The sequence below is a fragment of the Malaclemys terrapin genome, chromosome 1 (genome assembly GCF_027887155.1).
Source record: "Malaclemys terrapin pileata isolate rMalTer1 chromosome 1, rMalTer1.hap1, whole genome shotgun sequence".
In the NCBI taxonomy this organism is placed as follows: Eukaryota; Metazoa; Chordata; order Testudines; family Emydidae; genus Malaclemys; species Malaclemys terrapin.
In genome coordinates, this window is record NC_071505.1 from 250561506 (window position 1) to 250633594 (window position 72089).

The following is a 72089-nucleotide window of genomic DNA, read 5'->3' on the forward strand; positions in this document are numbered from 1 at the left end:
AAGGGAAAAAAGGCACACAGAGAACTCATAGCCCACTGTTCCAAAGGTGAGCCAGTGATGAGACAGGTGGAATCAGTAGATTCATCCCCTCTTGGGGACATAAGAATTACATAAAATTAACTCCATACTTCATTATACACCAGATAACATAAGAGAACTCCCTGTCTGCAAATTCAGCAAGAGTTTGCATTTAATCAATACATTATTTCTTTTATTTTTATGAAAACTGTTCTTTTGTGAAGCATAGAAAATAACATCTCTTCCCTGAATTTGGGGTTCAGGCTTATAATCCCTTGATGTTCATAACTGTGTCATTACCAAGGATACAATCTGGATTGATAAATAGCTGTGTCCCTTCAGTTCCCCAATCTGAGGTGCCTTTTACACTGTTTTACTGTGAGAACTATCACTCCTGGTCTGTTCACTCACAGCCTTTAGAATGTAAGTTACTCCCAGTTATAGGGAGTGCTATACCCAGCCATTCATGCATTACACTGCAGTGTAAACACCAGCAAATTCCCACTCCCGGATTTTCGCCAGAAATGTACATCATGTACTGCCCAGCTCTCCTCTTTGAGAATCATCTCCAGGTTCAGGAAAGAAAAAGTCTGTGTGGATGAGAACCCCCACCTGTTTCTTTGTCAAGATGTAGATTTTCACCCACATCCTCTTTCTTGACAAAGAATGGCCACTTAAGCAGCTGATGGTTCATTTGATTTGGTTGACAACTGGTTGAGGAGTTGGCTAGCCTTTTGTCTCTGGGGAACTAGTTTGTGGCTGCTCCTCCTAGACTTGGAAGATGTCTAGTAATACTATACAGAGGAATCCTCTAATTTTACATATATTTTACCAGGACAATAATGATTAGCAGGTTATTTGTTTTTGAACAATACCTCACAAGGCATGCTTTGTACAAAATGTGTCATAGTCTTGTAAAAGAGGTACAGACTGTCACAGTAACTGTGCCATTTATGCCATCCTTCCTTACATTAATAGATCTTAGTCCTCAACTAGCCTGTCTGAAATCAGACTATTCATGGAATAAGTTATGTCCCAGAAATACCCTTGACTGGAACTATGCACATACTGTACTTTTCCAAAACTAGTTTGGCAGATTTCTTAAAAGAGCAAGATTAATTATTTCTGTAAGAAAATGGCTATTTCCTATAATCAATTCAGAGTTAAATCTGCTAAAATTATTACTCATAATAATTCCTTGCAGGATTTAATGCTATAAGCACTTTGTATAATTTGGCATTGGCCTCTGATAAAAAGTTCATTAGGCAGACTTCATTGTGTCTGAGAATTAATCTCCTTTCAGTATTTTGGAGACACTAAAGCTTCTCATAAACACAGACATTAATTTAACAGACATCAACAAAGATAAGACATCATAGCCACTTCATTGAGTGATAAAACATTGTGATTTTAGTGATACCAGACTAACAAATACACTAAGCTAATGGAGGAGGATAATCAAAGTGATATGTAGGGCAAGGTACAGAGCCAAATTTCTGAGCAATGATGCAAATACATGTGATTAAACTAGCAGTAAGATAAAGCAAACCTATTTTTAAGTTCCTCTGTTTACTGAGAAGAGGTACAGCATGGGAAGGAGGCTCACATGCTTTCCCAGGCTGGCCCAGTGTTCCGCAGCAATGGCTTCAGATTTTCTGCTAACACTACCAACATCCTCTACCTTTCTTCTGTTTGTCTTTAGGCTGTAAGGCCTTCAGGACAGGGATTGTCTTTCAGTTTTTGTACGGTGCCCAGCACCAGGGGGCCCGCAATCCCCACTGGGGCTTTGGGTGCTACCATAATACAAGAGGAGAATAATTATAATACTAAGTGATAGGTAATGTGGTCCATGGATAGGGCATAGAGATGGAATTAGGAGACGTGACATTTATTCCTGAATCTGTCATTGTCCTGCTGCACAAAATTGGTGCTTCTGCTTTGCCTGTCTTGTCTAGAGTGTACACTCTCTGGAGGAGGGACTGACAGTGTACAGTGATACATTGTATAGTGTCTAGCACAATAGGACCCTGAACTTAGTTGTGCATTCTAGATGCTACTGCAATACAAATAATGAATAATGCCCCGGATATCATGATAATTTGTGAGGTGGACACTATTCATTAGAAACCAGACGGAGACCACCAACTCACGTACTTATGCTGCTGCTGAAGAGCTGTCAGACTATAGGAACTTTTGGTCCACAGTGACGTGGGCCAGATTTGTCTCAGTGACCTAAAAGTGAAAGGTTCTGTGTCTCATAACGAATCGCATAAATCCACCCAGTTGTCCAGTTTAAAATAAAAGTTAAGAGGAAACAAATCCAAACTTCTGAATTTTGGAAGCGATAAGCTTAGGTTAGAATTACTGGATCCAGATCTGCTGCTGTGGCTCTGATTCTGAAAACAGCTTGTGAGATTTTATGCCACTGAATCTAAACTGGAGCCCTAATTCCAATTCAGCTTCAGATTTGATTAAACAGATAAAAGAGATGGACAAAAGATGCTGGGGAAAGTCAACAGGGCTTTTGAAAAGTGAAATCATTCCTCACCAACATATTAGAATTCTTTGAGGGGGTTAACAAACATGTGGACAAGGATGATCAAGTGGTTATGGTATACTTGTATGTTCAAAAAATTTGACAAGGTCCCTCACCAATGGCTCTTAAGCAAAGTAAGCAGTAATGAGTTAAAAGGGAAGAACCTCTCATGGTAACTTTTAACAGTAACTGGTTAAAAGATAGGAAACAAAGGATAGCAATAAACATGCAGTTTTCACAGTTTAGAGCAGGGGTTCCCAAACTTGGTTCACAGCTTGTTCAGGGTAAAATCCTGGTGGACCGCGAGACGCTTTGTTTATCTGAGCGTCCCAGTGGCTGCAGTTCGCCGTTCCTGGCCAATGGGAACTGCAGGAAGTGGTGCGGGCCAGGCCACTTCTATGGCATTGAGGCAGTACTTCAGGTCAGATTTTTTATTAAATGGTGCTTTAAGATGCAGCTAGACCCCAGGCATGTTTGAAAATTCTACTAGATGCCGATCTGCATCTTTAGGCACTTAAATAACTTTTCAAAATAAATCTGACCCTTCCTCTATGCTTTCAGGACTGGTATCCATTAGATCCCAATAGTGCCGCTTACAGAAGTGGGGGTTGTGACAGCCTGCAATCTATAGTCTAATGGTCTATGATATAGGCCATTTTAACAAGTTCCTATACTTTTAAGTTCCTTGTTAAAGTGTCAACTCATTCCATTGAGATCTTTCAAAAACAGAAGTCATACCAGAGACCTGTGGTTGTTGCATTTTGTGGAATAGCTTTATTGGTACATAGAATATATTGTGCGGGGTGGGGGGGAGGAGGAGTCATACTCTACTGATTGGGCACATGCCCTATACTCAAGATTGAGGGCATAATGTACCTCCAGTAGAACAGAGCAGGCTTTATAATGTGTAGCGTACGTTAGAAAATAACTAGTTCCTGTCTTATTATGGACTTGAAAAGGGTTAAGATAAAACTGATGAGGTAGTTTTTGCATTATCTTCTTTTAGAGACCATTCTCCAATAACCACCAAGTTAATTTCATCCATACCTAAGCAAAGCATGTGATAAACCTTTATACAAATGGTCCTTAAGTTTTAAGCAATATGTTACAAAAAGATTTCAGAAGCTTTTAGATATTTTTAAAATAAAATACTGTAATTTGTTAATCCTCATTCTGAATTATGTCCTCTTGAATATCTATAAAAATATAGATAAGGAAAATTGAGTCAAGAATATGGTGCTTACTTCTGGACAAGGTGTGTGCTGGAGGATTAGCATAAGAACATAAGAATGGCCATATTGGGTCACACCAATGGTTCATGTAGACCAGTATCCTGTCTGCCAATAGTGACCAATGCCCAATGCTTCAGAGGGAATGAAGAGGATAGGGCAATTTTCTAGTGATCCATACCCTGTTGTCCAGTCCCAGCTTCTGGCAGTCAGAGGTTTAGGGACACCCAGAGCAAGGGGTGGCATCCCTGACTATCTTGGCTAATAGCCTTTGTGAAAGTGAGCCTTTCTCTTTGATGGAGAAAGCCTTCATAAATTTATCTAATTCTTATTTTTTAAACTCAGTTATATATTTGACCTTCACAACATCCCCTGACAATGAGTTCCACAAGTTAACTGAACATTGTGTGACATATTACTTCCTTATATTTTAAACCTGCTGCCTATTAATTTTATTGGGTAAACCCTAGCTCTTGTGTTATGTGAAGGAGTAAACACATTCTCCATACCACTGATGATTTTATAGAGCTTTATCATAACCCACCTCATTCATCCCTTTTCTAAGATGAACAGTCCCAGTCTTTTTAAATCTTTCCTCATATGGAAGCTGTTCCATACGCCTAATCATTTTGTTGCCCTTCTCTATATTTTTGAAATGGAGTGACCAGAACAGCATGAAGTATTCAAAGTGCGGTGGTACCATCAATTTATATAGTGGCATTATGATATTTTCTGTTTTATTATATATCCCTTTCCTAATGGTTCCTAACAGTATTAACTGTCACTACACGTTGTGTAGATGTTTTCAGGGAACAATCCATGATGACTCCAAGATCTTTTTGAGTGGTAGCCGCTAATTTATACCCTCATTTTGTATGTATCATTGGGATTATGTTTTCCAATGTGCATTAATTTACATTTATCAGCATTGAATTTCATCTGCCATTCTATTTCCCAGTCTTGTGAGATCCCTTTGTAACTCTGCATAGTCAGCTTTACATTTAACTATCTTGAGTACTTTTGTATCATCTGCAAACTTTGCCACCTCACTATTTACCCCTTTTCCAGATTTTTATGAATAAATTGAACAGCTCTAATTTCAATACAGATCCTTGGGGAGTTCCACTATTTACCTCACTCTGCCATAGAAGCACCTCCACAGGGTTTGCATAAGGAATGGCCAGGTGAGGGATAAACTATAGATACAGACATGGAGACAAAATCTTTCCCCCCAGCCTGTGACATTTATCACCTTTTCCCCATTTGTTGTGAAATCCCTTAGCAATGCGGCAGACAGGGGAAGCCCTATAGGAGTCACATTGGCAGGAAACCACTGGGAGTCACAGTGAAGAAAAATAAATGGGGAGAGCAGGAGTTCCCATAAGGTGTGAGTTCATAACAGTAATTTAAAATAAGTTAGTCCCTCCTGTAGGTTTCCCAGTGTGTACTATCTGGTAAGCTTTTCAGAGCAGAGATTCTTTATTCTGTGGTTTATACATCACAGGGCACTTTCTTGGTGCTAAATTAATATTATAGTAATTATTTGATTTGATTTTAAGCTCTTCATACACAAAACAGCCATGTAAAAATCAGTTAAGCTACAGGAAGATGGTACCGCTGACCCTTTTCTATCTAATAAGGCTTAGCTATTCTGTACAAATGGACAGATGATCTCAGAAGTATTTAGTTGTCATTAATTAAAGCAATATTGCAAATCTATTGGGATCAAGTTAAGGGGCTTCCAGGATCTCAAAAGTAAGACCATTATTGTTTAAATGTCCCCTCCCCTCCCTGCTTTAGCTGCACATATGCGGCTTTAACAAAGCAAGGAACTAAATCTCCAGCAGCTTGCTGATAGTGAGATTTAAGAACTTCTTGGTGAAAGATTAACTGTGTGGAGAACAAAGTGTACAATTCAATATAAAATTGAGTTTGGTTTTTTTTAGAGATTTTTCAATCTTTATTTTCTTTGCCAGAATTAATTATGTTCTTTCAGTTTCCTTCAGCAAATACCTGTGTGACCAGAGTCCTAGTGAGGAGCCAACTGTGGTCACTCAATTAGGGTGAACTGCAAAAAATGGGGCAGACAATCCCCATAAAGCTGGTGGATATTCCAATACTTAGATTCACCACGACAGCATAAAACAGCTTCTTTATTACCTTACTGGTTATTCAGAAGTCTAAACAACACAGTTCCCTCAAAGTAATACAGCCTCAGGTCTCCATCCAGGTACCCATGTCAAATATGATGAAAATATCTGTAAATCTTATTTCATCATATAAAAGAAAAGGTTCTACCAATCCCAAAGGATTGGACACATTACCTCTCAGGTTAACAAATGTTTCAGATCTTACCCAAATACACGCTACAGCCAATTCTTATTAACTAAGCTAAAATGTATTGAAAAACAAAAGAGAGAGTATGGTTAAAAGCTCAATATACATACAGACATCAATTCAAATAATTGAGGTTCTGATTCACAGCAGAGCTCTGTAGGTGCAGAGTTTCTTTAGAATTCAGTTCATAGGTCATAGTCCAATGTCCAAATCTCTTATTCAGGGGCATATCAGCATAACTGGGACCTCAATCTTGCGACTCAAACTTCCCCTGATGAAGCCTAAGCAGATCTGAGATGACAGAATCAGGACCCAAGGGTCTTTTTATACAGTATTATAGCATCCACTTGACCACACAGTCCTGGTTAAACAATAGGCTTTTGATGTAACCTTTTGCTTTCTAAACATCACCAGTAATTAGTTCCACAAATTAACATACGGCAATTTGTCCATTAGGCAATCTATTACAAACTTCAAAGAGACATATAGACAATGACATTATTTTACCCAAGATTCATCCAAATGTTAATATTTGCTTTTGATCTCTGAACCAATAGTTATAGTGAAAGACAGGAACTGTCTGTTTATGGGTAGCATCTAAGAAACACATAATTAGTACTAATTCTAACAATATAGGGTTGCATTTCAAAGTTCTAGCCTATTTAGCATGAATGGTCCTAATTATCATTCCATACCTCTCTAACATGACTTTAAAGGTGGGCTTTGGGTCATTCAGCCTGCAAGCTGTTTCATCCTTTCTAGCCATGCGTCACAACCTGAATTCACCAAGAGTCACACAAAACACCTTTTACTAGCTTTTCCAAATGTCATCTTTCAGTTTTCAGACTAGTCTATTTTGTTACAGAGCTTCTCTTTAGACCAGCGGTTCTCAACCCGCGTCCGTGGGCTGCATGCGGCCCAATAGGCACATGGTTGTGGCCCAGCTCAACTTTGTGCCAAAGGCCATGTGGGTCAGGTCTGGATGCACTACCACATGGCGGTCTCTAGGTTCCTGCCTGCCCTGCCGCATGGCGGGCTCTGGGGCCTGGGCTGCCGACTGCTGCTGGTTCCATATAGTGGGCTGTTGCCCGGCCCCACACAATAGGCTACCACACGGCCCCTCACAGTGGGTCCATGTTTGTGGTGGGATCTAAGTCCTGGCTGCCCCCTGAGTCCGCACGGCGGGGTCCAGGGTCCCTGCTCCTTGCCCCGTGCCTGGGTATCTGCTCCTGGCCCCACTCTGTGGAGGGGTCTCTGGGCAAAGGGTGCTAGGCAGGGGGGTTTGTGTGGGGGGGATTAGGTGGGGGACACTGTGGTTATCAACCTGCAGCCCAGGTAGGACTTTGAGGGATGAATATGTGGCACACAATGATAAATAGGTTGAGAACCTTTATTAAGATCAATAAACTAAATAATACAAAATTCTAAATGGACTGTTTGGTGGTCTGCAATGTGTCTGGATATTGTTTTGTTGTGCTTAGAGGCATTAGTCATGGAGCCGGACCTTATTGTGCTAGGCACTTCACACCTATAATAAAACTCTCCAAAATAAATGACAGTCTGCATTATTTTTCCATCTACATTGTAGATGTAGAAGGTGTAGGAGATTGGGCTGAAACTGTAATGACCCTGTGACGCACCCTAGAAGCTGCTTTTTTGGATAAATCCCTGATATCAGCTTGCTTACTTGTCTCTGCCTCTTTGGCATAAAAGCAGAGTGCAGAATGTGCAATTACATAACCTTCTGGGCAGTATGCTAGTCCCGGTTACTAGATTGAAGATTTGTATTGGGAGATATCAAAAATGCTGGTTAATAGAGCTTTCTGGCTGATAAAGTGCTGGATAACAGAGCTTTTACTGTACTTGGGTTACCCCTGGGTTACCATCCTCCCTCTGAAACCCAAAATCTCCTCTTCTCAGACCCTAGCAAACCTTCTCTTGCACTAATCTTTGTTTTCTGGAGGGATTGTCTGGTCACCAGCAAAACCCATCCACTCACTCCAGTGCTGCTCATGTTCTGGATCTTCAGGGGCATCAGTCTAAATTTAATTTATATTATATGTCCAGTTGCAAAGGTCATGGACCACTGGGTAGCTGTTTCCCCATAGAAGTCTGAAATGACAGGGAAAGCAACTGTCTTTCATCCCTTGAGCTACTGCCCCAGATGCTTTATAGCAGAAATTACAATGGGATAGAACTATTGTGGGGATTGTTGTGGGATAAGGGACCTTTAATACTTGGATTCATATTCAGTTCATAATATTTATTCATCCCTAGCCCTTATAATTCAACATGTGCTTACTGAGGGTTTTTTTTTTTTTTGTGATGCTACAGAAGGACATTCCAAAGCCTTTACAGGAAACAGAAGTATTAATTACTGTTAATAAATGCAGCACCACTGGTGATGGGTGAGACAGTATGTACAGTTTCATTCTTTAAAAATACATCCATGCTTTTGAAAGAACCTACATAAATAATACACAACAATGTGCAGCATGATGTGCAGAGAATACAACTCATTAATGTTGGTCATAGGAAGTAAGTGCTGACTTATGTTGTGTAGGAGTTAAGGGGATTTGAACTGTATTAGCCATAGTTTTTGTATTTCAATAAGGTTTCTTTTTTCCATAATTAAATTTTCAAGGATATGTTAGAGCATTCAGTGCACAGGAACACAGCCTGGAAGAGAAGAGCAAGTTTTGCATCTCAGATGTGAATGAAGATTTTATATACACTTATGTTTTTCCTTTGATATTGTTGTGCGTGCTTGTACCAGCTTGTGTGCACTGCTATCAAGCTGTGATGAGAGAGAGAAATTGACATTGTCAAGTCATTTTGAAATTAATAAAAGTGTAACAGGAGCTGTCACTTATTCCTGAATGACTCATAATGAATGTTGTTTACTTAGTGGAACATATCCCTTAACATACCAAACACATACAGTATTTTTATGAAGTAATTGGTCTTATGATCTGGTTTTGTCTCTTTAACAGAAATCCAGGACTTATCATAAATAAGATGTTTTAAACAAAGTTATCATATATTCCTGACAGGGTTTTGATATGTTTATACTGAAATCTGTTCCTTTTTAATTCTCCACAGCTTGCCTGCACATCTGGTTAAAGAGATTGTATGGCAATTTTTTAAGCGTCACTTAGTTCTATTGTTAATATCCTCTGCTGTGTTCCAGAGGTATTCTTGCTGCCTTTTCCTACCTCTTGTTTTGAATTACCTGTACCTATTTTTTCATATTGGAATAGCTAACTGATGCTTAAAGCAGATGGATATCTCATGGATACTTAATTTACAGCAAGTTGATTAACTTCTTCAGTGGACATCTGTCTCTGTAGTTGCTCTTGTTTAGCTGATAGCCTTTCAGATCTGCTGATTTCAACATCTTGTTTCCTGACCAATGATGCCAGCGGTTGCTGCTGTGCAGATGCCTCAGACATCTGTTTTTTGCAGTGTATTTTTGTCCAAATTTTGGGATTACAGACACTCTGGGGATTAGAAATTGGCGTCATTCCCCTCCTGACATAATAGTAGTACTTGGGGATGTTTCTACCTTTTTTTTAAAGCTACCCAGAAAAGGAATCTACTTTGTACAGCATCTTCATATAGAGCTTACAGAGAGTCTGTCATGACAACCATAGAAGTAATTGAACAATGAAATACTGATATGTAATGTTTATAGGTTGAATTCAAATGGGCTGGCAAGTGTGCTTGCTTACAGTTGTAATGTATAAAACAAAATATTTGTTTTAGTGCCTATAGGCTGCAGCAAAGATGAGGGCTCCATTGTACTAGACATCATACAAACACATAGTAAGTGGCCATCCCTGCCTACAAGAATTTACACTCTAAATAAAAACTTCAGGGGAAAAAAGGTGAAAAAGTAAATAATTTTAATCCCATTTACAGATGGGGAAATTGAATCAAAGGCCATGTTGAACAGAATGTACATAGGTAGAGACCTACACCCACTTGGAGGCCAACTGGAGTCAAGTCCAACATCTGTTTAGCTGGAGGAGGGGAGGGGGGAGAGAGAATATTTTAAAACAGTCACCCTGCTAGGGGTGGGACACACTCTTTTTAAGTCACAAGAAAAACAACCAAAGATTCAAAGTAAGTTTGTGAAACCTACAGATTCAAAACCTAAGATGTCAGGATATTCCCTCAACCCATATCCTATCACCCACCAAGCATAAGCAATGGAGCCAATTAATATCTTCCCTGGAAATCCTACATGACATAATTTTGGATTAATGTGTGCTATATAGTGTACCATGTCAAAGATTAAGACTACATAGTTTAGCAAGAAGATTAAAGAGGGAGTCTGATATATAAAATGTGTACTTTAAAGAAAGTTATTCATGAGCGACCTCATTTTATAGGAAACTAACAAAGAAATATTTTATACATAATGCATAATTATCCTATAGAATTACATTACAAGATATTCTTAATACATCTTGGCAAACTTTTTTCAGCCAAAATAGTCAGATTTGTGTCAACCAAAACACTTCATGGATTAATGCCAAATTTATTAATTTTCTTGGTCAATTTCCCGCCAAAATCAATGGTTCATTTTGACACATTTGAAACAGTTTTTATTTATTTTTTTTATTTTATTTAAATTGACTATTTTGGGATTTTACTACATTTTCTTTTTACAGCGGCTTAAGCAAAACACTGTTTGTCTCAATCTTTTTTGATTAAACACCAAACAAAAAAAATCAGTTATTTACACAGCTTTAATCATCAGGCTGCGAAACGCATTATCGCAAGATATTAATTTCAAAAGGTTAGCAGGAATAAAACAAATATATATTTTAGATGCAGAATCGCTTACAGTTACATAGATAGGAGGATTTATAAAGTATATAAAAGCATTCCTCAATGCAGACACTCACCACAAATTGTCTGTCTGTAATTAGACAAACATCTCTATGCACAAGGTGTTCTATACTTGTCTATTATGGAGTGTGGATGAGTGCGCTGTCCCCATGTGGCCAGGGTGTGTCTTCTCTTTCCTTCCCCCCCCCCTCTTCCAGACCCTTTTACAAAGATGCCACACACTTGCTTGTCCAACCTCCACCTTCACAGGGCTCTGGGTTTATTCAAATGGCAGCTCTGAAGTAAAACCCGGAGTCCCAATAATCTGTCCCAAGGCAGGGCTCTTACTTCAAAGCCTGGGTGAATGAGAAGGTTTCTTCATCTAGTCCTCATCCTCTTTTATAAGTTGTTAGTGGTGACATGCCTGGGAATTTGGCTTGCAGCTGTCTTGCTCAGAACTGACTCCCTGGTAGACTTACCAGAGTCAGTTCCTCCAAACAACTGCTTTGGCCCACTTATAAGGAACCAGCGGCTTGTGGATCTGTCTCCATGCTAGGTGTCTCTTGGTAGCTCATTTAGCAAGCTTGTTCTAAGTTTCATGTCTACTGCAGGCAGTGCTCTCTCTCTTTTTTCTCTCACTTGTGGTCTCTTACACCTTCTGCTGAAGCATCAGATACTGTTCACCATCTGAGACAAGATGCCTACTGGTGGTATGTCTATACTTAAAATGCTACTGCTGTAGCATTAAGTGTGAGAAAGACAAGATGGGCGAGGTAATATCTTTTATTGGACCAACTTTTGCTGGTGAGAGAGACAAGTTTTCAATCTTACACAGAGCTCCCTACAGCAACGGGAGGGGTTCTCCCATTGCTGTAATTAATCCTCCTCCCCAAGAGGTTGTAGGTACGTTGAGAGAAGAATTCTTCCATTGACCTAGCACTGTTTACACTGGTTAGGTTAACATAGCTATGTCTCTCAGGGTGTGGATTTTTCACACCCCGGAGAGACAGCAGCTGAGGTAAGGTTACAGTGTAGACCAGCCCTGAGCAACAAAGTCTGAAAAGGTATGGTACTTTCTATATTCATAGACAAGTTTAAGGGCTGAATTTTGCAATCCTTGACATTGCAAAGTCAAGCCAGTGGGAGTTCTGGATATGTAAAAAACTAAGGATAGGGCCATGAATATCTATTTACCCCATTTAAAATAAATATTACTACAAATGCTCTGATTCTGATTATTTCTCATCTGATCCTGTACTCTGGCCTTGGATCATTAACTTTTTAGGTTAAATAGTGGCCTGTCATAAAGAACTTTATTAATAATTTCAAAGGCCTATGGATTTTGTTACATGCACTGTGCCTGTTAATTTTGCTGTCACAAGTCTCTTTAAAAAGAAAATCAAGATTAGTTAGATATGATCTGAATCACTGATCCTGAAGTCATTTTGATTTATAAAGAAATACCTACACAAATTAAGCAAGACTTAGAGCCAACATTTCTTTTTATAGAACTGAGAAGAATTCATGAAGTATAAATAATGGGTTCAGAGTGGTATGACCTCAATTTAAAGCCTATTTTAAAATTGAATGTGCCAGTATTTTTTAAATCATGTCAATTTTTTTGAAGTCATCCTTATTCCACCATGCCTATATTTTTCTTAATGAATAGGACTTATTTGCATGCCTCAGCCATAGAACCTTCTGCGTTTCCCCCTTCAGACACCATTTGTTTTGCTTATGAATAGATAGAACTTGATGATTTACATATTTAGTTATTGTAGGTTAAGAAATGTATGCTAATTTTATTGTCATTTCTCATGCTGGAAAGCATAGGTTGTTTACACATTTCCTGACTAAATGTATACAATTCTGAAGGTTGAGGGCAGATCCCAGCTTGCTATAACAAGCCCATGTATCTTTATCATGTACCCAAAATAGAGTGCAAAAAATGTCAGACAGAAGCAAGATAGGCGGATTGATCCCTGATGCAACTTCATTGTCATCAGAGGAGTTACACCTGGGATGAAATTGGTCTGACGCCTCTATTCACTGAGAAAATAAAAAGATAGAAAACAGATGAGGCTGACCAAAAAGGGGGGCCCTGAGCAAAATGCAGACTGGCCATTTATTTTGCTTTTATATTAAAAACTTTAAGAAATTTGACTAGCCAGCATGGCAATCATGGTAAACACTTTTTATTTGCTAGATACAAAATATTTTGTTAAGAGCACTGATGACAGAACTGGTTGAAGGGGTGTGCGGTGTCTTTTTGTTTGGCTTGTTCGCCATAGAAACAAAGCAGAAATATGATGCCCCTCACATAATTCAACAAGTTGACTTACTTTGCCTGAAGTTGGTTGTTCCACTGACATCTGTGGAAACAGTTGCACAGTACAGTTTCTCTGCAGTGAAGGATTTCTACAATCCTGCAGGCATTTAAGACAATCTATATTGACTCGTAGCTTTCAGGGTTTCTTAAACTGTGTGAAACTGCTTTTCAGTCACCAGTACAAATGTGCCTATACAGTGATGTCACTACTGGAAATATATCTAGCACAAGCAATACTTTGGCTGACGTTCAAGGCCAGACTGAGCATTTTGGATATGGGTCTGTAATACAATTATTTGTGCATCCAGATTTTACTAACTTCTGCTCATCTGAAAAAGGAATGCTGGGTATTCAGCACTTCTGAAAATCAGACTCAAGGTGCCTCACACTGGACACTCAAACCAACGCAGCCAAAGGTAGTTAATTCTTTTGAATATTTTGGCCTAAGTGTTTGACATTTTCTGTGTTCTTAGTAGTTTCAGAGTGATATTAGACCACAGGAATCCTATGCATTAAATCTCACTCTTAGGACTAGTCTGCATCTCTCATTGAGCTGCATCTCTTGTTACCAGGAGATACACTGCTTGCAGAACAGATGTGTTGTCTGGGAATAACTGAACAATCAGTAAAAAATTTTCAAGCTTAGCAATCATTTTACATTTTCAAGGCAATCTTCATCGGGAAAAGGACTAAACTTCCTTTTTTAATGAATGAAAGCTGGGAGATTAGTCTGTGTATCATATCCAAATACTGGAATGAAAGGGAGAGGAGACCCACAGCTGTGGGCACACCTCTCAGCCTGCTACATTATTCAAATGTGGGCCACAATGTGACAGTCACAAATAGACATGAAAAAAATCTAATTACATGGGAAACTTAAAATTACAGGGCATTCCTTCTTTTAATGTAAATGATTTTCTGTAACCTCACTGCAATGATTCTTCATTCCTAATGTAAATGTTCAGAAATACATTTAAGATACATCTAATCTGTGTAGAATATCTATAGTTTGGGGATAAAAATGAATGGTATTCCTCATAAGATATGGCTATGGGCTTCACCAGCTCCAAAGGCCAGTTCTGGTAACATAAATGTCGGCCTCCAGTTCCTACAAGCAGATCAATGTTTTAGTGACACCTACAATAAGGTTTAAATGAAAATATTTGAAGGAAAAGTTTGCTTTGAAATATGGGAGCATTTATTGTATATAAAGGAGTTGGTAAGGTCTGAGAAAGTGAATTTATTTTATTTCTAACTTTTTAAATAGGCATTTTGAGTGGTAAAATAAAAACATGGATTTGAAACCCTAAAATCCAGGATGTCTTGTATGAATAATTTTTTTTCCAAAGGAGAAATAGGGAAGTGACATATGTTTTCAAGATGCACACTGAACAATGGAGGAAAGCAGATACTGTAAAATAAGATTTTTCAATGTTTTTAAAAAGATATTACAAAATGATGGCCAGGAACAGTATCTGATCTGGGGCATATACAAAACAAAATAGGAATCTTGCCATATAGAAACTGAAAAAAAAAAGGTGTTTTTATACAGCTGATTTTATAGACACTATTGTGTTTTTTATATGGCTGAGTTTTTCTTTAATCACAGGCACTACTGTTAACACTGTTACTTTTCTTTTTCCAACCTGGCTTTCCTTACATGTAAAGTATTCTTTAGCAAAACAAAGAAAGTTGATAGGAGCTGGTAATGTACTATAATGGCATGGATGAAAGGAGAAAACAGTAGAAATCTTAATAGGACTAAAACTCCAGCAGGATTTTAACACAATAACACCTCATTTAGTAATTGGAACGTGAAACCATACCTGTCAGTATCAGGGAATCCTTCTGGGATGTCTCTCTCCCCGGAGACAAGAAGGATAGGTAATAAAGATAATAAGTAGCCTCTGTGTTCTGCTGGATATAGGGACTGCCTTTGTGCCCTCTTCCAGTGTAGGGGAAAGAATGCAATATGGCAGGGGAGACTTATTATACCCTCCTCCTTTCTTGCACATCCATGCAAAGACCAGGCTTGGTCTGTCCATAATATTTCCTAAAAATCTATAGGGATTTTGCATCTATTCATGTGAAAGTCCTCTAGGGCACAATGTTTCATGACTGCAACAAACATATTGACACCAGACAAATTGAACTCAAGATCCACATAGTCTGAACATCATTCCTTTGGCCAGATCAAAATATACATATTTCATGGAAATCAGAGTTTTTCAACACTTACCGCCCCACAAAAAGAACAAGAATCTTCCTACATTACATAACTGTATCTAAATTTCTCTGACAATACCTACTACAATGATTTTTACATTTGATGTTATAGTAATTACTGTAAGTCAGTGCTAATAGATGAAGCAAAATGTCAGTGCTTAATGTTAAGACAATACCTCAGATTCCCCATCAAATTCTGTCCTTTTCTGTATTTTCTGAACTGTTTTAAAGATAGAGATGATCAAGTGAATTGATATTAGTAGTAGCTGGACGCAGCACCATTAGAGGCCATTAATTCAACTGAAGTTCTGTAACCCTCTTCAGTGGACATTGTATTTGGTCCTTAATGCCACTAGGCTATTCTGATTCATGAATGCCATGGATACCTCATATACTCACTTTTTGCACACTAGACATTTGAACTGTATACTTACTAAAGCACATGATAGTGACTATGCACTCAATGTCTGGTATTCTGGATTAAAGTAATTCTGGTAAGTCACATGTATTAAACACAGTTAGGAAAACTGCTTCAAATTGCATACCGAGACAGATAAATGCAGATATATTTACAGTATGCTTACAATCTAAAGTTCATGAAACTACAACGAAGAATTAAGAGGAAACAAACGTTTGTTTACATTGGGGATCTTTACAGGAATAATTTATTCTATAATATTTATAATGAGAATCCTGCCTTTGGGTGGATGTGGTATCAACATCAGTGCCTGAGGCATACTGATAATACATACATAATCTGCAATAAGATTACTTTTGTACACTGTGATATTGGATTGAAATAATAAAACTAAACAATGAAGTGGCCAGTGGTCAACATAACAAGGCTTTTAGACTATATTCCTAGGTGTGCAACAGTATAACTCGGCATGTTTGGGGAGAAACAGGCACTAAGTGGCTTTGCATTCACTTTTGTGGGCTGCTGCAAGCCACTCCCTCTTTCCTACTCCCCCAGCAGAAGTACAAGCAACCTCAGGGCTGCTCTAAATTGTTCGTTAATGGCTCTCCAGGGGCTCTTCAGCCAACTAGCTTAGATCAAGTGTGTCCAGTGTAGGACTGATTTGGCTGGAGACTCCTTATTTGCTGTCATGGGGGCAGCTTTAAGTCCCCGCTTCACTAATGGACAGTATTTAAGAGGGAGGAGTAGACTTGGCTTTTCATATCATTATTAGTCCCTTATTTATAATTATCAGATTTTCTGCCTCCTGGTAATGCTGCTTCTGACTTTTTATTGTACTGTGGGTTCATTGTCCCATACATCATTCTACTAGTTTTGAGATATCCCTTTAATTAAAATGGAACCCAGTAATTACTAAAATAAAATAAAAAAAGTTTTAAGTGCAGCCACTGTAAAATGGAATGAAGTAACTTCACCAGACCTCAAAAAATTATAAAACTGGTACACAGATTGTATTAAAATCACAAGAGTATAATATTGCTTGGGCCTTTTTACATGCTTGGAAAGACTATGCTGAAAAATATGGAGAATGCTGTAGGTCCCTGTCTTTATACTGTTTTTGTCCAGAGCACTCTAATAGGTCTTATGAAACTCACCCTATTGCAATATACAACTGCCCAAAAGAAAACTGTCTGAGAACAGACTCTACCATTTTGATGGGACTCACATAGTATGCTGCTACTTAATGTGAGTAAAGATGGAAGAATATGTCCCTAAGACAGTAATGTGTAACACTGAAATAATTTCAGTTTTGTCACTGCTTATTCAAACATTTAGACATTTTCTTGGCTAATATCCTATAAAAAGAACCGATAACCTCATGTGATCTTCATTTTTCCAATCTAGAAACCTTGTACCCTTTATGACGCCCTAACTGAAGACATCAATCATGTTTTGTCAGTTGTTACCCCTGTTACTTATGTAAGGATACTTGATCAGTTGAAAATCAAATATAGTATAAATGACCTTTTTGTGAACTTTAATGGAAAATCAGATTTCCTATCTGAGAACTTCTGGTGTACTCAGCATCCCACAGTGAATTAGATGCACCAAATTTCAAGATTTCAGTTCAACAGGAATATGGAAATTAATTGTATCAGTCAGGGAGGACCTGATTTCAATCAGTAGACAAAATGGGCTTTGGATAGGGTCCCAAGTGACAGATTAGAAACACTGTTTCATATCTCCTGTACATATGGTATTGTTGTAATTCATTTTTCTGGCCACTACAGAACTATGTTACAGTGGTACTGGCTTAGAAAGCACAAGAAAGACCAGTAATAGATTAATATATTCCACAGTCAGAAGGGATGGTTGTGCTAATCAAGTCTGACCTTCTGTATAATATAGACCATAGAACTTCCCCAAAATAATTCTGTTCATCTTTGAAACAAATATCATCATACTATGACAAGTGATTCTGGGTCAACTAACTTTGTTATCCGATTGTTCCTCAAATATTTGCTGATGTTTGATTTATATTTAATTCAAATACAAATATTTAACACATCCATGTGCTTTCTAAAATTTGACAGAAATGAATAAATTATATAAAGCTAATATTGACAAATAAAGGTTGGATTACTGCTATAATAGTCCATCTGATCCTTGTACCAAGTCAGAAAATGTTATGTAATCTATATTAAAAAGTTGAAGCTACAACACCTTTCCTCCCCCTCCCAACAAACCCAATTGAATTCTTGAATGGAAAGCATACATATGAACCAATACAATATTTGCAATTATATTAAATCCCAGAAGACTTTTTACTTTGGCTGGGATCAAATCAGGCTGTGCTAGTTTAGAGCACCTATAGAGTCTGGGTAAGCAGCATCATGGTGATGAAGAAGCCATTGGGCAAATTATGAATCTACATAGTCCCAAAGCCCCTGAACTGGGCATTGAAAAGATACCACTTTCCACTGTCCACAATTGATGACATCTTGCCAGAACTTTCTAAAGCCAGAATGTTTATGGTCTGATGTGAGGAATGGGTTTTGGCACATAACCCTGGATAAGGAATCCAGCATGCTGACCACCTTTGCAATGCCATTTGGTCACTACAGATAGCTGTGCATGCTAATGGGCATGAGCACAGCACCAGAGAAGATTCACCCAAGTGCAGGAAGGAGTACCTAGGGCAAAGATTATTGCAGATGGTATCCTTATGATAGGTGAAGGGAGCAATGGTTAAGGTGACCAGACGTCCCACTTTTAAAGGGACAGTCCTGTATTTAAGCCCTCCGTCAAGAACCTTACTTTTTCTTAAAATGGGCAAATTGTCCCATATTTTCTGTCTCCCTCGATCAATACTGCCAGGTCCTGCTGCTGGCTAGATGCCAGGCAGCAGCCAGTTATGTGTTGCCTCTGCTGCACACCCATTGGCCCTTTACGTGCTTCAACTCTCTCTGTCCTCGCCCTGCTTTGCCCCTTCATCCCCCCAGCTCCGCTGCTCCTCCATATATCCCCCAGCAAGATGCATTCCCCTCCCAGTGCTGTGAGGAGAACCAGCCCCTGGTTGGAGCACTGAACTGACGAACAGCCTGGCCAGCAGCCTCCTTTCTTTCCTCACTGCCTTTTTTCCTGGGCCAGTGCCCCAGGAAAGCCCAAACCCTCTGGCCTGGGGTGCTGGCCAGGAGCCAAGCCCTGCGTGTGCCAAAGCCCTGCACAGCGCTAGTATGGGGAAGCCTCTCTGCCCCTCAGCTAAGTTCTGGAGTGGGGGTCAGAGGAAATGATTTCCAGCCTGTTCCCATGCGAACCTGCAGGCTCCACAGCAGACCCTGGGTCTGTCCCAGGTGTCCAGCCAGGTGTGGAGGGTGGAGATGGTCAGGTAGGTCGGTCACCCTCCCCCCTCTTCCCTCCCCCCCCCGTGTGAGAGAGGTGTACGAGCATGTGGGGGGGGGTAGGGTCACCCCTGCCTGTTCTTAAAGATAAGAAGGTAAATAAAAAGAATCCGACTACACAGTATTTATTTTTAACAGAATCTCAGTCAACTTTATATTAATTTAATGTTTGTACTACATAGTTCTGATTGATTGCTGTTGAACTCACTTGACTATGAGTAATTTTACTGGGTGTCCCATATTCAGCATAGGGAACAATGGTCACCCTAGCAATGATAAAGAAGCTGAACAAGACCATGACAGAAAGTGACAAGCTTTTCTAGAGCAATGCAGTGTCATTAACAAAACTGAGCCCAGAAAAATATGCTACTCAAAACTGTGAGGTGACATACATTGGACAGCTACTCAGAATATACACGGAGACTGAAAGCAGATCCCAACAAGATCAAGACAGTCAGACATGCCAGCTCCAGTGGATGTAAGACCAGTATAGCACCTCATAGGAATGATAAGTTTTCTCTCCAAGTTCTGTCCACACCTGGCTGCAATAGCAGAATCCATATGTCAGCTCACAAGACAGGATGTTGAGTAGGAGTGGACAGATCCCAAACAGCAAGAAATTGATGTACTAAGATGGGTGAAGTTGAGTGCCTGGTGTTGAAGAGGATATTGATATAATAGGCATCACAGAAACTTGGTGGAATGATGGTAATCAATGAGATACAGTAACATCAGGGTACAAAATATAGGAATAGGAGTATGTTGTGCTGGTGGGGATGTGGCACTATATGTGAAAGAAAGCATAGAATCAGATATCAGAATATTAAATTAATCAATTTGTACCATATAATTTGTTGGTGGAAATTCCTTGCTTGGAAATTAGGAGTATAGCAGTAGGAGTATACTAGCGATTACTTGACCAGGATGGTGACAGAGATTGTGGAATGCTCAGGGAGATGAGAGGCTACAAAAAAAGAGAAAGTTGAAATCCTCCTTTATTATTGGGCTATCTCCATATGTCAACTGAATTTGGGATGCAGAGAGAAAATTTCTAGATACCATTAATAACTGCTTCTTGGAACAGCTAGTCCTGGAACCCACAATGGAAGAGGAAATTCTTGATTTAGTTTTAAGGGGAGCACAGGATCTGGTCCAAGAGGTGACTGTCGCTGAACAGCTTGGTAATACAATGCAATTAGATTTAAACATACTTGGAGGAATACCAAAGAAATCTGCTGCAGTAGCATTCAAATTCAAAAGAGGAAGTATACAAAAATGAGGAAATTCATTTAATTTCAATTTAACTGACCATCACAGAAGTGAAATGCCTGAAAGCAGCATGGAAGCTATTGTAAAAACACCATAGAAGTTCAAACTACATGTATACCCCAAATAATAAATAATAATAATAATCATTCATAATAAAAAAGGTAAGAGGATCAAAAAGGTCCCACGATGGCTATATACCAGAGTAGAATTGGTAGGGGCAAAAAGGCATCATTTCAAAATTAGAAGTCAAATTCTAGTGAGGAAAATAGAAATCAGCGTAAACTCTGCCAAGTCTAGTGTAAACATTTAAGTAGGCAGGCCAAAAAAGAATTTGAAGAGCAACTAGCAAAAGACACAAACTAACAGCAAAAATATTTTTAAGTACATCAGAAGCAGGCAGCCTGCCAAACTGTCAGAGAAGACATGGAACAACCAATGTGTTAAAGAAGCTCTGAGGGTAGGGTTACCGTATGTCTGGGATTTCCAAGATGTGACCTCTTTTTTTGGTCTTCTCATCTCCATCTGGGAAGATTGTTAGAAATATGAACAAATGTCTATGATTTGGTATTGCCACCCTTACTTCTGCACTGCTCCTGGCAGTGGGGCTGCCTTCAGAGCTGGGTGTCCAGTGAGGGGCAGCTTCTGTACACTCCACACCCAGTTCCCTCTCTCTCTGGCAGTGTCCTCTATTTGGGAACTGGAAATATGGTAACCCTAACTCAAGGAAGACAAGGTCATTCCAGAGAAACGAAATGAATTATTTCTATTGGTCTTCACTGCAGGGGATGTGAGGAAAGTTTCCTCAACAGATCCATTATTTTTAGGGGACAAATCTGAGGAACTTTCCCAAACTGAGGTGTCAACAGAGGTGGTACTGGAAAAAATTAAACAATTACACTGGTCTACAATTTTTGAGAAGTCGTCTGTTTCAGAGATAAAATGTGCTATTTATTATATATTTTGATGTGCTGAATTCAAATATGACAATTAAAACAACTGATTGGCTACTGTTTCTAAGATATTTAAGTTTTTACATTTTATGTCTATGTATATTGTGTAGATAGTAGAGTTTTAATCATAAATTGTAAACCTAGGTCTTTTCATGTGTTTATGGTTGCTTTACATGATATTTCACCTGTCCTGTTTATATAACACTTTAAAAATCAGCAAAAGGGTTATATAAATAAAATTTATTATGAAACAAAACGAAAAAAACTATTCTGTAATAGTTTAGTCCTATTCAGTGTCTACTCGGCGCTTCTTGGCTTGTCTCTTGTATTCATTAAATGGAGCATTTCTTGTCACTGTCCAGCAATAGTCTGCAAGCATTGATGGGCTCCATTTGCCCTGATAGTGTTTCTCCATTGTTGCAATGTCCTGGTGAAATCGCTTGCCATGCTCGTCGCTCACTGCTCTGCAGTTTGGTGGAAAAAAATCTAGATGAGAGTGCAAAAAATGTATCTTTAGTGACATGTTGCAACCAGGGCTTTTGTATGCCTTGAGGAGGTTTTCCACCAACAACCTGTAGTTGTCTGCCTTGTTGTTTCCGAGAAAATTTATTGCCACTAACTGGAAGGCTTTCCATGCTGTCTTTTCCTTGCCACACAGTGCATGGTCAAATGCATCATCTCGAAGAAGTTCATGAATCTGAGGACCAACAAAGACACCTTCCTTTATCTTAGCTTCACTTAACCTTGGAAATTTTCCATGGAGGTACTTGAAAGCTGCTTGTGTTTTGTCAATGTCCTTGACAAAGATCTTCATCAGACCCAGCTTGATGTGTAAGGGTGGTAACAAAATCTTCCTTGATTCAACAAGTGGTGGTTGCTGAACACTTTTTCCTCCCAGGCTCCAATGACTGTTGGAGTGGCCAATCTTTCTTGATGTAGTGGGAATCTCTTGCACGACTATCCCATTCACAGAGAAAACTGCAATACTTTGTTTATCCAGTCTGCAGACCAAGCAAGAGAGCAACAACCTTCAAATCGCCACAAAGCTGCCACTGATGTTGGTCATAGTTTATGCACCTCAAAAGTTGTTTCATGTTGTCATAGGTTTCCTTCATATGGACTGCATGACCAACTGGAATTGATGGCAAAACATTGCCATTATGCAGTAAAACAGCTTTAAGACTCGTCTTCGATGACTCAATGAACAGTCTCCACTCATCTGGATTGTAAACAATGTTGAGGGCTGCCATCACACCATCGATGTTGTTGCAGCCTACAAGATCAACTTCCATGAAGAAGAATGGGACAAGATCCTTTTGATGGTCACGGAACATGGAAACCCTAACATCACCTGCCAGGAGATTCCACTGCTGTAGTCTGGAGCCCAACAGCTCTGCCTTACTCTTGGGTAGTTCCAAATCCCTGACAAGGTCATTCAGTTCACCTTGTGTTATGAGGTGTGGTTCAGAGGAGGAGGATGGGAGAAAATGTGGGTCCTGTGACAGTGATGGTTCAGGATCAGAAGTTTCATCCTCATCGTCTGACTCGAGTGAGAATGATTCTAGTGCATCAGGAACCGGCAGTCCTTCTCCGTGGGGTACTGGGCGTATAGCTGATGGAATGTTTGGATAATGCACAGTCCACTTTTTCTTCTTTGACACACCTTTCCCAACTGGAGGCACCATGCAGAAGTAACAATTGCTGGTATGATCTGTTGATTCTCTCCAAACCATTGGCACTGCAAAAGGCATAGATTTCCTTTTCCTGTTCAACCACTGGTGAAGATTTGTTGCACAAGTGTTGCAGCATATGTGTGGGGCCCACCTCTTGTCCTGATCTCCAATTTTGCAGCCAAAATAAAGGTGATAGGCTTTCTTAACCATTGTAGTTATACTGCGCTTTTGTGATGCAAAAGTCACTTCACCACAAACATAGCAGAAGTTATCTGCATTGTTCACACAAGTACGAGGCATCTCTGCTCACTTTGGCTAAACAGAAATGTGTCCCTTTGCAAAATCAAACACTGACAAATAAGAGAGCACGACACAGTATGATTTCTAGAGCTGATATAGGGTAATTTGTTCAGCAGAGTGATGTAAGCTTCGTTATGATTGCATCATCCATGACTTCTAGGAATAACATGATGCAATTCATATCATGTTTGACGCAATACCAGCTTCAGATTGCATCATTCATTGTTTTGCCAAAAAAGCAAGTACCTCAGGTTCATGTGTTAGGTGAAGAGATAAACACCACTTCCTCCATACCAATCATGATTTCATAGACCTCCATCATATCTCCCCCACCCAGCCATCTCTTTTGTAAGCTGAACAGTCCCTTTTATTTTAATTTTTCCTCAAACAAATGTGACCCTTCTGCCATCAGACACAAGGGCCAGGTTCAGTATCTAGGGGTTACTTTTCAACAATACAACACAAAACCAGCTCAAGCCACCACCAGTGACCTGGGACAATTACACACCACCCTCTGGGCACCCCTAAGAGGCAGTACTTCCTCTCTTGCAAGCACAGAGTCTGAGTGTAGCAAAAACTTTTAATAAAAGGAGGGAAGTAACTCAGCATTAATTTGGGAAAACACTGCATCTAGGGTTCATAAACATGAGCAAAAGACCCACCCCAAGTAAGTTGGGCAGTGTCCTTTCCCCTCAGTTTCTTAAGTGCAGCAACCCAAAAGTCCTTTTAACACGCCCATCCCTTCTCTGCACCCCACTCACAGTTGCTGTCCTTGGCCAGTGCAGCCCCAGAGCTTAGAGGTTCATCCACAGAGTTCACCTCCCATCCTGGGTGGAAGGGGTAGGAGGCACCTTACACATGCTGCTGCTCAGGTACTAGTGCATCACCTCAACGGCCCAAGGATAGAAACTGTGATTTCAGCTCTGCAGCATGTAACAAAATTTTCATTTGAGAGAGAATGGGGCAAATGGTGTCTAGGACCCTTAAATGGGGCACACAACACCCGATACAAGTACCTGTCCCCACCCTTTCTCAACTCATTGGGCTTTGGAATCCATGTCCCCTGCCTAAAAAGTGCCGTTCAGTTGAGGGTGAGTCCCTCCATTGGGGTATGCCAGGTACAGTTCTGCTGCCCTCGGTTTACACAAGGATAGCAAGCCTTTATTACTCCTGCCCCAATAACAGGGAGACTGGGGATCCAACACCAGCCATAAGTGATCATTTGGGAAAGAAATCTCATCATGCTGAGCACTTAGGAAGGGTGGGTGTGTCCAGTCAAATGAGATCAGATCTTGAAGTCGTTTTCCATAGCTCACCACTAGATGTCAGGGGAGAGCTCATTCAAACTCTGCTTACCCAAAGGTTGTTCCATACTTCTGATCACTTTTGTTGCCCTTCTCTGTACTTTTGCAATTCTAATATATCTTTTTTTGAGATGGGATGACCAGAATTGCATGCAGTATTCAATGTATTTTTATAATAAATGAATTTATATACTGTCATTATATTTTCCATCTTATGATCTAGACCTTTAATAGTTCCTAACATTCTGTTAGATATTTTTGACTGCCACTGCACACCAAGCAGATGTTTTAAGAGAACTATCCATAATGACTCTGAGAATTTTTATTGGGTGGTGACAGCTAATTTAGATCTCTTCATTTTGTATGTATAGTTAGGATTGTGTTACCCAATGTGCATCACTTTACATTTATCAAAAATGAATTTCATCTGCCATTTTATTGCTCAGTCACCCACCTTTGTGAGATCTATTTGTAAATCTTCGCAATCTGCTTTGGACTTAACTATCTTGAGTAATTTTGTAGTGGCTGCAAACTTTATCACCTTACTGTTTACTTCTTTTTCCAGATAATTTATGAATATCTTGAACAGTTATGATCCCAGTATAGAACCTTGGGGACCCCATTATTTACCTCTTTCCATTTTGAAAACTGATGATTTATTCCTACCCTTTGCCTCTTATCTTCCTTCTCATGTAGGAACTTCCCTCTTACTCATGACTGCTTATATTCTTTAAACTTTGTTATAGTAAGTACACTGTATCTATTTGATCACTCTCATTGATTCCCTCAGAGAATTCTAATAGATAGTGAGTCATGATTTCACTTTTGAAAAGCAATGTTGACTTTTCCCTAACATAGGTGTTCAACTGTGTGTCTGCTAATTCTGTTCTTCACTATAGTTTCACCAATTTGCCTTTTACTGAAATTAGATTTACCAGACTGTAATTGCAAGGATCACATCTGGAGCCTCTCTTTAACAAATCAGCATTACATTATTTATCCTCCAGTTATCTGAGACAGAGGCTGATTTAAATGATAGGTTACATACCACAGTTAGTAGTTTTGCAATTTCATATATGAGTTCCTTCATAACTCTTCAGTGAATGCTATCTATCCTGGTGACTGATTACTGTTTAATTTATCAATTTATTCCAAAACCTCCTATTGACACCTCAATCTGTGAAAGTTCCTCAGATTTGTCACCTAAAAAGAATGGCTCTGTTGAGGGAAATCTCCCTCGCATCCTCTGCCATGAAGACTAATGTAAAGAATTCATTTAGCTTCTCCACAGTGGCCTCATCTTCCTTAAATGCACATTTAGCAGCTCAATTGTCCTGTGCCCCCTCTGACTATTTGGCAGGATGCCCGCTTCTGATGTACATAAGATATTCTTGCTGTTACTCTGTGTCTTTTGCTATTTGCTCTTCAAATTCTTTTTTTGGCCTGCCTAATTAAATTTTTACACTTGTCTCACCAGAGTTTGTTCTTTTCTATTTTCCGCATTAGGATTTTACTTCCAATCTTTAAAAGACGTTGCTTTTTCTAACAGCTTCTTTTATGCTGTTTAGCCATGGTGGTATTTTTTTTTTTTTTGGTCCTGACTTTTTTTTTATTTATTATTGATAGGGGTATATAGTTTGAGCATCTATCATGGCATTTTTAAATATTCCTGCAGTTTTCAGGGATTTCATTCTGGTGATTGTTCCTTTTAATAGCCAATTTCTGTTTAGGTAGCCTCATTTTTGTGTAGTTCCCTTTTGAAGTTGAATGTTGCTGTGGTGGGTTTCTTTGGTATTTCCCCTCCTCCAAGGATGTTTAAATTTACATTTTTGTCTCTGTTACTGATTAGTTCAGCTACAGTCACCTCTTGGACCAGGTCCTGTGCTCCCCTTAAGACTAAATCAAGAATTGTCTCTCCCTTTGTGGGTTCCAGAACTAGCTTCTCCAAGAAGCAGACATTAATGGTGTCTAAAAATTTTATCTCAATCCCATCCTGAAGTGACATGTTCCTAGTCGATATGGGATCAATATTAATGGGTTTTCTGTTTTTTTGGAGCCTCTCATCTCCCTGAGCATTTCACATTCACTGTTGCCATCCTGGTGCCAAATGATTGCTAGTATATTCCTTCTACTATACATGTAGTATTCAAGCATGGAATTTTATCAGTACAGATTCTAGGGTACTGCTTGAATCATTTAAGATTTGTACTATATTTTCTTCTATGGTTCCTTTCACATTTAGTGTCACTCCCTCACCAGTATAACCTAAACTGTCATTCCTAGACAGAAATAAGCCCGTAGGGACTGGGAACAGAGATTAAGGGGAAGACTTCAGAGGAAATAAAGGCTGAAGCACCTTTTGTTTTTTTTTTCAGATTTTGGTTATGGAGTCTTGTATGAGTTTTTGTAATAAACAAGCCCCAAGAAGGGTATTGAGTCAAGTTTCAAGAGTGCCTGAAGGACAGATACTGGCTTTAGGGTGACCAGATAGCAAGTGTGAAAAATCTGGACAGAGGGTGGGGGGTAATAGGCGCCTATATAAGAAAAAGCCCCCAAAATCAGGACTGTCCCTATAAAATTGGGACATCTGGTCACCCTAACTGGCTTACTGAGATGGGACACTGAGACAGGGAGTACCCGTAGCACTACAGTTAAGCTCAGGAGGGGTGCTAAAGAATGGTCATGTCATATGACACCCTAAAAAAAACCCACCTGGTTTAGAGGGAAAGTGAAGGCAACTATAAAAGTAAAAATGGGGGAGAGGGAGAAGTATTTCCAGAGTGAGGCTGATTTGCTGTGTGCCATGGAAAGAAACAATTCAAGGTTATTGTTGGCATTCGCGGAGCAGCTGCACACAGGGGCTTGCCAGTTTTTGGCCTGAGAAACAAGTCTTGACTGGTAGGATTGTATCATTATGCAGGTAAGATATGCATGAGCACTGGCTGCAAAACTTTTGCATTTAGAAAGACACATTCCTGGAACAGCTCACCCTGACCCTCCAGTGCAGTGACACCAAATTGAGACCTGCAGTCATGGTGGAGAAGTGAGTGTGGATTGCTGTGTGGAAGCTTGCCATGCCCGATTGCTATTGTGTAGGAATCAATTTGGAGATGGAAAATCCACGGTGGGAGATTGCTGGATTGCAAGTGTACAAGGTCATTAATCACATCCTACTATGAAGGACTGTGACTCCGGGCAATGTGTGCAAAATAGCGGATGGTTTTGCAGCAATGGGGGTTCTCTAACTGCTGGGGGAGGAGAATAGATGGAATGCATATTCCTATTTTGGCATCAGATCACCTTGCCACTAAATACATCAACAGAAAAGGCTACCTTTCTATGGTATTGCAAGTGCTGGTGGCTCACCAGTGTCATTTCACCAACATCAATGTCAGGGCCAGCTCCAGGGTGGAGGTCCTTTGCTCCGAGAGGGAGTGAGGGACCGTCCGCTGAATTGCCGCCGCATACCTGGATGTGCTGCCCCTCTCCGAAGCGGCCACCCCAAGCACCTGCTTGCCAGGCTGGTGCCTGGAGCCAGCCCGGTGCCTGGAGCCAGCCCTGATCAGTGGACTGCTCAGGGAAGGTGTATGGCACACACAACTTTAAGAGCACACCCCACCAATGTATCTGGTGAACTAATTAAGTTTCCATAAATAGACTTTGTTTGCATGGGGTTGGAATAAGACATTGAAAACTGAATGAAACTTAATAAATACAGGGAAAATAACATTTGAAGGGGAAAGACCAGTCATTTCTATTTCACAAACACATACACTGACCTGTGAGACATGGTTAATTTATGTGCAGCTGTGATGGTCTGTACTCTCTCCCGGGGTGGAGTGGTATTGCACTGGCCCCAGATGCCATGTGGTCTGGGTATGGCATGTAGGGAGATGCCAGAATGCCCTTCTCCATGGGCTGCAGGGGGAGGCAAGCACAGACCTGTTGAGCCTGAAGGTCAATCAGAGACCATAGCATGTCTGTGTGCTCTCTGAGAAGTGCAATCATCTCCTGCTGTCCATTTCTCCTATCCTCACTATCCCTGTCCATTCTGTCCCTAAGTGTCATCCTCTAAGACCTCTGCTTGGTATTCAAAGCAGCAGAGGCTTGCAGGATCTCCAGGAACATGTCATTCCCTTGTATACTCATCTGGGTGAGCTGTTCTGCTGGTGGATAGACTTCACTTGTGTACTTGGACTTGCAGAAAGCCTTTGGCAAGGTCTCTCTCTACAGGCTCTTAAGAAGTAGAAGCAGTCATGGCTGTGATGCTGACAGGCCAGGTGCCAGTTCATGCCAAGACCCGTAGGTCTCGACTGAACATTGATTCCAGCTTTGTATTTGTCAGTCTGGCTAGTATTGTTAAAATGGGAATTAGAATTATAAAAATATATTTAAACTTTATGAAATGCTTGTATGTAGCTGCATCCATTAATCTCACTTAGAATATCTGTATACCATGTTATAAGGAAATATCTGAGTGTTTACATTGTAATCCTCTGTAAATGTGTAAATCACCAAATAAGAGAAAGAAATTAGCTTGTGTAAAATTCTGGCTTCCAGAACTTGGAGTCATCATGAATAGTTCTCTGAAAACATCCACTCAGTGTGCAATGGCAGTCAAAAAAAGCTAACAGAATGATAGGAAACATTAGGAAAGGGATAGGTCACAAGACAGAAAATACCATAATGCTTCTATATAAATGCATGGTATGTGAACACCTTAAATAGTACATGCAGATTGTCACCCCATCTCAAAAAAAAAAAAAAGTATTAGAATGGGGACAGATACAGAGAAGGGGAAAAATATTAGGGGGGTGGATCACCTTCTTTATGAGGAGAGATTAAAAAGATTGGTTCTGTTTAGGTTGGGAAAGAGATGACTAGGAGGGGATATGATAGAGGTCTATAAAATCTTGACTGGTGTGGGGAAAGTTAATAAGGAAGCATGATTTACTCCTTCACATAACACAAGAACCAGGCTCATTGGAACAGAGGTGTGAAGGCAAGAAGTATAACAGTGTTCAAAAAAGAACTAGATAACCATTGATAGACTTGTCCTCCATGAACCTATTAGCAAAGATAGCAGGGATGAACCCCACGGTCTGGGTGTCCCTAGTCTCCTTTTGCCAGAAGTTGGGAATGGACAACAGGAGATGAATTACTCGATTGCCTGTTCTGTTTATTGCCACTGAAGTATCTGGCACTGGCCACTGTGAGAAGACAGGATAAGGGGTTAGCTAGACCATTGGTCTGATCCAGTATGACTGTTCTTAAGACCCTGGGGATCTCTGCTTCTGTTTTGTAGCTCCAGCCTTCTGAGAGTCCAAACAACAAAAGAGATGAAAAAAAATCGTGTCAGCTATCTTTATTTGCTTCTTCCAGAATTTAAGCTGATAGGATGAGCTCTTTTGTACTTGGCCTTTTTCATGGATGTGAATGGGCGATTAATGAATTCTTTGTAGCGTGATGTCCCACAATCACCCATTTAGTTTTGATAGGCCTTTTTGATGAGCAGGCGACAATCCCTCCTGACAGAGCCATTTTTTTTAAAGTTATAAAGCAAAAACTTGTTACCTTATCATGTGATAAAGGTATTATACATGAGATTAATGCATGCAGCAATTTATAAGCATTTCATAAAGTGTATACACTAAACACATTGTTATAAGTTCACTTACCAATCTTATCCCTACTACAAAAAGTGAAACAGGCAGGTTTCCAGCAATGAATTTTTCAGTGCTCAGCTGAGGCCTAAAGCCTGGGCAAGAACCGGCACCTAGTTTGCCAGCATGTTATCCTTTAATCATCTGGTACAGAGGCTTATTGAATAGTTTACACACGATAGTTAGTACTTCAATTTCATATTTGAGTTCCTTAAGAACTCATGGATGTATACCATCTGATCATGTTGACATATATATATTATAATACAAAGAAGAATGATTAAAATTATTCAGGTGTATGCTCCCATGCAGCAAGTGGAAGACAAATAAATTGAACATTTCTACCAAGAGCTGAAGGAAAAGGTCCACATACAGAATTATCCAAGAGGTAATGCAATAGTAGGTGGAAAGGAGAGAGAAAAATATATGTGGGGAAATTCGGCAAATGTGTAAGAAATGATAACAGAACATGTCTGGTTGCATTCACAGAGGCAAACAGTCTCCACATAATGAACATGATATTAAAAAATAAATGTGTCAGCAAGGGACAATGAAAAGCCCAGATGGAGTCACACTGAATCAGATTGATTATGTAATGATGGATACAAGAATCTTCTATGATGTAGTAATAATAGGAGAATGAATCGTTTTCACAGGCTTAGACCATGGTATGTTGCACATAAAACTATGCGTTGACAATGTCTACGAAGACAGAGAAGAGTTGAGAAGCCAGAAACCAAAGCAAAAATGGCACTTCAACGAAGCACCATTTGCACAGAAAGTGAGTGAAATGGACCTCGAGTATAAGGTCAACAAAGATAGTCGATGAGGATGACAAAGAGTTCATCTCACAGATAATCTTGGCAGCTAAGACGACAAGGGCACTGAAAATGCTGGGATGCAAGCAGAGGATCAGTGACAAAACTGTGAATCTAATGGTGAGGAGGGCACACATGAAAGTAGAAGAAAAAAATGGGCAAAGAATACAGAACACTGTGCAAAGAAATTCATGTGAAGATCAAAGAAGACTGTGAAGACTTTAGAAAGAAGAAATTTAGAGGGGTGGCTGAAAAGAACAAGAGTCTGAAGAAGGTAGAAAGAGATGGTAGGCTGGAACAGATTATCCTGGTAGCGCTGAAAGAAGAAAATAGTGAAAGAACATCAGAAAGGAGCCATCTACATCAATAGAAAGCATGTTCCAGATGCATGGAAGAAATCGAAAACAATACTATTGATGAAGAAAGGTGATCCAGAAGAACTGAGCACTCCTCTCAGAAATGTATAAAGTCTTCAACCGCATCATACTCAATCGGATTAAGAAGGATCTTGAAATAAACGAAAGCAGAGAACAAGCTGGTTTCTGCTCAGGTTATCTGACAATTGATCACATCCTCTCAGTTTGACAGTTCATCGAAAAATGCAGGGAATACAAAGTACCATTGTGTATTGCATTTGTCAACTACAAAAAAGCATTAGACTCAGTAGAGATTAACATTGTACTCAACACACAATGAAATTGAAATCGACTCGACGTACATCCACCTGCTGGAAGAAGTTAACCACAATTGCTCGACAGATATTATTCAGTGTCCCCTGCATTATTACTATACGCAGAGGAGTCAGACAAGGCAACACAATCTCACCAAAGCTGTTTGCAGCAGTACTGAATTTGCCGTTCAAGAAATTGAACTGGGAAGAAGGAATCAGAATTGATGGAGGACAGTTAACATATCTTCTCTTTATTGATGACTGTGTAATACTGGCAAAGGACACAGCAGAACTGGAGAATAAATTGCAGCAACTGCAAACACTTTCGCATGATATTGGGTTGGAAGTGAACATGTCAAAGATGAAGTGGATGTGGAATGAGCATTGTGCAGAAGAAATCACTGTAAATGGGAAAGAAATTGAGGAGGTTGATAAATATATTTACCTGGGTCAGTAGCTGAGCAGAGAACTCATTTGAAGAGGAATGCAGTAGAAGGCAAAAGGCGGAGTGGGCAAGTTTAAACAAAATAAAGATGTCTATTGGATGATTAACTGCCCATGAAGAAAAGGAAAGAACTGTTTAACTCCACTGTGATGCCAGCAATGATATACAGAGCAGAAAGCTGGTCAACGACAAAAGTGGAGGAAGAATAATTCACTGTCACCCAAAGAGCAATTAAAAGGCAAACGTGTAAGATATCGCTCCATGATTATATACCAAATGAGGAGATCAGAAGGTGTACAGAGGTGACCAATGTAATCCAAGCAGTGTACGACGCAAAGCAAAGATGGGTGAGTCATGTAGTCCACAGGCAAGACAATAGGCGGACAACCCGCATCAGCGACTGGATCCCCAGAGATCACAAGCGACCACTGGGCAGACCAAAAACGTGCTGGGCCAATCCCAAGATGAAACTCTTTGGCCAGAAATGGAAAGAACATGCTCGCAACAAAATAGAATGGTGTGGTGTCGACTTGCGTTCATGGAGGGACAGACGGACGAGGACAAGTTGGACAAAGGTGAAGGAGATAAGGAAGTGCTTCTTCACACAATGCACTGTCTATCTGTGGAGTTTGTTGTGAAGGCCAAAAGTAGAACTGGTTTAAAAAAAAATAAAGTTTATGGAGAATAGGTCCATCAAAGACTATTAGTGAAGATGGTAAGGGACACAACCCCAGGCTCTAAAGTTTTGTTTTGTTTCGTTTCTGAGTGCAGTTATGTAAAAATAATTTAAAAAAAATCCCTCAACATTTCTAAGTTGCACTGTCACAATAAAGAGATTGCACGACAGTACATGTATGAGTTGAATTGAAAAAATAATATTTATGTTGTTTCTCTTTTTTCCAGTGCAAATATTTATAATAAAATATAAAGTGAGCACTGTAAACTTTATATTCTGTGTTTTAATTGAAATTAATATATTTGAAAATGTAGACAAACATCCAAACATATTTATTATACATTTAAATTTTAATTCTATTATTGTTTTAGGGTGCCATTAACACTGCAATGAATTGTGACTATTTTTTAAATCTAGTCAAATTGTTTTGCGTTAATTGCTTGCATTAACCGCAGTTAATTGACAGTCCTAGTCTTTATATAAAAATATAAAACAAATGTGGAATAACAAAATCACTGAAAGAAACTTTTTGTTGGTGCTAAGTCATAACATCAAAATAAAACATTCTTACTAGCAAAGTATCCAAAAGGTGCCTTATGATGGGGTTTATACCTGGGAGTGGCAGAGAAAGAGTTAACTGGAGCCAGAGAGCAATTAGTGCACTCAGTGCAACTGGAGGGTGGAGCGGACCCAATTTAGGATTAGACCCTCCTCGTGAGTGTCTGGGTTGCTGAATTTAAGAATGAGTTCTAGCTGAGAGGAGTGATGGTGGCGATTAGTAGAGGAAGCACTTCAGGGCAGTAGGAGGAAAGTACATCTGGCATCTTCTCCTGGGAGAGGGGAGTCTTGTTAAAGGGCTGAGACAGACACTGGGGAGCTCTTGGGGTAAGCCTTGACAAATAGGCAAAATGACAGAGAGGCATCCTGCATATTGGGTTTCAGGAGGAAAGACATGGACACACAGAGAGACTTGAGAGCCAGTTAGGAGTTGGGACTCCAGGAATGAAATTCTGGGAGATGTTGCTTGGTACAGGAGTTGAAAAGAACTCTGCGTAGCCCAGGAAGGGTAAAGAGTCTGGGCAGGAGTGAGCTCAGAAAGAGACTGGGGAAAGCACCTAGAGACAGACCAACGTAGGAAGTGGTTCAGAGAAGCAGCAAGGAGTCTGTGGGAGCAGACCTGTGCTGCTCGATGCACAGTCCCTAGGTTGGAACCCAGAGTAGAAGGAGGGTCTGCATTTCCCTACTGGCCACTGAGGAAGGTAGCAGTGAAAACCCTTGATCTGAGGACTATTGATTCCAGATTGAGGCTGCAGACCTAGTTTAAGGTAATTGGACTATTTTGTGAGACAATCAGTTACCCTGGAAGAGATGGGACTGAAAGAAACCTGGTCAGAGCATTAAGTCATTAGAAGAAGACCACCATTGCAGGGCCAGAATGCTTCTCAACAGTGGGTGCCAGAAGAGGAGAGCCTACTACATGCCCAGCCATGATGAGTTAGTCACTCCATGACATGCTGCAAAAAGTATAAAAAATACACAGTTAGACATCCATGCCAAATGTTGGCATGGTTAGTATAATTCAAAATAGTTTTACTACTTAGAAGCCACCTATAGACTTGAGGTGACATGGACTAGCCTGGCCTCCTGCAGTCCACGGGGAATTAATCCCAAGGGGCCACCAGGTAGAAGTTTCTGCCAGGATAAGGCAGTTTTAACCTTAATCTCTGTTCTCACAGATGCTCAGAAGATGGTGTGTGCCAATAAAGGAAACTAGATGGATAATTGTCTTCGGAGGGTCATAGAAATCCTGCTGGTTGTAGGTTGGGTGGTGCTGACACCTGTGACCTTCCTGGTAGAGAGGAGGTTGAAGATGCTGTAACCTTCCTACTGCAACATTTCACTCTGGAGGTGAGGTGTGGGAGCAATAATTGACAAAGCTGGCACAGGCCCTCTGGTGAATCTATGGTATAGAAAACAAAAACAGTCCTCTTTCCCAGAATTATGACACTAGTTTCAGGTGGATTTGAGAAAGCAAATAGTTGCCATAGTAATATCTCATAGCTTGAATAAAAATAGCAGTGAATGTCTCTTGCTCTCTCTTTATTGAGTATACCTTACATTCAATAGCTCTACCAAAAATTTAATTTGGATATTTCTATTACAGTCATACCAATTGACAATTGCAAATATATTTATTCATGTTTAAAAACTAACTAAACTATTATCTCCTCAATAATTGCATCATTCCAAATTCTGCTTTCATATGCACGTCAGAAGCTGCTATTTAGATAGCACTCAGCTGTGGGTAAAACAAGGAATCTGATCCAAATTCCACTGAAGTCTTTCCATTCATTTCAATGGACAGTGAATCATGCCCTAAGCTTGTATAATATAATATGATAGCTCGATGCTGAAAGGAATTTACAGGCCTAATTCAAAGGCCACTGAAGACAAGGGAACCTATAACCATGTACACTGCTATGGGGTGCTATAATGTACACTAGTTGGCAAAGTTCCCCAGGTGACTGAATGTCAGATGAAGATCCAGAGCACACAACATTCTAGCCAAACCTGTTCTACACACTTTCCCATCCATGAAATGCCCCTTTGGTGAAAGCTACCTGGCTTTATGCATGATGGAATCTTCTCCACACTTGAATCCCCAGCCTAGGAGGATGTGATAGATCCCCACTGCCTTTGTTCCACTCAGTAGTGTACAGGGACTGTAATAGGGAAAGGATACACCACAATCCCCAACTTTATTTATTTGGTACTTTGCTTTATATTAGACAAAAAAGCTGCTCCAGGCCAATGGGGGCTGCGGAAAGTGGCGCGGGCTGAGGGATGTGCTGGCTGCAGCTTCCTGCTGCCCCTATTGGCCTGGAGAGGCGAAGCGTGGCCAGTAGGAGCCGTGATCAGCCAAACCTGAGGATGCAGCAGGTAAACAAACTGGCCCAGCCCGCCAGGGTGCTTACCCTGGCGAGCCGCATGTCAGAGGTTGCCGACCCCTGATCTAAAATTTGCAAAATACTCAAATCAGAACATGCAACATAAAAATCTTTAGTCACCTGTCCCCTATATTTATGTTTAGGGACAATTTTTTAAAAAGTCTGTGACAAGATGAAAGTTTTGAGCAAGTTATAGTACTGTGGTTCTAAGGAAAGGCTGTGCGATAACATAGTAGTATAAAATGAAAAATCCCTGCCACCAGCAGTAGATAGTTTCATTTTATGAGCAGTCAATTGGTTCTAGAAAGCTGTCTGGAGGGAACAAGTTGGCTGATAACTTGAAATTAGATCCATTATCAAGCACTGTTGTGTGACTTCAGTCAAAAGTAAGTAGTAAAATTTTAAAATCGACACGCTATATTATGAGACAGGCAGCCAGTGGAGTTCACCTGGCAGAATGGTAACTTTTCATATAAGCTTAAGATGAATCAGGGAAGACTGCAGCAGTCCAACCCTAACAACCTCACATGAGAGCAATTATGAAAATTGTTGTTTTTTTTCTTGTTTGTTGACTTTGTATAAAACATATTTTGGAAGAGCCTACCTCTATAAAGTTAAAATACTCTCAATACACATTATTAAATTGTATGTCTTGTGTGTATCTATTTTTAATTGAAAAGAAAATAAAAGCATAACTTAATACATATATAAAACTCTAAAAGCTATATGTACTTATTATAGATTTAGTTTAATGCTATGTAAACAACATTTAATCTTCTTCCAAAATATGCCAGTTTCTCCCAGGTTAGATGGTCTCTGAATTTTAAAGACATATTTCTTTTAAATACTGCCTCCTTTATTGTGGTTACATAGATTAAGTCTCTCATCCAATTTCTAACTGATACTTTCCTTTGCCATTTATTTCATATAATTTCCCCATGAAATTGTAGGAGAGAGAGTGACAGGTCGAGTATTAACTTCTGAGTAAATGCTTTCAGTGATACTTAACGAATGCCCTTAAGGAGTTAATATCTGTTTAATATTATCTGAGCACAACTGTCATTGTTGCTTGATACTTTTGTCAACACAGGCATTCCCAAAAAGCAAATGAACAAAACTTCCTAGCAGGTATGACTATAGGGACAGTTCAGAAACTCCCTCTGGTTTGATTTGGTGCTGCCTTCTTAGTTTCACCTAGCTAAGGTTATTTAATATATAAAATACAGCTGGAATTGATGGAGACTTATATGGAATCTGCACATACATCTTAACACTTTTTATTCTGTACTTATGTTATCAGGCCTTTTTCTCATTTGCTGTTAATTGGTGGCCCTATCTAGTGCCTAGGATTTCATTCGAAATGTATACATCTCAGATTTCATGTTTCAAAAACCATAAGCACTCTTTGCTATCTACTATTGAATGTTGTTGTTTATTTTTTTATTGCTGCACATCACTGAAGGCCAGATCCACAAAGGGATGTAGAGTCCTAAAGCAAAGATTTAGGCACCTAGGCTCCAATTTTGTATATCTGTTATCCCCCAAATGCCTGTCAATTACTGCCTATCTTGTGGACCTACATTATTTCTGTTAATGTCCCCAAGGTGCCTGTTTCTGCCTCTGGGCATGCCTCCTGCTGACTCAAGAAGATGTTCAGATGTTTATCTCATGCCTAAGCTCCAGTATGATTCTCAGGCAGGAGAGCACCCATCTTCTCCTGGTTTATCTTGCCTGTAAGGCTTGATCTAGTAGGTATGATCAGAGCATGCCACACAAAACAGCCTGGAGTAGAGAAGGAGGACTGCCTTCTAAGCTTTAGCTCAGACAATAAGGTACTCACCTGAAATGTCGGAGATTTAGTTTTGCCTGCTGAGAAGGGATTTGAACAAAGGTTTCCCCACTGTTGGGTGAAAACTAAGATCAACTTTAATTTAGACTTAAACAGTTTTTTAGTTTTTTTATTTTATATGTTTTAAGGTAACGCTATTCTCACCTATGAATTACATATACATGCAAAAACAGATAAGGCAAGATAGATAAATTACCTTTCCTGGGGATAAGGCGATTCTTTTCAAATCTCTGGTCTCTATGTTCTTCCTATGTATTTTCTCCACTCTCCTACTGTCAAACATCTTTTTATCCCCTGTTCCGTAACTTTGCACAGACTCAGTTTATCCCATTACCTCATTTGAGTACCCATTTAACACACTATGCATAAATCACTATAACTTTAATATTTTTGCTTATCGTGCTAAAATTTTCTTTTATCTGCTATCAACCTGTTGCAGGATCTTTAGATTATGTATTAATTATACATAATTAATTACTTAAGAATCCCCAGTTATCATTTTGAGGGTTGCCAGGTTCTTGCCCCAAGATTAGGCCCAGTACTATTCAAATTATTATACAGTTGGGAACCTGATGTGCACAGTTGCAACACTCACAGTATAGGAACTCTTCTATATTTACAAATATAGTTTATTAATACATTTAGCACCGTCACAAACACCCAACTCAGTAAGGTAGATAGAGACACTACAGAATGTACCTCTGCATATCCACATACTCACACCATCTCCTGTAGAACAACCTGAAATGTTCACCATCCTCTTCCTCCTCACCATCCTCTTCCCCCTTATCACCAGTGGCCATCATTCTGTCACGTCCCAAGGACTACATCTCTCCTACTGCTCCTAGGCTGGGATGCCACTTTTATAATATGTTACACTGACGCGGTTACGTTTGATGCATATTCAGTAGGGGATTTTTTCCTCTTTTCCTTATTTGTAATTCCTCACTTTACTGATGTTGGAGTGTCTTTTTCCTATAGGTTAGTATATCAATGATCTCAAGTTATCATATGTCCGTTAGTTACCATGGCCCTTTTGTGGTTAGGCATCACATTTGTTATTTCTGTCCTAACTGGTTATTTCAGTTCCTTCCAAGTTGTGGCATATCTGTTAAGTTTAAAAGGGTAAGAATTTAGGAAAGCCCCTATGCCAACCTGCTTTAACGCATCTTCTATGTTAAAGGTCGCAGCTATACATGGACCTTATGCTTTAGCTCTTCACCATCTATCTAGGTGAAAGGTCCCAAACGTATGTTTGCTAACTTTACCTTAGCTCACCATACAGGATGTGGCCTGCAGGTCCCCTGTGTTACAACCAAAAATATACTGTAATATAGGCCCATAAACCTATTATAAAATAATCAAACCCATAAGAAAATAAGAAACTTATAAGAAAAGATATATAGGCAAGCAAGCAGGCTAGCCTTAAATGTATCTTACATGCATCAGTTCGTTGCCAGGATATTTCTGTGGTTGAATTATTTACCTGTGGTCAGAACTTCCCCTTGAACTCCATTTTCAGCTCCCCAAATACTTGGGGTTTTCAGTTGGGCTGTTTATCTGTTCAAAGTTCATAGGTCTCAAGCCTTATGCTAACTTACTGAAGCTAATGTCTTACAGGATACCAGCCTATAGGTTTCTTGCATTACTGCTGAATATAATGCAAAGCAGTAAATATAATTGTAGTGAGGTGAGACCAGCAGGAGCCATCGCACCAGTGAGTCATCTTGGAAATTAGCTCTCCAGCATATGGAGCGCCTCCTCCTGGCCAGCATCTCACCTACTGCTGGCCTCTGTGTCCTTCCCAGATGCCGGTGCCCCTTTACCTTGGTGTGCTGGCCCTGGCAGTGCCCCCACACTGTGGGTCTCCCATCCCAGGGGAGCCCCCAACCCTCTATCCCCACCTTGCCTAGATGGCTACTGCCAGTCATCATCTAGCCCCCACTCACTGGGGCAGACTCAGTCTGTCAACAGGTTGGACATGCTGGCTTTCCCTGAAGCCCAGTACCTCTCTTTAGGCCTTGAACAAGGCCTGCAGCCTGGGGAGTTGCCCAGCTCCTCTTGCCTTTCCCCAGCACTGCTCTACCTCTGTTACCTTGCTCCAAGGCAGTTAGGTCCTTCTCTCTCCACCACTAGAGAGAGACTCTTAGCTCCTGGCTCACAGCCCTTTTATAGGGCCAGCTGTGGCCTGATTGGGTTGTGACCCCAGCTGTGGCTGCTTTCCCAATTAGCCTACCCTTTTCTTTCAGGAGCGGGGTAAGTACCCCCACTACAACAATAAAGGCAAACTAGGCCACTGGGCTACAAACCTCACTGTCTCTAAGCAGTTCTTACCTTACAATAGTTGTTCTCCTTACTGGTCTGTTTTTGAAGCTTTGGGTTTTTGCTTGTTAGCTTATCTTAGGTGGCACCTGAAGTTAACAATTCCTCATGACACTCCTTCACCCTGCTATTTACAAAGATTTTACAAATAAAACACACAAACCTTTTTTAGGGTTTATACAGTCCTGAAGCAGTGTCAGACAAGTTCTGAAATGCAGCATAAGCATACATACATACACATAGCAAAAAATCTTTTATATCTTCTTATAATACTGTAATATTCATTTTTCTAACATAATGTAGTACATATCTTTGACTAACACACATCATTACACAGTTTTCTAACCATCATCACTCAGACAAGGGTCCTAACCTCTGGACTATGGGATACTCTGATGTGGGAATCTGTGCATTTCAATTATTGAAGTTGTTCCAGTCAGTATTAAATAATTTAAAAAATAAATATTAATTGGGCCAGAGAGTGACTCCATAGTCCAGTGGCAGGGCATTCACCTTTGCCACTGGACTAAAGGTTTTAAGGGCAGCTGAACATCACAGTCTCTAAGTCCCTTTGTAAAACTAGGCCCAAGTGCCTTCTTGCATTAAATAGAATTATGATACTGAATGCCTTACTGGACTTCATGGAGTCTGTAGCTATTATTCGTTGGGTTATAGAAAGCTCTGCTTCAGGAGATTTTTTTGGTGGGAGGTAGGGAGAATGGATGAATGGACTATAAGGTGGAAAGAAAGCTGGCTAGATAGTCGGGCTCAACAGGTAGTGATCAACAGCTCGATGTCTAGTTGGCAGCCAATAATTTGTTCAACATCTTCATTAATGATCTGGATGATGGGATGGATTGCAGCTTCAGCAAGTTCACAGATGACACTAAGCTGGGGGGAAAGGTAGATACATTGGAGGGTAGGGATAGGGTCCAGTGTTACCTAGACAAATTGGAGGATTTGGCCAAAAGAAATCTGATGAGGTTCATCAAGGATAAGTGCAGAGTCCTGCACTTAGGACAGAAGAATCCCATGCACTGCTACAGGCTGGGGACCGACTGGCTAAGAGGCCGTTCTGCAGAAAAGGACGTAGGGATTACAGTGGATGAGAATCTGGATAGGAGTCAACAGTGTGCCCTTGTGCCAAGAAGGGTAACAGCATACTGGGCTGCGTTATTAGGAGCATTGCCAGCAGATCGAGGGAAGTGATTATTCCCCTCTATTTGGCACTGGTGATGCCACATCTGCAGTATTGTGTCCAATTTTGGGTCCCCCACTACAGAAAGGATGGAAAAAATATAGAGAGTACAGCGGAGGGCAACAAAAATGATTAGGGGGCACATGACTTACAAGGAGAGGCTGAGGGAACTGGGGTTATTTAGTCTGCAGAAGAGAAGAGTGAGGGGGGATTTGACAACAGCCTTCAATTACCTGAAGGGGGGTTCCAAAGAGGATGGAGTTAGGCTGTTCTCAGTCATGGCAGATGACAGAACAAGAAGCAGTGGTCTCAAGTTGCAGTGGGAATGGTCTAGGTTGGATATTAGGAACAACTATTTAACTAGGAGGGTGGTGAAGCACTGGAATGGATTACCTAGGGAGGTGGTAGAATCTCCATCCTTAGAGGTTTTTAAGGCCTGACTTTACAAAGCCCTGGCTGGGATGGTTTAGTTGGAGTTGGTCCTGCTTTGAGGTCCTCCTGAGGTCTCTTCCAGCCCTAATCTTCTATGAATCTATGATCCTAAGGGTTTTGTAGCGAGGAAGCATAGCCTCCCTCAGAGGTTGAAGCAGAGGGAACTCTGCAAGCCATCTGGTGGGCGGAGTCAGGAGGCCCAACCTCCACAAGCCGGAAGCAGAAGGGCAGGACAGAAAGGGGAAGTGTAAAGGGTTGGCCCAGCAGCTCAGTTGGGAGGAAGCTGTTGAAGGAGACAGATGCTTCTTTCCGCTGCTGGATTGGGATGCCAAAGAGAAACCTTGCTTCCCCGGGGACCAGCCTGAGCTTCCAGAGAACACTGCAACTCTGGCACTCACCCCTACCTGATCCCCATAGACTGTGCTTGGTGCTCACCCTTATCAGAGCTCTGTTTAAAGGTGGGGTGAATAAACTGCTACAGCTCTGCCTGACTGCAGGCCAGAGTCTTGACCGTTTGCTACCCTGCCCCGCTTAATGGATGGGTGAATAGATTGCTACCGCTCTTCCTGGTTGAAGGCCAGAGCCCAGACTGTTTAGGGCTCTGCCATGCTTGAAGACTGGGGTCCTTGAGAATCACTAATGTACTCTGTTTTTCTTTACTTGGAAAAGACTCTAACAGACCAAACTTTGAGGAGGGATGGCCTCCCTCAGAGACGGAAGCGGAGGGATGGCCACACCAGCTTACAGGCTTGTAGAGGGAAGAAATCAGTGGTTGAATATCATTCTAGTTATAATGGAAAAGCTTTATGAAAAATGAAGTCTTTCTTAACGAATAGCCACAATTTTTTCTTTTATTCTCTGAGTCGTATTTGGAGAACTCATTTTATGCTAAGACACTCTTAACTTAGTGGCAGCTATAGATTTGGTTATACTCCAGTTGGTATCTGGATTGCATCCATTCAGATATCATAAGGTTTCTACAACTGTATAAATAGTGCAGTAGTGTTATCCTTTTATTTTGCCATGGAGTAAAAGATTCACCACTCAGACATTGGGTTACTGTGTAATGGCATAGCCCATATAATGGCTTATGGAGACATTTTAGTATGTTTTGCTATACAAAGCTATGAAGAATAAAATTATGCAATTAAAAATAAGTTTCCCTAAGCAGACAGTGTAACTGACCATGCAAAATTGAATTTAAGTGGGATATTAGTGGGGCACAGGCCTTGTGCTAATCCTCTGCAGAGAGGTACATTTCACCTTGCATGTATTCAGATTTAGTTAGTAGTATTTGAGCCGGTCTATGTGATAGGAACACTCTTGGAAAGACTCTTCATTGTTTGGAAAAGCAATAAACTAGCATTTTGAAACTTTAGAATTACTTTTTGTTGAAATGTTATTGATAGTACCATGACTGTAGAGAGTTATCATGCTTGATGGACAGAGAACAACCTGTATTAACGGTATATAATTACAAATTCTGTACCTTCCCTGATAAAAGAGAATCATCATAAAATAAAATCACTATTTATTGTGACTTGATATTACTACTTAAGCTTTCATATACTATGTAAAATTTATTCACTTAAACTTTGAAAACACTACCATGTTACTATTCATGTCTTGCTTTTTGTAGTGTCTTGATTAAACTGGAATTTAAAGATAAATAATATAAATGTAAAAAGCTGCACTTCACCTTAAGGCACCCCAACTTAAATGAATATATGAGAAGATGGCATGGTTAATTCATTTACTTAACCAATGTCATATTAGTTCTAGTATTTTATTATGTCCACAGTACAAATACAATAGAAGAAAGCTTATTTCAGCCATATCCCAAGTGGCTAAAACTGTCTTTCTCGCTGCTTCATCCCACAGGAAGTAAGGAGGTAAGCTCAAGAGAACTCAGAAGATAATTAGGGCCTTGTGTTCACCAGACTAATTTTAAAACTCTTTCCCTCCTTGGCAAAAGAGATATGTTGCTTCTTCCCTCAGCCAAACAGATTATTATTATTATTGTACTCCCTCTACCTTATGAGCCCAAATGGGAGGACTTTCCTTACCTAACGAGCAGTTCCCACAGCTTTTCCATGGTATCTCTTTTTCTACTACAGACACTTAACCATATCCATTTCTGACCAGGGAGGATATGCATACCCACCCAGTTACCTTCCTTCTTGCACCTTTTGTAATGCACAAGAAAGGAAAAAAGAAGTATTCAAGATATCTGAAAAGTCCCAGGAGAACTTGTAGGTAATTAAATTCATACCATAGCTATATACTGCACAGCCAGATATTCAGAAAAAAACACTATGCAAATGAATTCACAATTGTGATAATGGCATACAAACTAGACATGTGAATTCTTATCTTACTCAGATTGGAAGTCTAAATGTTTTAAAATATCTCCACATCACTAACTGTAATCCTTGGTGTAGGACTCCATCCCTCTGTCACTTGTATTTTTTGAATAAGAAAATCTGTGGTTGGCAATTGGTGTTCTCTTGATGAGCTGAATGAGTGGACATTCATGAAGCTCTCTTCTCAGATTATGCAGTGAAAATGCGATACAGCAGGCATCAGCTGCCTCTGCAGGATTCAGTAAACAAAAGCGAATTAATTTGATATTAAAAAAAGAGATTTTCATGTATTAGCTGGAAGAAACAGAAAATATTTATACTGCTGGATATATACATGTTTTGAAACAGGTGACAACCAATACTGCACTCTTCTACTGGAGAGCAGCCAATTATACTTAATTAGAATTTTAAAATGCACTTGGAAAAGCATGAGGAACAATTTTTAGATTTGTTGTTTTCACCAGAAAGTAGGGATGGCAGATGCAACTACTGGTATCTGAGAGACTGCACAGGGCTAATTTGATTTAGACTTTAACAGCAGATTTTGAAAATGATTTGTTCTGTCTTTAAGGAGGAATGTTGGATAAAGTTTTGGTTTGATGGAGTAAGGACTGTGAGACAATACATTAAAGTATTAATTGGTGTTATATCTGATTGAATTTTAAATGGTAATCATGAATTATGGCTGCTAGGAATTTGCATAGGGAAACCAAACAAATCTCTTCTTTCCCCCTTTGTTCTCACATATACACACTTAAGCTAGTTAAAAAGAACTGTCTTATGAATAAAATGGCAATAATGCCATCTATACCATCAAATTAAAGGGATACCATGAACTTGCAATCTAGTTACTAAAGACACAGAGCTGTTAAAATCTAGTTTTAGACATTTTAGTATGTAAAATCTAGTTTCAGGTTCTACACTTACCCCTTAACTACTAAAACATACTACATACTTAACTACAGTGGGGTTATTTCATAAAGAAGAGGGGGGAAAAATTACAAATAGAAAAATTTGATTGTAAAGCCACCTACTAAACTCATTGACTATTTGCAGAAATCTAGCACAAAAGAGGCCCAACATATGTTAAACGATTTTGTGTAAATATTTAATTAATATTATGGATTTTTTCAGTGTTTTCCCAGCATTAAATATTTATATGAAGTTGTATGATGTGACTGGGGTTTGGTTATTTTGCCTTCATCTGCTAGTGAAAGCCACTTTCATCACTTTTTTGTTTGTTTGTTTTTGTTTCTTGTGTGTACTGGCCTAAGAATTCTGTCTGGTCTTTAAGTAGAGTTTGTGGCTGATTTTGAATGTTAAACATTTTAATACTTATTGCAACTAGAACTAATATTTATGACATTTGATGCAATTAGCCCACATTAGACATCCAACCACCACCCCAAAATTTGGGTTTTCAAAATAAGTTTTTGAATTTTCAGGCTTCTGAGTTACTATTTTTTAGCCATATTTCGAGTGATGAAGCCTTGTTTTCTGTCATGCAATATATATAGAGCAGCTTACTTGAACACTCTTACCTAAATATAATATAGAAAAAGCACATTTTAAACAAAGAAAAATTATATTCCTATATAACCTTATTTATTTTTTAATTTGAAGCTGTTCAAACATTGTCAACTTCACTAAGTAATGATTCAGAAGCAAAATTATCCCATTATACAGTCAACATATAACAGTTTCCAAGAACATTATACTAGGCAATTAGACATGCCAAAGCCATAGATGGTTGTCACAGTAATATTAATTTTTAAACCATATTTCACATATAACTAATTGTAGTTGTGCAGTATGACACTGGGGTGGGGGCAGGTATGTAGGGAGAGAGTGAGTACATGTGTCCACATTTTTAAGCCCAAATTATGAAATTTATAATTTACTAGAGCAGGACAAAATTATCCTAATGATTTTTTCCCCACAGAGTAATAGCTTTTTTAAAGTAAATTATTTTTTTCAAATTGTCTTTCTTTGAAGTATTTCATATGTTTATGTTTTTAAACAATTGCTAATCATTTCTCATATCTGGTTGTTTTCCTTTTGTTCTTATCATTTTTGAAAATTGTAATTTTTATTTGAAAATGACTAGAAGGAAAAGGAAAGTGTGAGAACAAAAAAAAAAATCAAAAAGGAAAAAATAAGCAAACTTTATTATATCAAAAAACGGTCACAAAAAGGGGAGAGGAGAGTCAGTTTTGAATCATGCGAAATGAAAACAACTTCAGAGGAAATTTTCATTGAATTGTTTTTCCATTTTTCAGCCATTGCTGTAATGGTCTTACAAACCAATATGATTAATGGACAGAAAGAATGTGTGATTTGGCTTTCAAAATCAAGCACACAGACAGCTTTGTTACAATCACTATATAACATATATACCCTAGCTAGGTGCATGTGGAAAAAGTAGTCTGAAGTCATTGCAGACTTTACACTCCCCAGAATTCCACATATTCTCCATAGGAAGCGGATTGTGGTATTGTAGAAAGTGCAAGATGCATGGGTCTGTAATACTCAGGGAGTATCAAACTCAACAAATCAAGCTGCAATTCCTTTGACATCAGATCATCAAAAAAGAGGGTCTTTACACTCAGTTCCCTGGGTTCCTCCATCATTGTCATGGGAAGGGCCGATTCCAGCTTTTTTGCCACCCCAAGCGGCAAAGCAAAAAAAATAAAATAAATAAAGCTGATTGGCGGCACTTCAGCGAGCAGCTCAATCGCGCCGCTTCATTCTTTGGTGGCAATTCGGCGGCGGATCCTTCACTCCCTCTCTTCCTCTTCGGCGGCAGCTCAAAGAGGAAGAGAGGGACTGAGGGACCTGCTGCTGAATTGCCGCCGAAGACCCGGATATGCCGCCCCTTTCTATTGGCTGCCCCAAGCACCTGCTTCCTTCGCTGGTGCCTGGAGCCGGCCCTGGTTGTGGGTTCCCACTGGAGCATGGCTCTGTACTGGCATAGGTCACTGTTTTCTACCCCATTTGAAAGGGTTTAGAAGGAATGGAGAGGAACTTCATGATGCTCTGATAGTAATACCAGAAAATATTCTCTCTGGCCACATAGCTTCCTTCCCAAAATGAACTCTCCAAACATAGAGATCCAGTCATGTGTTGGCCCCATGAGACGATTTTGCAGGCTGCTGGGGAGATGAAAACAGATAGTAGAGCTGCCACTTCCCCTTCCTATGAATTCAGGAGCCTTTTGGCCTCCTTTTCCTTTATTTTGCTTCCATCTGTGTCATACAGTGGAAGGGAAAATAAATTCAGTTGTTAATCCAGAATGACTGTGGAGCTTGACAAAACATCTTTTGCATATGGCTGAGGAGTTAGGTTAGGTTAACTGTAGTCAGGAGTAGACATGACTTAAAAACTGCTTTTAAAAATGCACTTTTTCTTCAGATTGCGGCTCTGCATAAAAGTTACATAATGCTATGATCTTTGAAATAAGTACTATTACCTTTTGACCTCTGAAAATAAAGACTTTGCTTATAATGTAAGAGCACTCAGTTCAAAAAGATTTATCTAAAGCAGTTAAAAACCCTGTTAGAATGCTGCAAAGTTTTCTGTGGTATATCAAAAGGTCACCTCTTTGAAATAATATTTTTCTAACTATTTTAGCAGTGCTACCGGTCCCCCTTTCCCCACCGCCTGAGTTTGAGACTCTCAGAACTGGCAGGCAATCCGTTTCTAAAAATAGACACTTATTTAAAAAGTTAAAAAACATTCTTTTTGAAAGTTGAATTACTCTCTGATCAGGTTAACCATTTTTAACCATTTTCTTTCAAATGAGTTGCAAAAAAATTTCAACATACATTCTAATTCTTCTGAGCTTAGATGGCCTTGTTGTAACCAATAAAAAAATAGCAGTCCTTCCAGACTGACTTTTAAGAATTGTATACCATTTGACCACTGGACCTATTACCAGTATAAAGGATGAAAGTTTCCCCTGTACAGAGGGCCAGTAAAAACCTTATGCACAACATAAGACTTGCATAAGCATTCTAAATTGGGCTTAAAAGGTATTTATGTGGTGTATAGATCTTGTGCTGGTCCTCGCATAGGAATAAATTTTACCATAGTGCCCAAATCTACAGACACTTTCAGGCCATTGCAAAATAAAGCTCATAAACAAAGCTAGTTGGAATTTTTTATTAAAAATATTTGTTAATGAAAAATGGCTTTTTCATCACAATTTCCTTAGGAAAGATCCATTTTTGATTATGTTTTCCTATCTTTCATTAAAAATCCCAAACTAATTTTCAGTTTTTGATTGTACAAAACAAACAAACAAAAAATCAGCTGAAAAACAATTTTATTCGGTTTGGGGGTTTTAAATATTTCAATAAAACACACAAACTTTTGAAGAGAAATTCTAACAAAAATGAAAACTTTGATGTTATTGATTTTTTTTGTACAAACAAGAAACATTTCTCAACCAGTTCAACTCAGAAGTTAGACAGATTATAAAGTCCTGAAGGTGTGGATGTCTTTCATTTCTCTGTACAGACTCCTTACCCCCCTAGGGTATTAATTATAAATCTTAACAAGTGCCTCAATTCAGGAAAGCAGCCCCCTCCATGAAACCATCTAAGCATGTGCATAACATTAAACATGTGCTTACATCCCATTGAAGTTAATGGAACTTAAGCATGTCCTTAAAACTAAGCATGTGTCTGAATGTTTTCATGAACAGGGATGGACTGAAACACATGTATAAGTCCTTCGCTGAATTGGGGCCAACAATTTGCCAAACCATTACAGTAAATAGACATGTTTATAAAGAACTAAATCCAATGTTAAAATTGCAAATTCAGTTTTCCATGTTTATACTTTTGAATGTTCAGTTTCCACATCAACAGAAAATATTCTATTTGTGAGTGCAAATTGTATGTGTAAAATGCCTTCCAGATTGTGTCTCAACTACCTGATTACCCTGTGTGAAAATGCAGTTTTTGTTTTTACAAAACCATTTTTTTTCATGCATACAGTGAAGACATATGTCTGGTATTTTACAGACTGCTTTCAAAAAAATTAATCATATATCATTTTGCTCTTGCTTTGACACATGTAATTCTGATTTGAGAAACAATGTATTATGATATTTCACTCCAGATAAAGAATTAAATCATTATTTTGGACCAGATTCAAGGAAGTATAAATGCCAGTGTACATAATCAATAAGAAGGTGTGCATATGCATGAGTAAATTTAATGCTGGAAATGAGCAGGAGAGCTTGGGTGTGGCAGAAAAAGGAACCAATACCTCTAACCTTTAAATTCCTTTTCATCGTATAATCTCTCCTGTTTTTCCACTTACTAAGCAGGTTATCAATATGTAACTAATATCATTTTAATATTCAATATGTTGTATTTTAATATGGCATTTTTTGTCCATCAGTGAATTATGACAATACTTCATATCTACCAAATTCATCAAATTATACTGTTCTAGGGATGCTGTGCAGACTTGTTAGAGTGTACAACACTGTGAAAGATTTCAAGCACTGTGAAAGTGTTATGCACTATTGTTATTATAATTACTACATTGTATGTCCTTTCCCAGTGGATGTGTTTCCAGATGTAAATGCACTATTGAACAGCAGCGTCAAATCATTGACAGGTGGAGTAAAATATCAGTATTTATCTTTGATGAAAATGTGCCGATATGAACACTTCTATTTATTTAGATTCTTATTGTGGCACCCTTTGGCATAGTGTTTAAGCACCTCCCAAGAATCAGAGCAAGTTATATTTCTCTCTTCCTTCCCAACCACCAGGAAGCAAGCTTCATGGAGTGTGATTTTTTAAAAAAAAATTATATAAAAGTGCGTGTGTTGGTGTGTATCAGAGTTCTAGTATGTGAAAGCACAAGCAGAGAGTTGTGTTTTGCATTTAGTTCTTAATATTGTGAAGTTGTTGTTAGTCACTTTCATTTCTTCTGGTAGTGATTTCATAGTCTCAGCCTGACTCCTGTGAAGTTTCTGTCTCCTGCAGTCATGAGTCTCAATAGCTGGTTCATAAAGGCAGGTTGATCTTGCAAAGGAAACCTTAAAAGCACACAGTAGCAGCTAGAGTAGCACATTTTACATGACTCTAGTTTGCTCACCCATATTGCTTAATAAGCTTTTTCTTCATATTCCCTCAGTTTCACTTGTAAATGTATTATTATACAATTTTATCAATAATGTGCAACTTAATTATCTCTTGTTTTTAGTGCACTGCTGCAGGACAGTGTGCAACTCATTACATACAATGCAATATCTTCCTATTCATAACGCTGCAAGAAAATAGCAGGCTACAACTTTCAATGCTCACTACAAATTTTTCGCAGTGCCACACACTCAAATATGATGTGACCATGGCTGCCTTTCTGTCATGACAGAGGGGAGTCTGGGAAGAATTTCAGTGAGTGCGGTTGTTATCCAGAACACTTAGTGGAGACAAAGGAGGAAAGGAGGAGGATTGGGCCATACCCTTCACGCGGTTGGGGACAGGCTTCCTGTGAAGCTCACTCTGCTGGTTACCCATCTCCATACCCATCTCCAACTCCTGAATTCAGCCTCCTGGTGCTGGCTTTGCACTTCACACAGGTGTAGTTCTGCCTCCACTGGTTGCCATGAGCTGGGCCCACCTAGCAGCAGCTCCTGCATGACCTCAAGGACTGGCCTTTTACAGCCACCAGTGAGTGGGGATAGGATTTGTGCCTCCTGAAGGGCACAAGGCTGGAACAGGGGAGCTCCATCAGTACCATCTCCTCACAGGACCTCCAGTGGTCTCTGAGCTGGGTTGGTTCTAGGGTGCAGGGGTTTGGGGCACCCCATCATACTCAGAGGACTGCAGGAATGGGGAAGGGGCTGGTAATCCAGCCCTGTTGGAGGACCCTACTACCAATTTGACATCTAGTCAGTTACAAAAGAATTTAGGTCCTGCACCCCTGCAGTCACTCACTTACACCTGCATCCTCCACACCTCTGCCCTGAAGGCAGAGTATGATACTTGAACTGACCACACCAAAATACAACTATAACAACTATGTCTGCAACTTTTGAACTAAGAAATTCACAACTTTCTTACAGCCTTCCTTATTTAACTGTTCTGTAACTAGTGACATTAAGACCCAGAAGTAGGAGGAAGGTTTATTTGCCTATCTCATAGACTTACACAAATGTCAGATGGGCTTGAAATTCAGAGTCTGAGAAATCTTGATGTGGCTGTTATTTTTCCATTGATATCAAATCAGCACTCAAAAGATCTCTACCAGAAGTAGATATGTATCAGGATGGCAGCTGTTTGTTGCAATCCCAAGTAAAGAACCTCCCTTTAGGCAAGTATTAAATGGAAGGATATTTATTTTTTTAGGTGCAGAAGACATATCATAGGAATGGGATTCAAGGATCAAAACTCTGAGTTAATTGCAGCCAGAGAGGAAACAAGGAAAGAAACAGAACAAATGGTATTAAAATGGATTCTGATGGAAAAGGAACAGAACATGAAAAAGCCATTGCAGCAGGTCTCAACAGCATCAACTGCCATGTTCTAACATTCTATCTCTAAAAAGTCAGCAGGACCCAATGGCCCAAAGGGCTTAGGCATCTTAGTTCTAGATTTAGGCACTGCTGAGATCTACCTCCCCACACACCATGGCTACCACCTAACCTGTTTGTACCTAAATTCACTGGGTTGCTAGATCTTTGCTATAAAAGTCCAGGGCACCAAAGTTTCTGACTCTGGGCATACACACAATGCTTCACTCTAGAACAGTGGTTCCCAAACTTGGTTCATGGCTTGTTCAGGGAAAGCCCCGGCGAGCCGCGAGACACTTTGTTTACCTGAACGTCCGCATGTACAGCTGGTCACATCTCCCCGTGGCCGCGGTTCATTGTTCCCAGCCAATGTGAGCTGTGGGAAGTGGTGGCCCGACCCGCGCCACTTCCCACAGCTTCCAATGGCCGGGAACAGTGAACTTCATCCACTGGGAGCTGCAAACGGCCGTACCTGAGAATGCTCAGGTAAACAAAGGTTTCAGAGTAGCAGCCGTGTTAGTCTGGGGGGACATTCAGAGGCGCCCGTTCCTGCTCTTCTGACCAGAAATGTTCCCCGCTGTTAACCACGCGGTGGGGGGGAGGGGTGAAGTGATCATCCCAGAGAATCGTGTGTGTGTGTGTGTGGGGGGGTGGTTTACTTGTGTTTGTGCCGCATGTTAACCGGGAAACCGCAGCCCCCTCCTTTTACATTGAAACCCCATTTTAAATGGACAACCCAATTCATCCTCGATATGGGAAATGCGCTGCTGTTTGCAACCTTTCCCGCATGTTAAGAAGGTTAAAAAAGCCAAAACACTGTGGCCTACGATGGCTGCCTGCAAGCCGAAATATGCGACCTTGTAATGAAAGAGTGTACCCATTGTTCCCTAAAATGTGTCTTTTTTAACCACCTCTCCCTTCTCCTCCACCAGCTGCAAATGTTTCTCCTTCGCAGAGGCTCGTGAACATTAGAAAGAGAAAACGTAAGACGAGGGACGAGATGTTCACGGAGCTGCAGATGTCCGCCCAGGCTGATAGAGCACAGCAGAATGCGTGGAGGCAGTCAATGACGGAGATGAGAAAAGCCCAATATGAACGAGAGGAGAGGTGGCGGGCTGAATCGCGGGAAGAACAGAGCAAGTGGCGGGCTGAAGATGATAGGTGGCGTCAGCTTGCAGACAGACGGCAAGAGGCAATGCTCCGTCTGCTGGAGCATCAAAGTGATATGCTCGAGCGTATGGTTGAGTTGCAGGAAAGGCAGCAGGAGCAGAGACCGCCGCTACAGCCCCTGTGTAACCAACAGCCCTCCTCCCCAAGTTCCATAGCCTCCTCACCCAGACGCCCAAGAACACGGTGGGGGGGCCTCCGTCCACCCAGTCACTCCACCCCAGATGATCGCCAAAGCATCAGAAGGCTGGCCTTCAATAAGAGTTAAAGTTTTAAAATGCAGTGTGTCCTTTTCCATCCCTCCTCCCCCACCCATCCCAGGCTACCTTGGCAATTATCCCCCTACCTCTGTAAGGAACTAATAAAGAATGCATGAATGTGAAAAAACAATGACTTTATTGCCTCTGCAAGCGGGAGGGGAGGGGAGGGTAGGGTGGGGTGGTTGGTTTACAGGGAAGTAGAGTGAACCGGGTCGGGGGGGGGGGGGGGGGGTTGGAGGGTTCATCAAGGAGAAACAAACAGAAGTTTCACACAGTAGCCTGGCCAGTCACAAAACTCATTTTCAAAGCTTCTCTGATGTGCACCGCGCCCTGCTGTGCTCCTCTAACCGCCCTGGTGTCTGGCTGCACGTAATCAGCGGCCAGGCGAGTTGCCTCAACCTCCCACCCCGCCATAAATGTCTCCCCCTTACTCTCACAGATATTGTGGAGCGCACAGCAAGCAGCAATAACAATGGGGATATTCTTTTCGCTGAGGTCTGAGCGAGTCAGTAAGCTGCGCCAGCGCGCTTTTAAACGTCCAAATGCACATTCCACCACCATTCGGCACTTGCTCAGCCTGTAGTTGAACAGGTCCTGACTCCTGTCCAGGCTGCCTGTGTACGGCTTCATGAGCCATGGCATTAAGGGGTAGGCTGGGTCCCCAAGGATCACGATAGGCATTTCAACATCCCCAGTGGTCACTTTCTGGTCCGGGAAGAAAGTCCCTTCCTCCAGCTTTCGAAACAGAGCAGAGTTCCTGAAGACGCGAGCATCATGTACCTTTCCCGGCCATCCCACGTTGATGTTGGTGAAACGTCCCTTGTGATCCACCAGGGCTTGCAGCAGCATTGAAAAGTACCCCTTGCGGTTTACGTAGTCGGTGGCTTGGTGCTCCGGTGACAAGATAGGGATATGGGTTCCGTCTATGGCCCCGCCACAGTTTGGGAATCCCATTTCAGCAAAACCATCCACTATTGACTGCACGTTGCCCAGAGTCACTACCCTTGCTATCACCAGGTCTTTCATTGCCCTGGCAAATTGGATCACAGCAGCCCCCACCGTAGATTTGCCCACTCCAAATTGATTCCCGACTGACCGGTAGCTGTCTGGCGTTGCAAGCTTCTACAGGGCTATCGCCACTCGCTTCTCAACTGTGAGGGCTGCTCTCATCTTGGTATTCTGGCACTTCAGGGCAGGGGAAAGCAAGTCACAAAGTTCCATGAAAGTGGCCTTACGCATGCGAAAGTTTCGCAGCCACTGGGAATCGTCCCATACCTGCAGCATGATGCGATCCCACCAGTCTGTGCTTGTTTCCCGGGCCCAGAATCGGCGTTCCACGGTATCAACCTGCCCCAGTGACACCATGATTTCCACATTGCTGGGGCCTGTGCCTTGTGAGAGGTCTATGTCCATGTCAATTTCCTCATCACTCTCGTCGCCGCGCTGCAATCGCCTCCTCGCCTGGTCCGGGTTTCGCCTTGGCATGTTCTGGCTCTGCATATACTCCAGGACAATGCGCGTGGTGTTCATAGTGCTCATAATTGCCGCGGTGATCTGAGCGGGCTCCATGATCCCAGTGCTAGCTATGACGCCTGGTCAGAAAAAAGGCGCGAAAGTAGTATCTGATGGACCAGGAGAAGGAGGGCGAGAGGGAGGGAGGGAGGGCCGAGTGACGACATGGCGTACAGGTACAGGAACAGGGAGAAACACAAACAACTGTCACACAGAATGGTCCCCCCAAAGATTAAACTGGAAACCCTGGGCTTAGCAGGCCGTTGATTTCACGGAGGAAGGGGAAGCAAATGAATACAGAACAAATCTATTTTTTACATCTTAAGGTGGCAGCCGACGCTGCAGCATGAGTGACAGCCATACCAGTACGATGACGATGGGTACCAATCATAATATACCATCATCTGCCAAAAGGCAAGGGGCTGCTGCTGTGTAGCAATGCAGCCCCACGTCTGCCAGCCCCACGTCCGCCAGCACCCAGCATCGCCCTCGGCCTCTTCTGGGTGCTTAGCAGACAATATTGGGCAATTGGCAGAAAATAGTATATTATGACTGGTAACCGTCATCATCGAGACAGTAGCATGTCTGCCCAGGTGGCCATGATTGACAGCCACTCCAGTACGACGACGACGGGTACCAGTCATAATATACCATCGCCTGGAAGGGGCTGGTGCAATGCAGCCCTACGGCTGCCAGCCCCACGGCTATCACTCATGCTACACCGTCTACCGCCAAAAGGCAGTTAGCAGCTGCTGCTGTGTAGCAATGCAGTCCCACGTCTGCCGGCACCCAGAGGACATATGGTGACGGTGAGCTCAGCTGTGCTGAGCGGGCTCCATGTTGTCTGCACAGGTAACCCAGGTAACCCAGGTAAAAAGGCGCGAATCTATTGTCTGCCGTTGCTGTGACGGGGGAGGGAGGGGCCTGACGACATGTACCCAGAACCGCCCGCGACACTGTTTTGCATCATCTGGGCATTGGGATCTCAACCCAGAATTCCAAGGGGCAGCGGAGACTGCGGGAACTGTGGGATAGCTGTGGGATAGCTACCCATAGTGCAATGCTCCGGAAGTCGACGCTAGCCTCGTACTGTGGACGCGGTCTGCCGACTAGAGCACCTAGAGCATTTTATTGTGTGGACATACACAATCGGCTGTATACAACCGATTTCAATAAAACCGGCTTCTATAAATTCAAACTAATTTCGTAGTGTAGACATACCCTAAGGTGCCACAAGTACTCCTGTTCTTCTTTTTGCAGGTAAACAAAGCATCTCACGGCCTGCCAGGGGCTTACCCTGAACAAGCCGCAAACCAAGTTTGGGAACTCCTGCTCTAGAAGTCCAGAGGCCTATCTCACACCTAAGCCTCAGCTGGATCCTCAAATCAGGTCAAGATAGGTGTTCTTCTGCCTATCTCTCTTGAGGGGTCCAATCTGGTAGGTATACTCTCATGCCTAGTGGATCAGGGCCAATTCAGAATTCAGCAGTGGCGGTGCTGCTATCACCACCTCACTCTAACTTTTATCTGAGGGGTTAGAGCACTCACCCAAAATGTGAGATTCCCAGATTCATTTCCCCCCTCTGCCTGATGAGGAGACAAGATTTCAACAGGAGTCTCCTAACTCTCAGAAAAGTGCTCTAACCACTGGGCTCCCTCCATCTCTGCTATTGAAGCTGTTCCACTTTGGATAAATAATTAAATAGTTATTGGGCCAAAGGGTGGGGGGGGCCGGTTAACAGGAGTCTTTCAATCTCTCTCTTTGGCCTCTTTGGTCTTCAACAACAGAACCTAAGCGAGCACTGTATCAGACTATCCCCTGACTCGGTGGTAAGAGCCCTCTCTTGAGTGATTAGAGACCACTGTTGAAATCCTCTCGCCCCATCAGGCAGAGGGAATAACTGAGTTTGATTCTCCCACATCCTGGATAAGTTTTCTAGACACTGCTCTGAAAGTTGAGAGGCACCTTTGGTGTTTCTTGCAAGCAAGGCGTAGGCACTTAAATCTCCTGACTGAATTCCCCATTATGAATCACAAGCAGAGATGGGCACCTCCCTGCACCTTGGATTTAGGCACCTAATTCCATGGGAGGAACAGGTTTAGGACACACCCTTCCCCTAAACATCTTGCATTGGCTAGCTTAGGCGGCTCCTTCCTAGCTTGCTGATGTTTGTGGATCCCATTTTTGCTTCTCTGTCTCTCCCTGTTCATTGTGTATGGATCATAGGTACCTATCCCAGGGTTTGTGAATTCCAGTGATTTTTGAGGCACCTTGTTGCAACTCCTATTTCCTTTTGTGAATCTGGCCAAAGTGTGTAACTGGAGATCTCCTTTACCATTTACAAAAGCTATGCCCATTGTTTTGACCTGGAAGTCTTATTTCCTTGATGTACAGATAAGTTGCAGTGTGCTTTCCCCCTCAAATGGTCTATGCTTTTGAATGAGAGGAGATGGACCATTTGCCATAGAAAGAGAGCTCAGATGACAGGGTTGGTAAAACAGGACAAACTATGATACAACAAATTAATGTGCACACGCAACAGCAGCAGTTGAGACAGTCACTTCTGTTTATTGGCCACAAGGGATACTCATTTACAGTTGTTAAAGTATGGTGGACAGAACATCCTCAATGAAAGCGTAAATAAAATAAACTGATTCCAAAGAAAATGAGGCCACCCACAACCACCATGTGAAAATAAATCTTCTGCGTTTGAACATAAGCTGAATACAAATCTGTACAAATCAACACAATGTATATTGAAAGAAATATAAGAAAGAAAGAATGAGAGATTCAAGCTGATAGTTGCACCAGAAAGTTACTCTCTCTCCTCAACCTCATGAAAGTTAAAAATGCCCAGGCATCATGTTCTGTCAGGAGAAAGAACCAATGATCTGGTGGCTAAATTTTTTAAGGCTAGAAACTGGTTGAGAATTAGATGCCTAGGCACCTAGTGGGATTTTCAAAAAGCTCACCTGCATTTTTAGACACCCGAAGCCCTTTAAAAATATGGCCATAGGGTACTTTTGTACTATAAGTCTCATTGCAAGTCACTCTAGAAAATAAGTTTTAGGCTTTTTAGTCCCTGAGGCACTTCTGAAAATTTTACCCACACTTTTTCTAGTTGCATGGACACAGTCTTTGGCTTTCAGTTACAGATAATCTGTCACAACATGTCAGTTGTTAGTAAACATACAAGATGCTTCAGGTGGTGTTTGAAACAGTTTTGAATTGTTTTACAAAACTGCTTTTGGCAATAGCTCTGTTGCTAGTGCTGTCAGCACGTGTTAATGGCTATTTGCCATGTTTTGAAGGCTTAAGTTGTTCTTTTTCTTAGAAATTAGATTTTGTTCTTTACTAGGAAACAAAACAAAACAAAACAAAAATCTTTACTTGTGTCACTGCTGCCATCAAATAATGCAACTGGACAGAGTGGACACAGAAAAAAGTGGACAATACCCCTCTCCATCTTTGGAGAGGCTAACAGTGGTAGCATGTAACTGTGACACTGCTCTGAGATGGATTGTGGCTAGATTTTTCACAGGGACACAAATCTAGGGGATAGACGAGTATCCTTGCACCCTTTCCCCCCAACCCACGCAAGGCCACATATAATCTTTCAAATATACTTTCTATATTTCATTCAAGCAAAAAAATATTTGACAATTAAAATATACATGGGAATATTTAGACATAGAGGATTTTAATTATCCAGCCACTTTTGTTCCAAATTAATCCCATTGATGTCAAGAGATGCATCCAGGATGAATTGAGACCATTGTGTCTTACTGACATATTGTCCTGACAATCAAGCTTTTTATAGTATTATAAGCCAGTTTTACATAATTAAATTATAAACGAATGTTTGTTAAAAGAAAGCAAGTTGTGTTTTCTGGTGGGAAAAATGAAATTATATGTGCAGAAAGAGGATAAACATCTGTTAGTCTGATGACAGAACTTAAAGTCAGAAAATTCTCTACATCTGAATTTGTAAAAAGAAAAGAAAGGTTGCTCCTCTTTTCTCAGAAAGCAAAGCCCAGTGGCGGGGAGAAGATACAAAGAAACAATTCATTTTAGATGTCAAAGAATGTTACCTGTCTTTCAAGCTTTTAAGCTACACAAGCCTTTATACTTAGAATGCTGGCAAACCTTCACAGTTTGCATAAGAATGTAATTTGGGCAGTTTTGAAAATTGAAATGAGGAGTGTACAAGTCTACATAGCAAGAATTAGTTTCAGTGAAGAGGAAACTTGCACTTGCTCAGATCCCTGAACAGGATGTAAAAAAAATCCATCAGTGCAGGCATCAAAAGCAAACAAACTGACTTCCAGATGTCATTGTGGATCAGGCAGAGTGAATACAAGCAGCTTTTTAAATGTTTGTACTCATCTGCTAGAGCACTTTTGTATCTACATAACTTCACCCACTGTATTAACAAATTAATATTAACCCATTATAACAGGGAGGTGTTTCCTAGGAAGTGTTTGAACTTAAAATCACTCTTCAACAAATCATTTACATTTTGAATGACATGCACATTGTGGATTTATACTTGAATAATGAGAATGGAAGTACATTTTACTGATGGTGAATTGCCAAAAAAAAAAAAAAAACGGCAGTGGAAAATGGTCTTTCTAACAAGTGTTTGAGGACAGAGCGTGATCACTGGTTATTCTGTGACAAATATGAGACTGACTGTGGGATTGGGTGTAGTTCTGAAGTAATGTATTTGTTTAGCAGCACAGAAGGTTTAGGTAGTAGAGTATAGAAATGGAAAGTGAAAATATTAATCTGTATAGAAGTTATTCTAACATTTCAACTTTATTATTACTTGAACAAAATGTTTAGTTAACTTTTCGAGGATCGAATTGGCCCTGTCAACACTGGTTCTCCACTTGTAAGGTAACTCCCTTCTCTTCATGTGTCATTATATAATGCCTGCATCTGTAACTTTCACTCCATGCATATGAAGAAGTGAAGTTTTTTTACCCACAAGCTTATGCCCAAATAAATCTGTCAGTCTTTAAAGTGCCACCAGGCTCCTTTTTGTTTTTGATACTAGAAAATCATAGGATCACCAATGCCATCCACAAAGCCAAGTTAGGTGCCTTGGTTCCCTAGTTCAATTTCAATAAGAATTTCATACACTCCCACCTGACATTCTCATAAGCAAACTAGAGAAATGTGGTCTAGATTAAAGGTGGGTTCACAACTAATGAAAGACCATTCTCAAAGAGTATTTATCAATGGTTTGCTGTCTAAACTAGGAGGATGTATCCAGTGCGGTCCCACAGGGGTCAGTCCTAGCTCTGGTAATATTCAATATTTTCGTTAATGATTTCGATAACTGAATGGAGAGTATGTTTATAAAATTTGCAGATGACACCAAGCTGGGAGGGGTTGCAAGCACTTTGTAGGACAGGATTTGAATTCAAAATAACCTTGACAAATTGGATATGGATAGTTGGACTGAAATCAACAAGATGAAACTCAGTAAAGACAAGTGCAAAGTACTTCACTTAGGAAGGAAAAATCAAATGCACAACTACAAAATGGGGAATACTTAACTACATGGTAGTACTTCTGAAAAGGATCTGGAGAGCATAGTGGATCACAAATTGAGTATGAGTCAACAAAGTAATGCAGTTGCAAAAAAGTCTCTTGCTCTCTCAAGGGCTCAGTGACTGTTCCACTGTGAATAAATATTTAAATAGCCATTAGGACAAAGAGAGAATGACTTTGTAGTCTAGGGGTTAAATCACGCATTTGGGACACCTAGGGTCCAGTTCCCCTACTCCAATCACTTTTTCATTTTTATCTGCAGTGGAAGAGCTTCAACAGGGAAGACTAAGGAAGAGCCACATCACAATATCCCATAATTCAGTTGTTAGTGCACTCTCCTGAGAGGTGGGAGACCTTTGTTAAAATCCTTTTTCTCCCTCTGGCAGAGTGGAGAACTGGATCTGCATCTCCCATACCCCAGATGAGTGTTCTAACCATCGGGCTAAAAGTTATAAGGTAGGCTCCTCCACCACCTTCTATTCTTCTCCTCCTGGTGCTGCAGCATCCAGATTTTGAACAGGACTTGAGCCGGTGGGCACATTCAGAGGTTGCCTGCTAAATCAGGCCCTGCCCACAACATTGGTGGACAAGTGCCTATTTTCCTCTGGTCTGTGAATCGCTCTGGACTTAGGTAGGAGAAAGGTATCTGTATGGCTAGAAGATGGATGCAGCACACAAGCTCAGAGGCAGAAACATAGACTTTGAGGGAATGTTTACCCTCCAAACTTAAGTGCCAAGTGAGTTTAGATGCCTACATGATTCAACAGGAATTTTGCAGTTGCAATGAACCCCAAACTAGGACTTAGGTGCCTAAACCTTAAATTTACTTTTGTGGACCTGGGCCTTAGTAAGAGTGATGGAAAGACTACTAATAATTCAATGGGATTTTTTTGAGAGGCCCTAAAATATATAAGGATGAAATGGAATAAGGATAGTGTCATGAGGACAGAAAAACAGCCTTAGAAAAGTTTTAGAAATGGTAGCACTCCTCCCCACACACACACACCACACACTTTGACAGCTAAAATATAAAAATTACATTTAAGATATGCCCCTTGTCAGCCTTGCACTTGCTACCTGCATTCCCTTCATGATCAGTAGATGTGATGACATGTGTTTGTGTGTGTGTTGCCTTCCTCCTTATTGCATCCTCCTCCCTGTTACTGTTTGTTTCCTGGTTTCTGCTCCCTGAACTCAGTGTTCGTGTGTCTGCATAGCACTGGGTGTGTGCAGTTACTTAGGGCCTGCTGCTACATACCTGCTATTTGGACTATTGTTCTGTTTTGTTCAGACTGTTGCTCACTGAACTGGTTCAGTGAGCAACCACTGACCACCTACTTGCGTGTCTTTCTTCAAGTTGCTTGAGATTTGGGATTGCTGTTCCGGCGTGCATCAGAGTGTAACTGTAGAAAACATCTCTACTTCATGGACTATAGCCTGCTCCTACTACCCTGTTTCCCCGAAAATAAGACATCCTCCGAAAATAAGGCCTACTTACAGTTTTGCCTCTCGTTGTAATATAAGGCATCCCCCCGATAATAAGACCTCCCCGATAATAAGGCATCCACCGATAATAAGGCATTTTTCATTTCTGAAAAATAAGACATCCCCTGAAAATAAGACCTAGCGCATCTTTGGGAGCAAAAATTAATATAAGACACTGTCTTATTTTCGGGGAAACAGGGTAGATTTTAACAAAATAAAATAATTATTTATATGTATGTAGCTGAGAGCTCAATTAATAAGCAGAGACACAAATTAGAAAACTCTAACACGGAGTTGTTCAGGTTCTGCTGCAGGCAACAAAACAAAACAATTTCTAGCAGAACTTCAGTCAAACAACGAAAGTGAAATAAAAAGTAATGGAATGCAAAAAACCCCCCAAACAAAACAAAAATCCCCTGTACAAAATCAAATCATGTAATTCTTTAGTTCTAGCAATCCCTGTATTTCAGTGGAGTGTCTTTTGATATATTGCTCCTGCACGTATTTATGCCAATACAGTGTATAAACTGAAAGTAAAAATATCCTGAAAAATGCTTTTCTCAATAATTTCTTCTCTGCAGAAATCAGAATTTTGAGATGAGGAATATAGTCCTTCCACTTTCAGTGATGGGATACTTCATTATCCTCTGTGAATAAAGCAAGCGTCTTGGGAAAAAATATTAGATGATCGTACAGTTAGTCTATATCATAATGCATATGCCTGGGGGTTGAATAAGGTTGCACAGGCAATCTTGATTACATTAAGATTACAACCAAATTACATCTCTCATGACATTCAATGGTGGTTCAGCAAGAGGGAACACTATTGTGCTTCATGGGAGATGTAGTCAGTCAGGGAGCATAGGACATAGAGGTGAGTGAGGCATGAGACACCAGAACTATGACTTCCATGAGGTATCACTACAGTATTAGTGGGGGGGGGAATAATCTTCTGACCAGTATGACATACGAGCAAATGGGGTTACCCATAGAAAGGATGTATTGCGAAAAGAGAAGGATACCAAGAACAAAGAACTGGAGGATAACAGCTGAATAGGGAAAAAGATATATTGCCTAGGGAGATCTGATTAGAGTGGTAGGAGGATACTCAGTCAATCACAGAGCTACTAAACCTAAGTAAGAAAAGATTCAAAGAGAGTGGTCAACTGTGTCATAGAGTGGATAAAAGATGTAGTTATATTAAGTGTTTTTGGTAATTCTTTCTCCCCCTTAATAACTATTTTGTGCACTTTAAATTGATTAGTCTGAATCATCTTACACCAGTCCTTTTGCCAATAACTGTTGGACTACCTGTTTGAGTTTGTTCATTGTGTAAAGTAAAATCATTAGTAAAGTAAAGTAAAATAATTGAAACTATTCTTATCCTATAGTCCAAGGATTTTGAAACAAAAATGGACAGTGAGATCAGTGATAAAAGGTTCGTTAATTGGAGATACACAAAATAATTGTGTTAAAATAAGTTTTAATGTGAAACTGAATTCCTTAAAAAAAATGCAAATGTTTTTGGGATTTCCAGTGTTTAATTGAGACCACCTTCTCTAGCTTCTTCTTTGAAGGTTCATTAAAAAAAGGTTTTTAATCACAAAACAATGACAACCAGAATAATAAACTTATGACAACAGTACAATAGGATTACTTTTTTCATGCATTGTTGGAAATAGCTGGAAAATCTGTTCATAGGATGAAGGGTCCAAACCCATGAGAAAGTGGAGGATCTGTACTTTTTCTTCTTTGAATACTCCATACATGTTGTGATGAATCTGTTCTACTGCATGTATGCATAATCTGGAGGGACATTGTATTCTTCCTTTGAATTTTTGACTCCACCTCTAAGGAGTTCAGTTGAAGAGAGATAAGAGTGTTTAAGAAAGTGCTGAATGAAAGAAGTCTGTTAAGAGAATGGAATTTCCTCTGCTGTCGTAATATACATTCATATGTGCTTTTACTCTTCTTCATTTTTAGTACAAAATAGGCATAAAGTTGTGATACTTGCTGCAATCTGAGACAGTTAGGAAATATAAATCATGAAAGTTACTGTCTCTGTTTCAGTTTAGAAAACGGGCCAGATTATGATTTTCGTTACATCAGTGTCAATGAGATCATAATCTGGTTTAGTGATTTCCAACACACAAAATGATCCCTGTAAATGACATGGGCTGTCACAACTTTATCTTCTTATTTGCTTGTGCTGCTGTCATTTCTAATGTTCAATTCTTATTTTCTTAAATTAATCAAGCCAAGAAATGACTTGGGATTTGTCTGGCTGTTCCTCATTTTCTCAGTATAGCTTTCCTGATTTATAGTCAGGAGACACTCCCTTTAGTTAATTAGCAGAACAATGCATAATAGACAAGTGCTGTTGAGCCTTTTAAGCTTTTCAGAGTTTATTTTATTTGAATTCCCTTGCCCTTAATGAAAATATAGTTTGGGCAACACTTACATGGCTCAGTCATTTCTAATTAGCATAAAGTTGCTTAAGGTAAAGATGCTAGGACAAATCTAACTACCCTTCCCAAACTACTATCTATGTTTTCTATTATAGCAATTATAGGAATTTTTCCCAGACACACTCAGGAATTAGACTGTGTTCAAAGAAGTTTTTTATTTGTTTGGAAAATCTAAAGCAACCTCTAACATGACATTTTATTTTTATAAAATGGAGGAAGGAAGAAGGGTATGTCAAGTAGATCACTTAGTACTCTTAACTGATTGTTTAAAAGTGATCAGGGAGGGATTTCCGGTACATGTAACAATGTGGATGAAGATCAAAGTCACAAATCCACTATACTAACTTGGTAAGAAGCTAGAGGAAGAGGCAACCACTTTTTAGGAAAATGATAAGTAATAATTTTTGAAAATATTGGTTTAATATTATTGTACAGAAATTAAAATAAAAGTTTGAGGAAGAACATGTTTAAAAAATGATGGCTGTACTACACAAAGCACATGTGGTTATGGAATTGCTTTTTCTTGTTAACAAAGAAGTGTCATTGTTTACATTACATTAAAACAGAATAATTTATATTCTAATTCACCTTATGGGATATCCTTAATTATTTTAGTTGTTAGAAGTCCATAACTCAGTTTGGTGATTGTTGCACACTTTTGGACTAGGCTTTTCAAAGGACCCTAAAGGAAGTAAAAGTGCCTATCTCCCTTAGGACTTTGTGAAAGTGCCATCCTTTACAACAGGAATATTCAAAGACCATAGGTGAGAAGGCTTTGTGCCAATATGTAAAAGGGATGTGCAATCATGCACATGTATGTATTCATAAACTTATGTTTGATAATAATAATGTTCATGCTGTTACCAAACCTAAAGTATGTGTTAAAGTTAGCTGTAAATCTAAGTTTCTCTGTCAGGATTGGCACATTCTCTAGTGATTAGAACAGGGATCGGCAACCTTTGGCATGCGGCCTGCTAGGGTAAGCACCCTGGCGGGCTGGGACAGTTTGTTTACCTGCCAGGACCGCAGGTTCAGCTGATCGCGGCTCTCTCTGGCCACAGTTTGCCATCCCAGGCCAATGAGGGCTGCGGGAAGCAGTGTGGCCAGAGGGATGTGCTAGCCGCCACTTCCCGCTGCCCCCATTGGCCTGGAGCGGCAAACCACAGCCAGTGGGAGCCGCGATTGGCCGAACCTGCGGTCCTGGCAAGTAAACAATCTGTCTCGGCCCACCAGGGTGCTTAGCCTAGCGGGCTGCATGCCAAAGGATGCTGACCCCTGGATTAGAACATAGGCCTGGGATTTACATTCCTGGGTTCTTTTCCTGTCTCAGCTGTTGATATTCTGTGTGATTTAGGGTTAAATCATTCTGTGATTAAACTTCCCCATGTGTAAGACATGTGTAATATTAGTTACTGTAACTATTGCACAAAAGTGTTGTGAGGCTTGTTCATTTGTTAAGTGATTTGAGTTCTTGGGATGAACGATGTTCTCAACGTGAAAAGTAGTATTGTTACTAAGGGAACAAAAGATCTTTTCTCTCCTTTTTTCCTGGCAGACTTATTCCAACCAGTTTCACAGTAATCATAATCATAATAATAAACGACTCACAGACATGTTAGCAAAAGAGGTGGAGTATTCTCATCTCTTAATGACTCAAGTAGACTGAGGGTGTTCAGCATCTGGGAGGATCTGAGCCGGGTTGATTACGTAAAATTTGAATCTTTCATTATTACAAGTTAACATCAGAATCCCCTAAGTGAACGTGGTATATCAAACCCTTCTGAGTGCACTTTGAGATGCTTCCAGAAGAAATTCTCCATGTAACTGAAAGGCCATTTATATACACCCTACATGAAACAAAACAGAAAAAATGCCTAAAATTGACATAATTTTAGTGGTCTACACTAGATAAATAAGCTTTGAAACTGGTGAGACATACAATAGTAGGGAGCAATTTTTTAAAAAAACAAACATGCTTTCAAGTGAACTTTTAGAAGCCAAGAACGGTGGATGATTGCCTATCCTCAGAGCCTGGACGTCACCTTTGCAAACAGGAGTGAATTAATAAAGATCATATTTTCATTTGTAGGATACAAATTGTTACCAGTATTTTTGTATTAATAATAATTAGTGCTTATATCGTAGTTTTTGTCCATTGAACTAAGACTTCAAGACAAACATGTACATTTTCTAGTGATTTATTTTGCACAAAGGCCATAACTTTCATCAGTAAATGTCAATAACTGACATCATCAGAGTATTAAAATCTCAAATGAAAACTCCAACAAGTCAAATCATCAGAGCGAATAGTTAATAAATGAAAGGCCATCTTATGATATTTGATTACAAGAGCTTTTCCTGGCCACATGAGTGGGTCAATTTTATCAGATGGACAATGACTTGTAATTGACAGAACAACTTTTCTAATCAATATGCTCATTAATGGAATCCCCTCATGAGTCTACAAAAGTTGAATCAGACAGTATAGGTTGGAAGCCTTCTTCGGCTCCATGCCCCTATGGTGAAACCCACAAATGACTATTTAAAAAATAACCCTAATACTAGAAGGGGTCAGCTATCCCACTAGCCTTAATTTTACTAGGAATCTTCTTCTACAAAACAGCAGGAAGGGCAAAAACTGACTTCAAGTTGTTTGAACCTCTTCCACAGTATTCTAAAACCTAACCATAGCAGTTCATATGTGTTCTGAACTGGGTAACCCTGAAACAATCCCCAAAACAAAGGAAATTAATGTGGGTAGGCCTGCTTACCCTTAAAGGGTTCCATTTTGAGCTCTTGCAGCTCGCTTCGTAAACGATACATATTCCACTGGTACATCTAAAACTCAAGTATATCAATGAGCATAGTAGGCTAGAGATATTTTAACCTCCTATGCATTATTTTTCCTTCTTTAATGGCAATTTCAAAAATATTTTTTGATGTCAGCTACCAGAAAATCCTAATTTTCCCTGTAGGATTTCATTGTAAAATGCCTGCTTCCCTCTCCAATGAATTCAGCCTTTTGAAATAGTTTGGAAGTGAGTGCAGAAATTTCTTTAGCACATGAAATATATCTTTTCCTTCTATATTACCAGCAGAAATAAGAGTTATAAGATTATTCAAAGAATGAGGCATCTGCTTTACAACACATTACTTCCTGCAAAGAAAAATCGTATAGAAAAAACACAGTGGTCATTGATTCTCCATAGTTCTTCCTTAAATTAGCATCTTGATATTGTAACTTAATTAAAGTTCAAACCCTACAGATAGATTTTAGCAATTACCTTTCTTTCTCTGGATTCACCTATTTTGCCAACTTCACAGAAATATGTAAAACCCAAGATAACTCATATTGAAGTAGTTTATCAAAGCAATATACTACCCTGTTATGTTTTCTAACCCCCAACTAATGGTTGTAATCTCCCAGGATTGGATAATAGCTTTGATTCTTCATTTTAGGTATTACAACAATTGGAGAGAAGAGATGATTATGCTTCATACTTCATTAATTTTATGTGACTGAATAGACTGAGCCATATGTTCATCAGAAGTTATGAGTCTAGAAACTCAAACTTATTCCACATAAATTAGTCAAAAATCCCACTGCATATTAGCAATTCATGTTGTGCTAAAATGTCATTTGTTGATAAAGTTGTCCATCTTGTAAAAAAATAAAATGGTTAGTGAATGTTGAAGCTTCAGAAATGTTATATTAAAAATAAACAGAAATTAATTGGGTGGAAAACCAGCAGGTTTATCAAAACGCTTGAGCTATGTGAGAACATATGAACACAAAAACTATAACATCATTTTCTGTCATATTCTCTCCTATGGAAAATGTTAAGTTTCCTGTACTCAAAGAACAAAACATTTATTTTCAATGTCGATGAGTTTTAATTTTACATAAAGGGTCAGAATAAATAAAAAGAAAACAAACAAGATTTCCATGAGTAAGAAAGCTTTCCATCTTCTTACTTTCCCTCTCAATCCTGCCTCCTAGATGACAAGATAAAGGACTTCTTATATTTAATTCTGCACACAGAAATCACTCATACATAGAAATTGGTATTTTGGAGAGCAGTGTTTTAGCTGCACCCAGTCACGGGCTTTCATTGTTGTTGTTTTTTTCAAGAAGCTTCAGAAGGAAAGTTATTTGTACATGTGGATAATATAATAACAATGATTAGTTTAAGTAGACGTAATGTGCACAATGTAAGGAAAGTATCCAGCCATTTGCAGTCTTGTCAGTTTGAATATTATTTCCCCAAGAATTTTGAGAGGTTCCAATTCATTCAGAAATATTGGCCTTTGAGGTGCATTGTATTGGCATTTTATTTACCTTCAGACCTTCTATGAAATGGGAAGCCTGTATGCAGAATGGTAAAAAAGGAAGAAGAGGGAAAAGAGGAAGTTATAATTGAGAGTTGCATCTGATCTCACACCAGGAGTTCAACAGTAGTCTTGAGCTAATGAAAAGGGAAGGTAGATCTAGAGAAAGTAAGGTAAGAGAAGCTTTGAATGTTAGAGAGGAGGAAGACGATCTGAAAGTAAGGTGGGTAGGTAGCAACAGAATAAGGTAAAGGACCTAACATCAATGAGAAAGTTGTCTGTACTGCTTGATTTTATTCATATTAATTTCAATGGGAATTGGATCAAACTTTAAGAAAAGATTAGGCTCTGCATAGAAAAGGATCACACCTTGGGACATCTCCATTAAAGTGTGTGTGTGTGTGTGTGTGTGTGTGTGTGTGTGTGTGTGTGTGTGTGTGTGTGTGTGTGTGTGAAAACATTAACAAACAAACCTGGGAGATGTTAGAGAATTACTATTCTAAAAGTGACCAAAATGTCAAATATATTTTTCATATTTGCTTTGGAATAAATAATCCCTTTGTAACACACTCTAAAGGAAGCAAGCAGCTCCCAACCAAGATACATACATTTGCAATAACTGTCAAAGAACATGCAAATCTCGGATTGGACTATTCAATCACATGAGACATTGCAAACCATCTACATCATAGGCTGCAATTCCCACCATCTCTCGCAGATGAAAGGATGAGAAAATAAAGGTTTTACAAAACCCCAGGTTCTTCTTCTCCCTAGGCAGCATATCATTTGAGATTGCCTTTTGTTCCCATCTACATGAGCATGCCAGAGAGAAGAATTTGGCTTCACTTCAGGATAACCGGCATGAGCAAAATTTCTATTCTGTATCTTCCAATTTGTCCCACTTCTGGTCTGAGAACATCAGTGATGTAAGGAGAAAAAGAAAAGAAATCCTTCTTTTATGTCATTCAAATTTCAGTGTAACTTTGGCAAACTCCTACTCATCTCTCACACATACTTTCTCTCTGCCAGAATTTTAACTTGTTGTCAGATGCACAATTTAATGCTATAAAATCACAATGCCAATTTGAGTATTCTACTTTGATAACTTGAATTCTGACTAGCCTATGTTCAGATTTGAATATGTCTAGTTCAAACTGGATAAGTACTTAAAAAAGGTATGGAACATTTCTCTCTACATTATTATCAATATTAAAGTTGCACTGTTCTTTTAATAAATTCTTTGTATTTTTCTATCTTTTTAATACTATATCATTCTTTCAATTCTTCTACCAGAGAACCACAACTTTCTCATTTCCAGTCCATATTTTGTATTATAAATATGTGCATGTTCTATAATAATTAAAAAGAATGTAAAATGCTATAAGGAAAGGTACTCAGTGTACACTTGTGTTGAAATATTTAGTTGATAAAAAAAGACATTGTTGTATCTGCGTGGGATTTTGGGGGGTGGAAATTGAACATATGGGACATCAGCTGCATGTAGAGGTGGTGAGAGGAAAAATGTTAACGATAAGAGAAGTTTTTTTCATCTCTGATCTGCAAACTTTATGCCAAAATGGAGGAGGTGATAAATAGGATCTAAGTATATCATTAGGATGAGCATATATAACCCATGCAACTTATAAATTGGAAACACTTTTCTTTCTCAAGTTGGTAAAAGATTAAATGATCTGTAAAAAGTGTATTTTTCTAGAAAATGTCAGCTTGGATCTTTGAACTAGGTGATTGTTATGCTGAGATTTACATATGAAGTAGTAGAGAGATGTTATTAATATTAAACCCCTTTGGTGTCTGATTAAACTACCACTTTAGTCAATGGGAATCTTTCCATTGACTTCAATGGTAGTTGAATGAGCCCCTAAAGAATAGGAGTGCCCTATACTTGTATTCATGATTATGTCACAGGTAGTTTTACTGAAGTCAATGGAAGGCTCTAACAATCTGGCACATAATGACCAAGGACTAGATTCAACTCCATTGAAGTCAGTTGACTTAAGTGGGAGTGGGATCAGGCCCTAAACCAATAACATATTGATAATGTATTATGTATTATGGTTAAGGCTAAGATTTTGTCATGGTTATTTTTAGTACAAGTCATGGACAGGTCATGGGCAATAAACAAAAATTAATGGAAGCCCTTACCTGTGTGTGACTTTTGCTGCTGCGGTTCCATGGTTTCCCTCACCACCATGGTGGCTGGGAGCTGTGGGGTTCTTCCTCTGCCCGCAGCAGCTGGACGCTTGAGTCCTGCACCTCCCACACACTCTGCCCATGGTGGCTGAGAGCTTCAGGGTGAGAATATTTCCCAAAGAGAAAATGGGACCCCCCCCAGATGCTTACTGGTGGTGTCCCCCAGTTTCCTCCACACCTGCATGAGGCTGTCACCCGTCGCTGAAACCCTGAGGAGGGTTTGTGTTTTTCATCATTATTGGAAAGGACAAGATTCCTGTTAGTTCCCTGCCTCTCCCCAACAAAGTTTTAACTGAATATCTAGAAAAATAAATTGAATTAATTTATTGAGACCATTCTAGATCCTAGGACTCAAACCTAAAACAAAATATTTTTTGGGGGGGAAACATCTTTGTAATTCTGAAAAAAACTGTTGATGCCACTGAATTTGTCCATCTCTAGAAAATAGTATTACATACTGGATGTTTGTACACTCTCTATGTATGTTGCTGTGGTGCAGCCACATGAAACATTATATATTGAAAACACATATCAAACTTTGAAATATTTACCTCCGTGCATTTAAAAACATGGTGATTCAGTTAAAAAATATGCTATACACTATATATGCATATAGTTAGATCATGTCTATTTAGCATAGCATGCCTAGGGGAGTGTCCATCCTGATATACCACTTTAGGCTGGTATAGTCTATTCCCCTGATGCACCTGGCCCACTTTGAGCTCAGCACAGTGAGGCCAGGGGAGTCAGAACAGATGGGCAGCAGCATGGCCTTACATCCTCCCTGCCCTCAGGAGACTGCAGGTGCTCCAACTATTGCATAGGAAGTGCAAGGAAGGGAACAATTTGGCCATAAAGTATGTATGCTACACAAGAGATTTATTTCTTGAGATGGTGGGGTCTTACTATACTATGATGATGCCGAGTTCCTTTGGGAAATTTCTGGGTTGATCTTTTCCTTCTTTAGCAGTTCCTTTCGGCAAAGAACTGTGTAGTTGGGGATGAAAATTCCTTTTCCTAGGTGGTGATGGTGACAGCTAAATGACTTTTATTCCTCCCTTTATTATTGTCAACAGAGCAGGGAAGGCTTCCTAATTAGTGGGATTAGCCCAAAGGGGAGCCAGATATCTCTTGCTGCTAAAGCACTAAGCTAATCTTTTGTGTAATGCTCCTGAATATTCAGTGACATGTAGCTCCTGTACCCCAGTAGAAACCCTATAAAGGCTTTTTGATTCAGCTTGCTCCTGAAGGGAAGTATGCTATATCACTTCTTTACTGGACACAGATTACTTCCTCCTTCACTCAGCTCCATTGGCAAGAAGTGAAAACTTGGAGAGATGACTAAGGAGGGGTA

General features: G+C 40.0%; 1 pseudogene; it reads left to right on the top strand.

The window, feature by feature from the left end:
• The first annotated feature begins 29082 nt into the window (after positions 1 to 29082).
• On the top strand, positions 29083 to 33060 carry LOC128838457 (uncharacterized; annotated as a pseudogene).
• Positions 33061 to 72089: the final 39029 nt, after the last annotated feature.